This window comes from Oryza brachyantha, chromosome 11, assembly GCF_000231095.2.
Source record: "Oryza brachyantha chromosome 11, ObraRS2, whole genome shotgun sequence".
NCBI lineage: Eukaryota > Viridiplantae > Streptophyta > Magnoliopsida > Poales > Poaceae > Oryza > Oryza brachyantha.
In genome coordinates, this window is record NC_023173.2 from 13,221,551 (window position 1) to 13,293,639 (window position 72,089).

At 39.8% G+C, this 72,089-nt stretch overlaps 3 protein-coding genes across 3 annotated transcripts; 2 read left to right on the plus strand and 1 right to left on the minus strand.

Annotated features, from left to right (window-relative positions):
- The first annotated feature begins 1,376 nt into the window (after positions 1-1,376).
- Positions 1,377-9,550, plus strand: LOC102710743 (UPF0481 protein At3g47200-like). The gene is made up of 3 exons (XM_015842197.2): positions 1,377-1,490; positions 5,988-6,644; positions 8,496-9,550. Exons 1-3 carry the CDS (start codon positions 1,377-1,379, stop codon positions 9,309-9,311), a joined length of 1,587 nt encoding a protein of 528 aa, XP_015697683.1. The 3' UTR covers positions 9,312-9,550.
- Positions 9,551-15,639: 6,089 nt separating this feature from the next.
- LOC102711028 (putative UPF0481 protein At3g02645) lies at positions 15,640-16,531 on the plus strand. Its single transcript, XM_040528554.1, has 2 exons — positions 15,640-15,782; positions 15,897-16,531. The coding sequence occupies exons 1-2, from the start codon at positions 15,640-15,642 to the stop codon at positions 16,474-16,476; spliced, it is 723 nt and encodes a 240-aa protein (XP_040384488.1). The 3' UTR covers positions 16,477-16,531.
- Positions 16,532-36,115: 19,584 nt separating this feature from the next.
- LOC121055771 (E3 ubiquitin-protein ligase BOI-like) lies at positions 36,116-37,555 on the minus strand. The gene has a single exon (XM_040528958.1). It carries the CDS (start codon positions 37,469-37,471, stop codon positions 36,437-36,439), a length of 1,035 nt encoding a protein of 344 aa, XP_040384892.1. The 5' UTR covers positions 37,472-37,555; the 3' UTR covers positions 36,116-36,436.
- Between the last annotated feature and the right edge of the window lie 34,534 nt (positions 37,556-72,089).

The window sequence follows — 72,089 nt, forward strand, 5'->3', positions numbered from 1 at the left end:
TTTGGTGTTGACACAGAGGTTACCTCTCATATCTCAAATAAAATTACGATGTATTAGGATTAATATGTGAATAACCTAAAGCAATTTTTTTATATTTATACAAGTAATAAATGAAATGGATATTTCACAATTAATAAATGAAATATACAATCCATGATTAAATATAGATGCGTAAGTCTTTTGTGTATTCCCGACAAAAAAATTATCACAACCAATTAGCCCCTGGGACGAGTTGATCCCTCTGATTTGGAGAGATTGGTTAGGCCCGGATTCGAGAGGAATAATCCTCTCTGCGGTCCAACCCATCCACCCATCATCAAACCAAACAGTGTCATCCCTGAAACCAAACACATCCTCCGACAATAATAGATTAAGCCCTTCATGCATATGCATTCACTTTTTTAGCAGTGCGGGGCCATAACGAGTTGAGCAAGTTGACGGCTATCGTACGCATGCGCTTTAGAAATGAAAGCTGCACGTTGAGTTTCAAGAGTTGTTTTAAGTACTCCCTTTATTAGTAAAACTAATAGAGATTGTCTTCCTTTTCTTATCTAACAGATTATCTTTGTCTATACTGCAACATTAGCTAATTGTAATAGAATATTTTTTACTAGTATTAAACTTAGAGATTAACGGTTGAGATTTTTTACTAGTATTAAACTTAGAGATTAACGATTGAGATTAATTCAAAGGTAATAATACTGGTACTATAGTACTAACACAGTACAATAAAGAGTGCCGTGGAGATAGTCTAATTGCATATTACTGGATGGAAGGTACGTTCTGACTTTATAGTGGCCTTAGTTGAATGCTGTGATATATATCGAGTCTCGTCATTTTGCTTATCCTGCTTATTATAAGCTAAAATTTAAATTTTTAACATTAAATTTTGAGTTAATTTTAGAGTTTTTTTATCATTTTTTCTTTTTCAGCATTTGCTTTTAGATCGTTAGAAACATTTGTGTAAAATTTTTATTGGTAAATTATTTTCTGTTTGCAAATATATTGTTTGACTTTTTTTTCATGAAATTAAAAGCCCAACTATGAGGGCTTATATATAGGTCAGTGTTGGGGTACCAACTAGGTGTGTGCATCCGAGACGTAGTCAAGTAGAATATTCATATTGTTTTTGTTATCCTTCAGCAATAAGCTGTGAATAGAATGCATGGCTGCCGAGGCGAACGTAGTAGAGGCACCCGCACCACTATCCCCGCCGGCCATGGCCAACAGCTCTGGCAGCTGGGTGGTGGACATGGATAAGACCCTCGCTGAAAACGAAAACGGCAGCGAGCCGCCGGCTTCCCGGGAGTCGGCAGAGCGACCACGGCGAGAGAGGCACTCCATCTACCGGCCGGGTGCCGGAGTACATCAAGGACATGACGAACCCGAAGGCGTACCGGCTGCAGCTGGTGTCGCTGGGGCCATTCCACCACGGCGAACCCGCGCTGCAGCCCATGGAGGCGCACAAGCGCCGCGCGGTGGAGGGCTTGGTGAACCGGTATGTGGGAAGACAAAGCAGGAGTTTCTGTTTGTTGGGGAAAAGGATGATGGTCATCACTCAGTAGTCGGTTGCCGCGGCCAACATTGGTAGAGAAACAAAGGCAGGGGATAACTCATTTACACAGGCTCGAGCCATGTAGAAATCGACGTTTGCCCATGACCATTCGTAAAAATCTATTTTCATTGGTGTGGAAATCGACAAATGACTTATACATGTCTTCCAACCGTTCGGGGTAAATTTTGCATCTTTTTCATAGTGGATGGAGGATCCAATTTTTTTTCTACTTGTGAAAGTACAGTGTCTTGTGCTTGGTATGTTCCATAATATATTTTTTTGGTTTAGCCGTCATGGATACGATTGACTATGCGCCCCACAGCCAACCTCTCGATGACATCCTTGGACTGATGCGTTGGTGTGGAGATGAATAAATCGCATAGAGATAATATATAGACATACAATAGCCAGAGAAAAATGATTGTTTTTCGAATGCACATATATCAGCCGGTGGATCGATACAACAGCTGTAGATGAATCTTCAGTACTGCTGGAAAGTGGCAGATAGCTTCTTAGCTAAAAGACGAGTATCTGTACAAGGATAGATTAAGCCCTTCCTGCATATGCGTCCAGTGTTTTCTCACCATGTGTGGGCCCATAACGACTTGAGCAAGTCAACGACTATTGTACTCATATGCTTTCGAAAGCTTCACAATCAGTTTAAAGAGTTGTTATAGAATCTAGACGTAGGAATCTTAATCGTAAGCCTAGCCGACTACAACTTAAAATCTATCTATTTTTATATCTTTCTTTATAAATCAAAACCTCCTTACAATATAAGTACATCATACACAACACCTAGCCGAGTACAACTTAATATCTATCTATTTTTATATCTTTCTTTATAAATCAAAACCTTCTTACAATATAAGTACATCATACACAACACACATGATACTCCATATACGGGTATCCCATAAGAATGATGTTATCTATGTATATCCGTTATTAGGGCACCTTGCTATGTTTGACATATTTAAGTTTTCCGCTACCCTCACCACACTCAACAACTAGGGTTCGGGACCCTCTCCAAGAACAAAAGGGTTTGGCCAAACCAAGATGATTGGGTATTTAAAAAAATGTATATATTTAGTTGTACCCTCTTAAGTATGTTATATATAGTTGTTCTGGTGAGAAATCACGTGGGGGCATACTTTGTATCTTTTTCATAGTGGATTGAGGATCCAATTTTTTTCTACTTGTAAAAGTATAGTTACTTGTGCTTGGTATGTTCCATAATATATTTTTCTGGTTTGGCCGTCATGGATACGATTGGCTATGCGCCCCACAGCCAACCTTCGGATGACGTCCTTGGACTGATGTGTTGGTGTGGAGATGAATAAATCGCATAGAGATAATATATAGACATACAATGGCCAGAGAAAAATGACTGTTTTTCGAATGCACATATATCAGCCGGTGGATCGATACAATAGCTGTAGATGAATCTTCAGTACTGCTGGAAAGTGGCAGATAGCTTCTTAGCTAAAAGACGAGTATCTATACAAGGATAGATTAAGCCCTTGCTGCATATGCATCTAGTGTTTTCTCACCGTGTGTGGGCCCATAACGACTTGAGCAAGTCGACGGCTATTGTACTCATATGCTTTCGAAAGCTTCACAATCAGTTTAAAGAGTTGTTATAGAATCTAGACGTAGGAATCTTAATCGTAAGCCTAGCCGACTACAACTTAATATCTATCTATTTTTATATCTTTCTTTATAAATCAAAACCTCCTTACAATATAAGTACATCATAGACAACACACATGATACTCCATATACGAGTATCCCATAAGAATGATGTTATCTAGGTATATCCGTTATTAGGGCACCTTGCTATGTTTGACATATTTAAGTTTTCCGCTACCCTCACCACACTCGACAACTAGGGTTCGGGACCCTCTCCAAGAACAAAAGGGTTTGGCCAAACCAAGATAATTGGGTATTTAAACAAATGTATATATTTAGTTGTACCCTCTTAAGTATGTTATATATAGTTGTTCTGGTGAGAAATCACGTGGGGGCAGACTTTGTATCTTTTTCATAGTGGATTGAGGATCCAATTTTTTTCTACTTGTAAAAGTATAGTTACTTGTGCTTGGTATGTTCCATAATATATTTTTTTGGTTTGGCCGTCATGGATACGATTGGCTATGCGCCCCACAGCCAACCACTGGATGACATCCTTGGACTGATGTGTTGGTGTGGAGATGAATAAATCGCATAGAGATAATATATAGACATACAATGGCCAGAAAAAAATGATTGTTTTTCGAATGTACATATATCAGCAGGTGGATCGATACAACAGCTGTAGATGAATCTTCAGTACTGCTGGAAAGTGGCAGATAGCTTCTTAGCTAAAAGACGAGTATCTGTACAAGGATAGATTAAGCCCTTCCTGCATATGCGTCCAGTGTTTTCTCACCATGTGTGGGCCCATAACGACTTGAGCAAGTCGACGGCTATTGTGCTCATATGCTTTCGAAAGCTTCACAATCAGTTTAAAGAGTTGTTATAGAATCTAGACGTAGGAATCTTAATCGTAAGCCTGGCCGACTACAACTTAATATCTATCTATTTTTATATCTTTCTTTATAAATCAAAACCTCCTTACAATATAAGTACATCATACACAACACCTAGCCGAGTACAACTTAATATCTATCTATTTTTATATCTTTCTTTATAAATCAAAACCTCCTTACAATATAAGTACATCACACACAACACGCATGATACTCCATATACAGGTATCCCATAAGAATGATGTTATCTATGTATATCCGTTATTAGGGCACCTTGCTATGTTTGACATATTTAAGTTTTCCGCTACCCTCACCACACTCGACAACTAGGGTTTGGGACCCTCTCCAAGAACAAAAGGGTTTGGCCAAACCAAGATGATTGGGTATTTAAACAAATGTATATATTTAGTTGTACCCTCTTAAGTATGTTATATATAGTTATTCTGGTGAGAAATCACGTCGGGCAGACTTTGTATCTTTTTCATTGTGGATTGAGGATCCAATTTTTTTCTACTTGTAAAAGTATAGTTACTTGCTTGGTATGGTCAGAATGTATTTTTTAGTTTTCGCCGTCATGGATACAATTGGCTATGCGCCCCACAGCCAACCTCAGGATGACATCTCTGGGCTGATGTGTTGGTGTGGAGATAAATAAATCGTAGAGATAAGATATAGACATATAATGGCCAGAGAAAAATGACTGTTTTTTGAATGCACATATATTAGCCAGCGGATCGATACAAGAACAGATATGCAAATCTTCGCTTCTACTGGAAAGTGGCAGATAGCTTTTTAGCTAAAAGACGAGTATCTGGACAATGATATATTAAACCCTTCGTGTATATGCGTCCAGTTTTTTACCATCGCGGGCCCATAACGAGTTGAGCAAGTTCACGGCTGTTGTACGCATGCGCCTTTGAAATGAAAGCTGCACGTTGAGTTTCAAGAGTTCTTTAAATACTCTCTCTGGTAATAGAACTGATAGATATTGTTTATTTTCTTTTCTAATTTAATGGATTATATATCTTGATCTATACTTTAACATTAGCTAATGGTACTAGAATAATTCTAAGGTGGCAATACTTGCTAGAATACTAAAAAACAATAGATAGCGTCGTGCGGATACTCTAATTGTATATTATGTTAGAATTAATCTGTGGGCTTAGCCCATAGGTAACGTTTAGTCCCACCTTGTTAATTTATTTTAAAAGATAGAGACCTCCCTATAAATGATAGTGATATTAATCATTTAAGCAATAGTATAAGAGATAACTAGAGAACCACATGTGCAGGCTTGCCTCAAAAAGACTAACTGGCGAGCGGGCGCGCGGCCTCTCTCCGCGCGAAAACTTCCAAAATAGATATATTTTTTTTACTTTATATGTATAAAGTTTTCATATATAAATCTGTATCTATAAAGATTCCTATATATTTAAGTTTATATCTATAATATTTATATATACAAAGAGAGTTTGTACGTATAAAGATATACATGTGTAAATTTATATATATAAAGTATATATGTATAATGTTTTTTATATATATAAGTTTATATGCATAAAGTTTACACGTATAAATTTTATGTCTAAAGTTTATCTATATAAAGTTTGTGTGTGTACGTACGTACGTATGTATTTATTTATTTATTTATTTATTTATTTAGGAGAGAGAGGGGGGAAAGGAAGAAAGCCCGGCGCGCGAGCGGTCGCGGACTAGACCGCCCCGGCTTGCCTTGCCTAGCCAAGCTCTGGCTCGGGTGACGCTTCAATGGTATGCCAAAGAATTTTGGAAAAACGAAATGATGTGGCCATGTGGGCTTATATATAGAGGGGTGTTGGGTACCATGTACGTGCGCATATCCGTTAAGCTATAGCTTCAGTAATAAGCTTGTGATTTAATAGAATGGCTGCCGAGTCGAGCGTGGTAGAGTAGAGGCACCACTATCCCCGCCGGCCATGGCCAACAGCTCTGGTAGCTGCGTGGTGGACATTGATAAGACCCTCGCTGAAAACGAAAACGGCAGCGAGCCGCCGGCTTCCGGGGAGGCGGCGGCGCGACCACAGCGAGAGAGGCACTCCATCTACCGGGTGCCGGAGTACATGAAGAAGATGACCAACCCTGACGCGTACCAGCCGCAGCTGGTGGCGCTGGGGCCGTTCCACCACGGCGAACCCGCGCTGCAGCCCATGGAGGCGCACAAGCGCCGCGCGGTGGAGGGCTTGGTGAACCGGTGTGGGAAGCCAAAGGAGGAGTTCCTGGCTGCCGTGGAGGAGATAGCTGAGCAGCTGCGGGACGCTTACGAGGACCTGGATGAGGAGTGGCGCGGAGAACGGTTCGTGGAGCTGATGGTCACCGACGGCTGCTTCTTGCTAGAGATAACGATGATGTTTCTACTTGGTGGGGACATAAATGGTTACGAGCCCGAGGACCCTGTCTACAGTAGGCATGGCTGCTTATACTTGGACACTGTCATCTCAGACATGCTCGTGATTGAGAACCAGCTGCCTTTGCTCCTACTCCAAAAGCTCACGTTTGTTGCGGGTCCTGAAACTTTTCCGGTACGTACTGTACAGTGATTCAAAAGTAAATATTATAATTAAACTACTATAATCCCTACAAAATTAGCTCTAAAATTAAGTTTTAAAATTTAAATTTGGCTCATAACAAAAGCAAGAGAAACGATGGCAACCTAGTTTACTTAATTTTTTTAATATGAAAGTTCGTAGCACTTGTGGCATGGTGGAGTCATGGGCCCATGACTCCACCTATTAGGGTCAAACTTTATAATACATATGAGTATTATGAACATGTAAGTAGATCTTCATAAGAAATTTAGGGTGTTTGGTTGGCTGGACATTCTTGGATGGGAGATAGTCGTTCAACTTTTTTTATGTCTTTGGTTTGCAGATCAAACTAGATAGGGCAACCCAGGAAGGGAATATTCCCTGAAAATGATGGATGGACATATCCAGCCAAATTGGCTGGATGAGCTCATCCACCTGCACTAACGATGTTTATTAGTGATGGTTTAGTGATAATTAGAGTGTTTTGTTATTAATTAATAATTATCAAGTTTAAATTAGTGTTAATTAGTGATGATAGATATATTTCATTGTTAATTTGTACTAATTAGGATAAGATATATATCAATTAATTTATAATATTATTTATTATTAATTAAATATACTCATCTTATCCATCTAACCAAACAAAACATTAGATCATATCATCCATCCAATAAAACATAAATATGTATCACTGTATCCCTAAAAATATGAATGGTCATATCCAATCCCACCTTAATCATCAACCAAACGCATCCTTAGTGAGATCAAGGATACAATATTGACTTCCATCTTTTTGCGCGTATGTTAGGGGCAAACTCGCGAGTGTGAGTATGAGTGTTATGTTACGCGTGTGTAGCATATGTGCATCTGCCGTGTAATCACTAAAATATATAATGCTTGCCAGTAAAGTTCCAATATTTCGAATTGTATTGCAGCATTGGAATTTGGTTTGTTTCCACTTTATAATGGAATTTTCAAATTAATTTGAAATTTTCTGATTTAAACTTTTTGTTTATCATACCAGTAATTTGAGGATGAAAAATACAAATATTTTCATCGTATAAGTATGAAAAATATTTGGTTACCTCGGACCACGTTGGGCTTCGATTGAACACTCCAAAAAAGTCCAAGCTCCGCCCGAGTTGTTGCAGGCATAAAATTCGGTTAGGGTTGAAACTGGCCCAAGCATGCACTAAGCATTCCCATGTTTTGTGTACTATTTCAGTTGATTCAAAAATATAAAATATGAGTTCTAAAGAGAGCAAAAATATTTGAAAAACTGGTTTGTGCCTTTCCCTTTGATTGCAATTCCAGAAATTTTAAATTTTCAGTTTTCATAATTAGGTCGAACAAGCAAGCGACAAAATCATAATCATTTGAGAAACATGCATTCAAGGACCAAGGTCATATAATGACATAGATATACAGGGATCAAAATAAAAACTTAGAGACATGAATGGATATGTACAAATTCACGAGCACGTAAAGGATTGAGAAAAACTCCGCGATAAGCTTGGAATTTTCACTTAAAACCAAATCACTTCATCCGTCCTTTTATGGAAGCACCATTTACTACATATCACCGTTTAAATTTTAACCTCTAATATATTTGAAATGGTTAGTCTACGATAAACGGAAGTTTGATGCTTCTAATTGGGGTGTGACATATTTTAATAATATGGATCATTTCAAGTGTTTATGAGTTTTTTCTTTTTAAAAAAAAGAGCGGTCAAAGTTTGAAGAACAATAGTATTTGGTGCCATCGATAAAGGAATGGATGGAGTGCTTACTCAGTTACTCTAATCTTGGAAAAGTTCACCAACGGTTGGTGGCGACATGCAGGATGAGGATGGAGATATACACCGCCAGGTGATACAGCTTCTTCTTGCCGATACCATCACGCCTACAACACCTGTCAATGACATAGGGGTCCATGCCCTGGACGTTCTTCAAAAAATTATAAGTGGTACATGTCAAAACCTCGAAGGGTCAGTGGAAGGCTCTCCCCACAGGTCTAAATCCTCTACAGAACTGCAACCACTAGCAGGTGATTTAGACGTTCGATCAGACCAACATGTCAAGCAATACGATCATAGTACTCCGTCTCCTCGGATGCGGACCGCTGCAGAGCTCCATGAGGCAGGGATCCATTTCAAGGTAAGTACAGGTTTTGGATTCGCGGATACAGTCAGCTTCAAAGGACGCGTACTACATGTCCCAAAGATCCGGTTGTACGACAACGCTGAGCGCATGTTCCTCAACCTAATGGCCTTCGAACGGCTACACCCAGGCGCCGGAAACGACGTGAATTCGTTTGTGTGGTTTATGGACGAGCTCATCAACACAGCCAAAGACGTGCGGTTGCTGAAGTCCAAGGGAATCATCGAGCACGGTCTGGGAAGCGACAAGGCAGTGGCGGATCTGATCAACAAAACACTGACAAAAGGTGCAGTGATGGGCTCATACAGCCTCAACGAAGTGATAAAAGAGGTGGATGCCTACTGCAAGAAGCCGTGGAACAGGTGGAGGGCGGACCTCATACACACCTACTTTAATAACCCTTGGGTGTTCATCTCCCTAGTCGCCGCTACTACCCTCGTCATCACTGCGCTCATTCAGACCATCTACAGTGCCTTGTCCTTCAACAAAAAGAGCTGATTAAACCTTATAGCATCAACATTTGGGCTAACAATTATCCCGTATATGAAATTCATGCTTGTTGATCCAAATTAAAGTGAACCATGTAATATTCAGTCTCTATCTATCCCTGTCAGTACATCCTTCATAGATCCTCATCTTATATATTTGTTCACCCTCACTAGTTTGCTTCTGGAATGTCCCAAACCGTATGGTTTGATATATTTGTATGTTCTTGTACTATTCGACCATGGAATAAATAAATGTATCTTTGCATTACTAAAAATCTAAGATGTTTAATTAAGTGGTTTGATAGAAGGGTAGCGGTGGTAGCAGCCGCTATAGCGGAACAATTGCGGTATTGGCCCACTTTTGCTAACGCTATGAGATAACGGGTCAGATGTAGCGGTCTGGAACTTAGCGGACGCAATTGCAATTAGCAGGCCATAATAGCATCCACAAAATGACTTAGCGGGTCGCAATCACAGTGGAAAATATGTTTGTAACACTAATTCCATCTCATCGTTTCACTCATGTCTTCTCGTATACCAATCTAATCACGTCGTCATGACTCACAAGCACTACGTCGCTTGCACCGTGCACGGATTAACACCGGCGGGCCAAGTGGACGTCGGGTGGCGAGCATCGGCTGCCGTGGCTCGTAGTGGAACAAAACATTAACTTTTAAATGCACATAAATGTCTATTTATGATCTTTAGTTATAAGTGTGTTGTGATTTATCCCAAATTTGTTTCCCGATTGCTTTGTGAGTATGTTAGAAAGCCAATAGTCATCTACACATAATCAAATATATGTGTGATTATTAAATACCGTTATAGGAACTTAGCGCCCGCTATAGCGTCCGCTATCCGCGATCCGCTATATAGACCCTAATCTGCTATAACCCCGCTATTCATTATTTAGCCCCTAATCTGCTACAACCCCGCTATTCGTTATTTAGCCCCTAGGCCCCTCTTATGTGAGTTTGGCTAGGGTACGAAGAAAGAAATTTGTGGACTCTCACATGCAAGCAAAATATAACATATGTTTATACAGGTTCTGCCGCAAGATGTGTAATATCATACTGCTATTATATGTTGTTCATGACTTGGCTCAAAAGTCGTTCTTCCTCCTCACACGGCTTGTCCCTCCGTTTTGAGCTCTAATTTTGTTAATAGTGCCTGGAAGATAGGTAATGAAGGGCAATATAATCTTTTGACCCCTAGGTACCACACTAATATCAGTGAAATTAAAACAGCCAAAGTACATACCTGTATTTAAATAAAAAGAGAATATCATTGCACAATTTCATATCTTGTCAACGTTACTCTAGCTTGTTGTATGTACACATCGTTCCGTCCAAACGTCCCATATATTCCACGTACGACAACCTCTACTTGTCAGGCCTATGGCCATGTTGGCATGCACTTAATATAATCGTTACGATATACAGTATGGTATTAAAAGAGTGCGTGAGAATGATTGAATTAAGGTCACGATTGGTGGAGAAGTGAATATAAGGGGTAAAATTAAATAAAAGTATTGCGATTATTTAAGATAAGAAAATAGGTACAAAATAGCTATGGTGTGGATCATTTTTTCCATATTTGCGAGTGCATGCGGTACTAAAGATGATGTTAGCGCCGTCCTTATTGGCACGGAGATTACCACTGTGGACGAGCATTGCGGCGTGAAACAGGTGGCTAGGTCCACACCAAGTGGGCTGGCGCTGAGCCAGACTTCAGCACCCATGGGCTTAGCGTTGACCTAGCGGCATAACTAGCCACGCTCGGCCGCCCCTGTTTATTCTTTCCTTTATTACTAGATTCCCACCTCCCCTAACTAAGGTTTGGGTGACCTGGATAATTTGAAAGGTATCTCTTCAGTTGATTTTGGTGAGAAATCATATGGAGGCTAGTTTTGCATCTTTTTGGCAGTGGATCAAGAGTACTTGTTATTTTTGTTATGAATGTATAGTTACTTGTGATTTAAATGGAGTTGTGGACAATTGAAATTGGTAGTAAAAACAAGGGGTGACAAGCGAGAAGTATCCGATAAGACTAAGCCTATCCGACTGGCTGCAAAAATCTAGACGTAGGAATCATAATCCTTACCATATAGCTAGCCGTTTACGGTCCATTATCTATATCTACATCTTTCTTTTCAATTAGGGACCCCTTCCTATACAAGTACATGGCATACATAAGATACCTCATATCTGGGTATCCCACGGGAGTGATGTTATGTTATTTGTGTATATGCGTTATTAGGACCCTAATAACTTTGGCTTGTTTAATTTCTCCTCTACCCTCACCCCACCCGACAACTAGGGTTTGGGACCCTACCCAAGAACCAGGGTTTGACCAAACCAAGATGATTGTGTACATTAAACTAATGTATGTAGTTGTTTTTGTGAGGAATCACGTGGGGGTAGTTTTTGCATCTTTTTTTTCATAGTAGATGGAGGATCCAATTCTTGATTCTGCTTGTGAAAGTATAGTTACCTATGATTGGTACGTTCGACAATGTAATTTGTTAGGTTTGACTGGCATGGATGCGATTGGCTATACGCCCCACAGCCAACATCCAGATAACGTACCTGGACCGATGTGTTGGTGTGGAGATGAATAAATCGATCGAGAATATATTGTAGAGATAAGTTATAATGACAAGAGAAAAATGGCTGTTTTTTGAATGCACAGTTGCACACAGATATCAGCCGGCGGATGGATGCAACAGCTGCAGACGAATCTTCGCAACCGCTGGAATGTGGCTGATAATAACTTAGCTAAAAGACGAGTATCTGGACAAGGATAGATTAAGCCCTTCCTGCATATGCGTCCAGTTTTTAAAGAGTTGAGCAAGTTGACGGCTGTTGTACGCATGCGCCTTCGAAATAAAAGCTGCACGTTGAGTTTCAAGAGTTGTTTTAAATACTCCCTCCGGTAATAAAATTGATAGAGATTGTTTATTTTATTTTTCTAATCTAATACCCCCTCCGTCCCGGAAAAAAAATCGATTTTTAGAGTCCATTGCTTGTCCCACAAAAAACCGACTTTTAGAATGGTCAGAGCTGTTAAAATAGGAGTAGTACAATAGGTTAAACAGCAGTAGTACAGCAGGGATCTCATCCACGGTCCCACTAGAAAATCAATTGTCCTCTTTCTCCATCCTTCTCCATCCCGTTCACACCTCCCTCTCCTGGAGTAGTACACTGGAGTAGTATTTTCTGGAGAATAATTAATAAGATGAAGAATTGTTAATCAATGATTACGCTACTTTAATGAGGACATAACAGACATTTGCTGAAACTGCAAATTCCTCCTTGGGAATCCAGGAATCGGTTTTTTCCGGGACGGTGGGAGTAGATTATATATATATCTTGATATATACCGCAGCATTAGTAAATGGTACTAGAACAATTATAAGGTGATAATTATACTTGCTAGAATACTATAAAGTATAATAGAGAGCATCGTGCAGATACTCTAACTGCATATTATGTTGAAATTAGACTATGAGCCTTAGCCTATAGGTAAAGTTTAGTTCCACCTTGTTATAAAGAAGAGTGATAAAGAACCACACGTGTGTGCTTGCCTTCTTATAAGAGTGACATATAACCTAATCATTTAAGTAATAGTATAAGACAAAACCACATGTGCACGCTTGCCTTGCCTCGTCTGTGTAGGATCCCGCTCCTCTGCCGACGATCTGGACCTAGAAAAACACTAGCAAAAGATGTAGATTGAACGATATTAACTTTATTACATCAACTTCAAAAAGACTTTTGATTTTATTACATCAACTTCAAAAAGTCTCATCAATCAAAAATTATCTCCAAACACAATTTCTATCCATAAAAAACTCGTTGCACTGACGGACTCAAAAACTATCTATCGTGGCGAACATGGGCCCACGTACGTACGTGAAGCAATCCAGGCGTGGTACATGTTCTTTTTCTTTTTTTTCCTTTATTCCTTCGGAAACTAATCTCCAATTTTCATGCATTTTTCCACACAATTTTTTCAGGCTCTCGCACACCCAATATGTGAAGCCTATTACACATCCGTCCTCGTACGGTGTTCCTCCACCATGTGTCACCTCGTATTTAATATTGTCACCCGACATCCTCGATCAGCCACATATATCATAACATGACCCATATTAATTACACGTACTCACACCAACGTCTTAAATATTTCCAAACCAAATTCTATTAATAAATCAATTCGTAAGCCAATTGTTTATTAGAAAATATTAATCACGCATTTGATGTTACAGCCTTGCCGAGCTCGGGCTCGGGTGACGCTTGAATGGTATGCCAAAGTATTTTGGAAAAACCAAAAGATGTGGACTTATATATAGGTGGGTGTTGGTAGCATGTACATGCGCATCCGAGAGCAGGTAGGATATTCGTATAGCTAGGCTAACTTCAGTAACAAGCTGTGAATAGATCGAATGGCTGCCGAGGCGAACGGGGTAGACGCACCGCTATCCCCGGCGCCGGCCATGGCCAACAGATCTGGCAGCTGGGTGGTGAACATGGATAAGTCCGGGGAGACGGCGGCGCGACGACGGCGAGAGAGGCACACTCCATCTACCGGGTGCCGGAGCACATGAAGAAGATGACCAACCCCGAAGCGTGCCGGCCGCAGCTGGTGTCGCTGGGTCCCTTCCACCACGGCGAGTCCGCGCTGCAGCCCATGGAGGCTCACAAGCGCCGCGCGGTGGAGGGATTGGTGAGCCGGTGCGGGAAGCCGAAGCAGGAGTACGTCGCCGCCGTGGAGGAGATAGCCGAGCAGCTGCGGGACGCGTACGAGATAGCCGAGGAGGAGATAGCCGAGGAGCATGAGTTTCAGATCGATTTTTTCAGGGGCTAAGTCCCTTATTCGAGCAAAATTCCTAAAGTTCCTAAATAGTTGCATTTATCCGAGTGGATATAGATGCCGGCTAAAAATATCCTTCTCTAAAAAAACTAGAGGGTGGATTTTAATTTAGAGTAACTGACTAATTGTGGCTTCTTAGCAACCAAAAAATAATTTATACATAAACTTTTGTATACAACATTATCCATAAAACTTTTATAAATGTGTGTTTAGTGATTCAAAAGCAGATATTCTAAATTAAAAATCAACTCTAAAATTAAGTTTAAATATTTAATTTGACTCATAAGCAAAAGCATAATTCGAAATGAAACAGTTGCAGCCAAGTTTCCTTAACTTTTTAATGTTAAATTTCCTATCACCTACGCTGTGGTGGAGTCGTCGTGGGTGCATAACTCCATCTATTAAGGTTCAAATTTTAGTAAACACGAATATATTACGCGCATGTGAGTTTTCATAAGAAATTTAGTGAGATCAATGATACACCATTGATTTTCATCTTTTTTGAGCATCTGCCATGAGTGTGGTGCGACTATGAGTGTGGTGTTAAGTTTATTGGTGCATTTGCATCTGCCATGTAATTACTAAAAAGATAAAATGCATGGCAGCAAAGTTCCAATATTTCAAATTATATCGCAGAATTGGACTGAAATTGAATGTCATTTGGTTATGTTTCCACTTTATAATAGATTTTTAAAAATATCTTGAAATTTGGCTGAATTAAACTTTTATATATTTATCATAGCAGTAATTTGAGGCTAAAAAATACAAATATTTCCATATTGGTTACCTCGGACCACGTTGGGCTTGGATTGAACTCCAAAAATGCCCTAGCCCAGTCCAAGTTGATGCAGGCATAATTAATACTCGGTTAGGGTTGAACCTGGCCCGAACAGTAGACACTAATACACTATCCCACATTTTTGTGTACTATTTCAGTTGATTCAAAAATATAAAATATGATTTCTAAAGAGATAAAATATATATAAAAAGAGGTTTGTGCTTCTTCCTTTTGTTGCAATTTGGGAAATTTTAAAATTTTCAGTTTACAAAATTAGGTCGAACAATCGGGGGGGGGCGCAAAATCATAATCATTTGAGAAACATGGCAGTAAAAATTCTGGAGCGTGGAAAGGATTGACAAAAACTCCATGATACATTTGGAATTTTCACTTAACACGAAATCAATTTATTACTGCGTTCGTTCCTTTGTAGATGACACCATATACTATCATTGTTTACATTTTGACCGCAAACAATTTTTGAATGGTCAGTCTATGATAAATGAAAGTTTGATGCTTTTTATTTAGGATGTAATACTATTTAATAATGTGGTATCATTTCTAAGCGTTTATCATTTTTTTCTGGTCAAAGTTTGAAGAAGAATAGTGTTCTGGTGTCATATATAAGGAATGGATGGAGCGCTTACTCTAATCTTGGAAAACTTCACCACCGATTGGTGGCGACATGCAGGATGGAGAGATAAACTGCTGGGTGATTAAGCTTCTTTCGGAGACCATCACACCTACAACGCCTATCGATGGCATGGGGCTCCATCCCCTGGACATTCTTCAGAAAAGCATAAGTGGTACACGTCGAAACCGCAAAGGGTCAATGGAAGGTTCTCCTCGCGGGTTTAAATCCACTACACAACTGCAATCACTAGCATGTGATCCAGCTGATCTATCAAACCATAATGTCAGTAAGCAGTATTCCAAAAAAAGTATTGTACGGGATCCTATTCCGTCTCCTCGGATACAGACTGCTGCAGAGCCCAGTGAGGCAGGGATCCATTTGAGGCTGAGCAGAGGTTCTGGGTTCGCAGGTACAGTCAACTTCGAAGGAGGCATACGGTGTGTCCCAAAGATCCTGCTGGACGACAACGCCGAGCGCATGTTCCTCAACCTGATGGCCTTCGAACGGCTGCAGCCAGGTGCTGGCAACGACGTGAATTTGTTTGTGGCGTTTATGGACGAGCTCACCAACACACCCAAGGACGTGCGGCTGCTGTGGTCCAAGGGAATCATCAAGAACGGTTTAGGCAACGACGAGGCAGTGGCGAATCTGATCAACAACACACTAACAAAAGGTGCAGTGATGGACCCAGACAGCAGCCTCCACAACGTGGTAAAAGAGGTGGATGCGTACTGCAAGAAGCCGTGGAATAGCTGGAGGGCCAGCCTCATACACACCTACTTTAGTAACCCTTGGGTGTTCATCTCCCTAGTCGCTGCTACTACCCTCGTCTTCACTGCACTCATTCAGACAGTCTATGCGGCCTTGTCCTTCAAAAAGAAGAGCTGATTAAACCTTACATCATCAACATTTGGGTTAAGAACTATCCCGTATATGAAATTCCTGCTTGTCCAATTTAAAAGTGAACCATGTCATATTCGGTCTCTATCTATCCATGTCAGTACGTACTTCTGAAATCCTCCTCTTATATATGTGTTCACCCTCACCAGTTTGCTTCTGCAATATCCAAAACTGTACGGTATGATATATTTGTATCTTGTACTATTTGCCCATGGAATAGATACATTTATCTTTGCCTTACTATATAAAAATTGAAAATGTTAAGTGGTTTATCAGAGAACTTGTTCCTCCAGCAGGTGACAGAAGGGCGCCCCTCCTATGTGATTTCGGCTAAGGGATGAAGAAAGAAATTTGTGGATCCCCACATGCAAGCAAAAAATAACATATCTTTATACAGGTTCAGGCCACAAAATGTGTAATACCATACTCCTATTATATGTTGTTGTTAACGCCAGAACTTGTAAATAACCATTGGAGGATCAATTGGGCAGTGACCGAATCGGACAAGAAAGAAAGGCAGTAGGACTAAAGAAAAGGTGGAAAACGACTCGGATTCAGCCCATAGAGTCTGAATCGGATTAGAAAAGGAGTCTGATTGGTTTATAAGCATGCATATGGATTCGGAAGTAAACCAGAGTCCATGTAACATTTTATTAGTTAATTACAATTAGTTTAGGATTTTTGTTTTATTTCTAAGAGAGTTAGAGTCTGATCGGGACTTATTTGTTTTCTTTTATCTATTAGAAAACAATATCGTATCAGAGATAGAATTTGTTATTTTTTTTATCTATTAGGAGTCATGTGTCATGTCCAGTATGGACTCGTATCAATCCATGGGTATAAATATGTATGCCCGGTGTCATTGTATATCATCTACTTCTTAATACATAGATAAATTACTTTCGGTGCATCACCACCCTCTTCACCGAGGTTTCAACACCGGCAGAACTTGGCACCTGACGCGGGGCTGTATCATCTCGATCTCCGGCGGAGGGATAAGTCCTACGTTCCGCCGGCCACGGTAATCGTATCGGGTAGATTAGAACTATCTTGGTTCAGTCTAATCTTCTAATTTGCTTGTATGGTTTCTAGTTATCGTATCAGTTTCAGCTTAGGTTACTTTTGTATCCTGGGTTTATCTGGTCGACCACTTTGGGTGAGCTCCATTGGCTTGATATTTGCTATTTGACATATTCAATTTGATAATGTCTCGGTTTGATCCGATCTATTAGATTACATCTATCAAATAGTTTATATCATGTTGATGTATCTTGCTCATTGTTTTATCGGAGTACTAGTCGATAAGTTATCGGTCATTGGCTTGATAGCTATCTAGATCTGTTTAGTATCTATCCTGACATTGTTAGGCATAATCTTGAATTGTCTCAGTTTGGTCTGATCTTCTATAATTATTGTTAGTAATTTAGGCTAGATATTTTATAAATCTTGGTTATTTGTCAGTTGTTTATAGCAGATGATATTTGCCGATCTACATGCTCATTATATTTACATCAATATACTAGCCGATGGCCTTACTGCATTATTTATACACCAACCGTCTTGATTTACTTAGATCGACAATTATTTATGTTGCATCGGCTTACAAGAATCACATGCAAGTTAGTTTTAGCCGATTTAGAAAATGATTTACAGCTTGTTTAAACTACTTGAGTTTACATGTGTCGGATTCTCAGCCGATCCAAGCTTTCAACAGTCGATCGATCAGCCTAGCGGCTAAACACTACTACATCAGTGTCCGATCGACTGAATTTTTGGTTACCTATCGGCTCAGATAGCCGATCAGCTTTTTTTACTGTTTATCTTGTCAGTTGCAGGATCAAACTGACTAGCACGTCCGCGCAACCTAAGAATTTAGGTCCTCCACTAGAGCGTTCTAAGAAGTGACTCCCAAGTCTTCGTGTGTGACACATCATCCGGTCAACTTTTGATGTCAACAATTGTTTATGACTTGCCTCAAAAGTTGTCCTCCCTCCTCACACGACTTATCCCTCCTTTTTTGTTTAGCTCTAATGGAGTACATAGTGCCTAGGAGGTAGATATAAAATTTGTCAATATTGTCTCAATTTTGAGTGCCCTAAATGAAGATATAATGAGGCATCTCGTCGAAGGGATGTTGAAGTAATTGAAAGCCTTCTTGCTATTGCAGGCAACCGTGGCAGCATCTTGCTATGCATGTCCTATACATCACCCAAGCTGTGAATTTAGTTTGGCGTTGGGGGTCATGTACAAAGTACACGTCACATGTGCTTGCCAGTTGTTAGTATCTGAAGTGGTGCTGTCACGCCCGGAGTTTTATCCCAAGCCTAAATCGTAAAAAGAAATCCGTAAATAACAATTGGCTTAATTAACTCAGGAAAAATCCCTCTAAAAAGAATTAATTCACTTAAATCGTGGCTCGCAAATCGACTAACAGGATTTAAATTTAAATTGCAGAAGTATAAAATTTGGCCAAACAAAATAATTTAAAATTTGGCAAAAGTGGGGTTTTCCTTTTTCCTCCTTTTTCCCTCCTTTTTCCTTTCTTTTTCCCTTCCTTCTCAAATTGGGCCGAAGTCCAATTTTCCTTCCTTCCTTTTCTTTTTCCTTTTTCTTTTTCTTTTTCTTCCTTCCCGGGCCGGCCCAGCCGAGCCGGCCCACTCCTCCTCGGCCAGCCCAGCCGCGCCGGCCTCCCTCCGCCCGCCAGCGCGCGTCCCCGCCTGGGCCGCGGCTTCGGCCCAGCTCCCGCGCCGCGCCCGCGCCCGCGAGTCCGCGTCGCCTCCCTCCTCTCTCCCGCGCCACTGACAGGTGGGGCCCACCTGTCAGTGACTGTTTCACCTGTCGCGCCGCGTCCGAGCCGGACTCCGCGCCGTCGCCGCAACCGCCGCCGCCGAGACCGCGCCGTCGCCGACTCGGTCTCCAACCTCCGCCCGCCCTAGCCGGTGCCTCCATGCTATAAATCCCGAGCCGCCGCGCGCCGTCGCTCACTTTGCGCCGTCGCTCGTGTCACCGCCGCACTGCCGCCTCTCGCCGCCGCCGCGCAATCTCGTCGCTAGCCGCCGGTCGCCGCCGCTTTGTTGCGTCATCACCTCCGCCCCGTCCTCGCCGACTTGCTGCCGTCCTCCGTCGCCGTCGGTGAGCGTCCCCGGGCCGCGCATTCCTTCCTCGCGTCGTCGCCGTCGCGCCCGGTCGCCTCGCCGCCACCGATCGATCTCCGCCGCCACCGCCGATCTCCCGCACCCGCCCGCGTCGCCACCTCCGCCTCGGCCTCGCCGACCCGCCCGCGCCCTCGCCGCCGCCGGTGAGCACCCGCACCCTCCTCCCCTCTTTCTCCCCCTTTCCAGCCGACCGTCGCCGAGTCGCGCGCCGTCGCCGGACGGGACCTTAGCTCGTCGCTCCCGCCGGCCGCCGTGGTCGTCGTCGCCTCCGCGTCGCCGACGTTTGGCCGCCGTCGCTTGCGCCCGCGCGTGCCCGCGCTCGTCGCTCGCCGGTTGTCGCCGTGCCAGCCATCGCCGCTGTTCTGCCGGTTGCGCCTGTGCGTCGCCGCCTCGGCCGTCGTCGCCGTCGCGCCGTCGCCGCTCGCCGGTCGTCGCCGTCGCCGTGCGCCGCCGCCGCGTCGCCCGCCGCTCCCGCCGGTCGCCGCCGTCCGCCCGAGCCGCGCTTTGCTCCCTTCCTCTCTGTTCCTCTCTCGCTGACGAGCGGGACCCACCTGTCAGTCGCCACCCGCCAGCCGCCTCCTCTCTCTCCTCCCCGGGCCCGCGTGTCAGCCGCCCACTTCCCTCTCTCTCTCACCGACAGGTGGTCCCCACCTGTCAGCCGTCAGCCTCCTCTCTCCTCGCTGACGTCAGCAACCCCATTAATTGCGCAATAATTGATTTAGGACTTTTCTGTTTAGTTTAAAAACCCAGAAAACTTCTAAAATTCATAAGTAATTCATCTAGTCTCCGTTTAGGTCCATTCAAGTTTCATTAAATCCAGAAAATTGCCAAGAATCCATTAAAAATAGTTTCTTTCCCTGTTTCAGTAGTTTTATAGCCTGTTTTGTTTGTTTTGCCTTGTTTGTCGTAGGTTTTGACCCCGTCGCAGCGCCGTTCGTTCTCGAAGTCGTCGCCGAAGTTCCTCGTGGGTCTAAGCAAGGCAAGTGGCACCCTCCTTTGATCATATTGAACCTATGATTATAAAATCCCCCGCTTTTACATTCAAACATGCATTGTTTTATGCAAATCTATTTGTTGTATTTATCTATTGGGCATTTACCAATATACCCATGATCCCCATTTATTATTGACATCCCAGGGTTAATTTGACTAGAATTAGGGTTAGTCAATGCTTAGCCATGCTTAGTTCAACTAGCTCACCAATTCTTATTTTGATTATTGATTAAACTTTGATAGACCTTTAATGGGTGTTATCATTATTCATTTCCCGATATGGATTAATACAACTAAAATATTGCTTATGGTGGGCTGTGGGTGCATGGTTTTGAGAGTCGCACCCATGGCAATTAAGGACCGGTTCTTAGGAAACCCTGAAGGTCTTACACGTACTAACCACAAGCCAGAATGGGCAACGGTGAGACTCGTAATCTAGCTTGTCCCTATTCGACGTACCCAGGCAAGGGTAGGCGTGATGGAGTATGGACGGGCAATCGTGGTGTAACGAAAGCTTCTCCTGCTTCCTTATCTACCAAGACACAAGAGGGGACTGCCTGACTTGGTGTAAAGGAGGGGGTGAAACCTGAAGTGTGGTGCGATTGTCTAGGGAGGGCTGGGTGAAAGGTCTTATCATGGTTTCCGTACTAAGGTATCGTGGTGATACGTTGGGGCGTGGTAACATGCTTGGGAGCCATGTCTTGTGGGTAAAGTTGTACACCTCTGCAGAGTAAAACTATTCGAATAGCCGTGCCCGCGGTTATTGGGCGAACTGACAGACTCACTGGGATTAGATGAACCTCTTTAATAATTTTATTAATCTTGGAACTGGTTTGACCCTGCGCAATGTGGTAACGTTGGCAGTGGTTTGGGTCTGTCGCAACGTGGTTTAACGTTGGGCAGAGGGTTGACCCTGTCGCTACGTGGTGTAACGTTCGACAGCGGTCTGGGCCTGTTGCAACGTGGTGTAACGTTGGACAGTGGATGTTTATCTTAAATGTTTACTTTACTTTTATTTCAGTTTATTTTATCTACCGCTTTGCTAAATTACTGCAGCTTTGTGCAAGTTAACCTTAGCCTATCCTTGTTACCCTATTGCATTCATTATTCTCCCCCTCTTGGGTGTTACTTGTTGAGTACGGTGGTTTGTACTCAGCCTTGCTTACTTTTTCCCCCACCAGAGCAAGTGCCAGAGCCTGTGTCAGAAGAAGGTTGTTCCGAAGGTTGAAGTGAGGTTCAGTCCGCCGTCGAGAGTGCCTGTGGTGTGGAGCCGTCTTCGCCAGCTGAAGCTGAAGATTAGATGGTTTAGTTTGTTTTCCTTTTCCGCTGCATTTCAATAGATAATTGTTTTTATTTGTTTTTAAGTCGTGGAACTGTGTATTGATTTGTCATAGTGTGTACTCGGGCTGATGCCTGGACCGAGATTTAATACATGCTATTGTTCAGAAATTTGGTGTAAATTTCTGGGCGTGACAGGTGCCATGGGCCCTTCAAGTCAAGCGTGTTGGTAGGTAGGATGGAGCTTCCACTTTGCGAAGAGCCGATAGATCTCATTACTCCTGTATTTATGAAGTTAGTTGCACGTCTCACACATATTTATGGGAGATGTCTCTATCTGCTTTGTAAAGGAGGGTTGGGGAAGCGCGATCTCCCCTAGCAGGAGTGAGCTATATCCGAGAGAAGGTCATGCCGGGGCCTTTGATGGGTGCCAAGGCAGCCCAACCCCTTCTATTAAGGGTGCATTACTTTCTAGAGGAGGACATGCATGCGCCTATGATAGGGGTCAGGCCTCCTCGACCCCTCCTACTAGGGGTATGTCATTTCCTTAGATCACTTACCTGCCCATTTCTCTCATCAGTTAATAGGCCAAAAGGAGCAGCCTGGGCCAAGAGGTTCTAGGGCTATTGTCAAAATCAAGGAGCATCGTGGGCCAAGAGATTGTAGGGCCATTAACAGAATCAATAATCAATTCCCTACATAAGTGTCACCTGACCTTGGAGGAAGCATAAGTTATCAATGTGGGTACCCAGACTCTCATAATATTGATATGTTTTATACTACATGCCAACAAATTTGCCTCGTATGTGTCAGGCGATTATTGAGGCATTTTATTCTTCGTAAAGACATTTAACCGATGGTTTATATTTACTAAATAACTAAATATGTATAAAGAAAAAATGTAGTTACATGAAGTTAAGATGGTCAATTAACAAATGGAAGATAAAGGTCAAGAGATATTGAGTTCAATAGTGTACAAACACGTTGTCAAGCCTAGGGTGATTGTATGGCTTTTTATGAAAAAAAACAAACGACATATTTATAAATTAAAATTAATTTTTGAATAAAAATTTTATATGTGTATTCTTAGTGATCTAAAAGTCAATGCTAAACAATAAACTTCTATAAAAAACCTAAAAATCAAATCTAAATTTAAGGTTGAAAATTTAAATTTTGGTTTGTAAAGATAAGCGGAAGCGAAAAGATGCGAGTGTAAGATTAGGCATGTTTCCACATGGTGACTGCATCATTTTCCTCGAAACCGTGGCGTTTTTTTTTTTTCCATGCAGCTCGCCACTGCCAGCTAACCATACGCTTAAACCAAACATAGCCTAAATAATTTGGTTTATCAATAAGGAGTTTTGCATGCATGTAGCTTTACCGCAGACTTGTGATCTCAGTTGGCGTAACATTATGCATCTTTTATAAGCTAGTCTGTAGTCTTTAACCATGTTTATGCTTTAACTATAGCTATAGGTCGTTACATAGGTACTATATAGTCGGCTCTACTGTAAATAAATAAACTATGTTTTATTTACTTAAATTAAACCATCATGGGTTATATTGAATATATATATATATATAAGCATATATTGATTTAATTTATTACATAAATAAATCATGATATTATCCATGTAAATAATAAACTACCGTTAAACATGAACATATCAAATATGAGAAACATAGTGAACATATACCAAGTGTTTTGATTCAGTTGTGGATCGTGTTGACGAGAAGAAACACACAGCAAAGGAATAACACACGGTACCGGATGTTGTTGGCATGCACCCTTGAGCGCACAGGAAGACAAGTGATCATGGAAGATGAGCAAGCAGTCACGCAACGCGCCACCCAGAAACCTTATTACCACCTTCTCCCAATGCAAGATGTCGAAGGCGAAAGTTCTGGAGACGTGCTCTCCCAATCGCGGGTGCACAATGGCGAGCGAGATGGAGTAGCTTACAAGCTATGGCGCGCAGTACAGAGGAGGAGGCAAAACCCTAGATTGTTCGTATCCGGTTTCTGCGATGAGTTGGGGCAAATACAACATTGGGGTTGTGGGGGCTACAGCCCCCTACACGTTGGATCCCCATGAAAAATAGGAGAGATGGGAGGGGGAAGAGGAGGGGGAGAAAGAAGAAGAGAGGAGCTGGAGAAATAAGAAGACAACCAACCCCCTAGCCTTAAGATCCTAGATCGGCCAGTAGCAATAAGGCGGCGGCTCGATTTATATAGAGATAACATGATGCGTGATCAAAGGCACCTGCACGATCTCCCCTTCACGTAACCTGAACCGGATAAATCATGCATCACGCGTAACTTATTTGTACATCACACTATGCCATTGCATGCACCAGATTATTCATATAAAACAAAATTGCATCCACTTCTCGTATCCATACCGGATAAGTCGTGCATCGCGAGTAAATTATCTGATTCCACATTGCGTCGTTCCATGCATCAGATTATTCGGATAAAACAAAATTACATCGACTTTACTTATCCGAAACGGACATGTTACGCGCTGTGCCATGCACTAGATGAGTCGCACGTAATATAAATGTACTCCATGGATAAAACAAAATTGCATCCACTTTATGTAACCGAGCCAGATAAGTTACGCGTCGCGCCGCTCCAATAAGTGGCTAGGAATGTACACACGTCTGACCAAGTGAGTGAGCACGTTCCTTTTGTTTTCTTCACCACATATTTCTTAAGTGGCTAGGAGAGCATCCTCCCTTATAAGAAGGTCGCCCACTCCTAGAATAGATAATGTGATATTAATCTTTTTGCATGTCATCTTATAAGATGGGCTTTCGTGATTTGTCAATGATTTAATTTTCATACGGGCCTTAGCCCATATATTATTTACAACAGGTTACAAGTGGAGCGGCTCATGTTCATGTCCATCCTGGATGCTCCTTCACGTATGATGCTTCCATTCAGGAAAAAGGCCAGGAACCAGTCACCCCGTACGCGTGTCAAAGTTAATTACCCCATACCAGAGTTAGGCCATATACAGTGAAATGCCGAATTATCAAACTTTGGACTAAACCCAGTCAGCCCATGACAAGATGCTTCTGGGCCTTGCCCAGCCGAGAACACATCAGAACAGTCAAATTAAACAGAGACAAATTTAGAGCTCGATAAGATGGACAAAAATAGGTGGGCTTAATTCTTATATGTGTTGAATTTTTTACTGAAAATAGGTGGACTAATTTCTTATATGGGTCATATTTGTGTACATGTTGAATTTGCGTACTGAAAATATGTGGGCCTAATTCTTGTATGGGCTGAATTTGTGTGCTGAAAATAAGTGGGCCAATTTCTCGTGTGGACTGAATTTGTCTACTTAAAATAGGTGGGCTCGATTCTTGTACGGGCGGAATTTGTGTGAAGGAAAGGAATAAGTTTACCTGACGTGCCTCAACATTACATCGAGTCTCCGAAACGTCTCTGAGCCTTAATACCAGAAATCTTTAACCCTAAACTATACAAAACCGTTCAAATTAGGTCCTATGGCAGTATGCATGGATGGTTTCGCTGACGTAGAATCCTAGTCAGCAGGGAGAAAATTAAAAAACAAAGTAGGGCCCATATGTCAGCTGCAAGCCTTAAATCAAACACATACGATCTTACACCGATATGCTCGAAGATTCTAAGCTAGAAACCATGCAAGAGGAAAAGGTCCCTCCATCTGTTCCATCGAAAACCTCAACTCGTCCAGCCAATCGTACGTAGCTCCGGTGAAGTTAGTGCTAGGGGTTCGTGGAGTAGAGTGGAGTGAGATCCGTCGTGGACGGCCGGAGACAGATGATGGACGGCGGCGGGAACGACACGTACGGGCGCGTGGCAGCTAGCTTAGCTAGATAAGCTAGATGAGACGACGTACGCACAGCAACCACACGGCCACGCGCGCGCGCCGACGGGAGGCTGGGCGCCATCGCCGGCCGGGGAGGGGCCCGTACGTGGATCGACCCCGCGCGACGAGGATCCGGCATCGTCGGTGTTGCCGCGCGCCTGCCTCCAGTGGTGACCGGCGGAGGAGGAAGAGGAAGAGGGAGAGGATCGCGTATATACCTGTACGTACAGGCCGGCGTTGCCGGGGAGGAAGAGAGAGAGGCACAGCCCCGCGCGCGCGGCGGGCGGCTGAGACGGTGGCGGCGGCGGCGGCGAACGAGGAGGAGGAGTGGAGACAGCGGCGATGAATCGGTGGAGTTTATATATAGATGGTCGGAGGATGGTGAGTTGGGGTGGCCGGCTATCTTCGCGCGGATGGTGGACGGCAGCACGGGCGGGGTCGGGCGGCGACGACCGACGGGCTAGGGACGACCGACGGTCCCTCGTCTCTCGCCGCGGATGGTGAGCTGGGGTGGCCGACGATCTTCGCGCAGATGGCGAACGGCGGCACGTGCGGGGTCGGGCGACGAAGACTGACGGGCTAGGGACCAGCGGCGGCGGTCGTCGAGCTAGGACGCGCACGGCGGTGGCGTGGACGCAGATGGCGTGCGGCAGCGTGGGCAGGGGGTAGGCGGCGCGGGCGACGACGCGGGCAGGGGGTGGGCGGCGTGGCCAGCGGCGGCCAGCGGGCTAGGGACGGGCGGATTGCGAACGATGGCGCGCGTGTTTGGGGGGGGGGGGGGGGGGGGGGGGGGGGGGCGACCGGCAGTCACCGAGCCAGCCGAGCTCCTCCTGCAGCTGGAAAGGGAAGAGAAGAGAGAGATGGAGAGTTATTTTTTCATTTTTATAATCATGTTTCATTGACCAGGTCCTACAAACTTTGTAAGGCTTTTTTTTTGCTAAGTGAGATGCCACGTCAGCAAAACCACCATCCAATACTAACAAGGGACTTAATTTGAACGGTTTTCATAACTTCGAGGGTCAATATTTCTGGTATTGTGGTCCTGAGACGATTTTGATACTTCATGACAACTTGAGGGACCCAAAGCGAACTTATTCCTATAGGAAATCTCAATTCGTTATGTGGGTCAATTTCTTGTACAAACTGAATTCGTTTACAAGAAATAGCTGGGCCTAATTTTTCTATGGGCTGAATTTGTGTACTGAAAATAGTTATGCTCATTTTGTGTATGGGTTGAATTTGTGTACTGAAAATAGTTGGGCTCATTTCGTATATGGGCTGAATCTGTGCACTGAAAATATTTGGGCATAATTCTTCTATGGGCTAAATTTGCATCCGTTGGGCCAACTTTTTGTGTGGGCTGAATTTGTGTACTTAAAATATGTGGGCCTAATTCTTCTATGTGTTGAATTTGCGTACTCAAAAAACGTGGACCTAATTCGTATATGGGCTAAATTTGTGTACTAAAAATAGGTGGGTCAATTCCCTGCGTGGACTGAATTTGTGTACTAAAAATAGGTGGGTCTAATTGTTCTATGGGCTGAATTTGTATACTAAGAATAGTTGGGCCAATTTTCTCGGTAGTCTTAATTTATGTACTGAAAATAGGTGGGTTAGTTCTGGTATGTGCTGGCACGTTAATACTACCTCCGTTCCATGATAATCTTATTTTTCGTTTTTTCGTGTTTAACGTTTTACCATTCGTCTTATTTGAAATTTTTTTACGATTAATATTTTTATTGTTACTAGATGATAAAATATGAATAGTACTTTATACGTGAATAATTTTTTTAAGTTTTTATACAAAATTTTCAAATAAGACGAATGGTCAAACGTTGGACACAGAAAAACGAAAAATAAGATTATTATGGGACGGAGGTAGTACTCATTTACTCTCTTGCTAAAACTATTTTGAGTTGTGGCTTATAATCCCATTTTGAAATTTTCTTCACCGTCACACGGTTTCATTGTCACTCCCTGACTAAAAACTTTATTTTTATTGACGAATTTCTCAAATGACTCTATATATATGCATGTCAATATTCATTTATGAAAGTGAACTTTTTCTTTTTGATCGAGGGAGTACTATTTACAATTTTTAACCTCTAGCGTTGGACCATTAAGAGTATAGGTGAAAGCTTCATATTATTTTCCTTTCTTCTGTTAGGTGTCTTTACCTTATATAAAAATACTTTAGTGCAAGCCTAAGCTTAAATCTTCGCCAATTACTAAACTGCTGGATGATGATGGTCATCACTGTGTTGCCACGGCCAACATTAGTAGAAAAACAAAGGTATTATAGTAGATGACTCATTTACACAGGCTCAGGGCATGTAGAAATCGACGATTTTGTACACACGCCTTCCACAAACCGTTAGTAAATCAATTTTCATGGGCTCATCGTATGTAGAAATCGATATTTTTTCCATGTCTTTCACATCGGTTCGTAAAAAAAAAACTATTTTGACGGGTGGCTCTCTTAAAATACAGTCGGCAGAAATGAATCTACAAATTAATTTTGGTTTTTTAGGTTTCAAATATATGAAAAAGAATATTTTAAATTCTACCGAGACATCTAAGGTAATCTTATAGGTGGGCGACCGCACAGGGCCCCAAAAATTATGGGCCCTTAGATTTACAAGGTGTACTAAGTATATGTAATAGTTTTAGTTTTTTTAATTAGAAATCAGTCTAAGTGTCTTATATAATAAGTATATATAAAAGTTTAGTTCTTTTAAGATTTTATTCCACAAGAAAATAAAGGTCATGTCTAAATTCTAAATTTCTTGAAGCGATATCAGTGTTTTCCCAATAAGCGTCATTAGTTTTTTGTTTTGGTACTCGATATTAAATCTCGCTCTATACTGGGCCTCATATTTTCACGGAACGCCGCTGGAGGCCAAAGTACTAGAGCAATAATCGAAGTGCTTGAGGTTGTGAAAATAGTAGTCGAGCCAGATAGCAACCTCGCTTAAAGTAAAACGATGGTAGAGACAATGGATAATTCTCACCATATTTGGATGGTTTTGGAGTTTTCATTCATTTATTCACAGATAAATGTTGGAAGAAAATCTATGGTCGAAAGAATATTGCAAACCTTAAGAAGCCTAGCATTGTAAATGTGAGCGTCAAAATTTTCAATTTTTGCAGCATTTAATTAGTAGCACCAAAAAATCCCTATCAATCAAAATTACAGTTGACTAAACACACAGTAATAAATAAAGCAATTTGGTCTGCACGCTATATCTATTTATTCAGAACTATACTCTAATTTTACAGAACTGGACAAGCAGCCAAGAGAGAAAGCGAGGGCGATCGAGAAGGGGGCAGGAGGAGATTAATCTTCCCAGAAGAGAGCACAGAAATGGAGAAAATTGTTTCTAAATTTTTGACATTTAGCACACACCTTGCAAAAAGACACAGCTAGCCCATCCGAGAACACATCGGAACAGTCATTAATAAGATGGGCGAAAATAGGTTGGCATAATTTTTATATGGGCTGAATTTTTCTACAGATAAGTGGGCCAATTTCTGGTATGGGCTGAATTTGTGTACTCATAATAGGTGGTCAATTTCTTATGTGGGCCGTATTTTTGTACATGCTGGATTTGTGAATTTTTGTGTACTGAAAGTAGGTGGGCCTAATTCTTCTGTGGGCTGAATTTGTCTGCTGAAAATAAGTGGGCCAATTTCTCGTGTGGGCTGAATTTGTGAACTTAAAATAGCTAGGCCTAATTCTTGTACCGTACGGGCTGAATTTGTGTATAGAAAATCTCAATTCGTTAACTGGGCCAATTTCTTCTACAGATTGATTTCATTTATATGAAATAGGTGGGCCTAATTCTTGTATGCCTGAATTGTGTTATAAAAGTAAGTGTGGCTAATTTCTCGTGTGGGCTGAATTTGTGTACCGAAAAGAGGTGGGCCTAATTATTGTATGGGCTAAATTTGTGTGTTGAAAATAAGTGAGCCAATTTCTCGTGTGGGCTGAATTTGTGCACTTAAAATAGCTAGGCCTAATTTTTGTACCGTACGGGCTGAATTTGTGTATCGGAAATCTCAATTCGTTAACTGGGCCAATTTCTTCTACAGACTGAATTCGTTTAATTTATATGAAATGGGTGGGCCTAATTCTTGTATGTGCTGAATTTGTGTATTGAAAATAGCCGAGCCAATTTCGTGTATGGGTTGAATTTGTGTACTGAAAGTAGTTGGGCCTAAATCTTGTATTGGCTGAATTGACGTACGGTGGGCCAAATTCTTGCGTGGGCTGAACTGCATACTTAAGATAGGTGGACCTAATTCGTGTATGTGCTAAATTTGTATACGAAAAATAAGTGGGTCAATTCCCTGTGTGTGCTGAATTTATGTACTGAAATTAAGTGGGTCTAATTCTTGTATGGGCTGAATTTGTATACTGACATTAGATGGGCCAATTTTCTCTGTAGGCTAATTTATGTACTGAAAATAGGTGAAAATAGGTGGGCTAGTTCTTGTACGTGCTGCCCACGTTAATACTCATTTACTCTCTTGCTACAACTGTTTTGACTTCTGGCTTATAATCCCATGTTGAATTTTTCTTCACCGTCACACAGTTTCATTATCTCTCCCTGACATAAAACCTATATTTTTATTGACGAACTTCTCAAAGGACACTATATATATATATGCATGTCAATATTCATTTATGAAAGTGAACCTTTTCTTTTGGATCGAGAGAGTACAATTTACAATTTTTAACCTCTAGCGTTGGACCATTAAGAGTATAGGTAAAAGCTTCATATTATTTTCCTTTCTTCTGTTAGATGTCTTTACCTTATATAAAAATACTTTAGTGCAAGCCTAAGCTTAAATCTTCGCCAATTACTAAACTGCAGGATGATGATGGTCATCACTGTAGTGCCACGGCCAACATTGGTAGAAAAACAAAGGCATTATAGTAGATAACTCATTTAGGTCATGTAGAAATTGACGATTTTGTACACGTCTTCCACAACCGTTAGTAAAAAGCAATTTTCATGGGCTCAAGGTATGTAGAAATCGATATTTTCTTATACATGTCTTTCACAACCGTTCATAAAAAAAAACTATTTTGACGGGTGTCACTCTTAGAATACAGTCAGTAGAAATGATTTTATTTTAGGTTTAAAATATATGATAAAAAATTTTGAATTATACTAAGACATCTTATATGTGTGGTTGCGCATCGCAATTTACAAGTCACATGATAAGGGAGGTCAAAATCCTAGAGAAATAATCGAAGTGCTTGAGGTTGTGGAAATAGTAGTCTAGTAAGATAGAAACCCCGATTCATGTAAAAGAATGGTAGAGAGACAATGGATAATTCTCACCATGTTTGGATGGTCTTGGAGTTGTCATCCATTTATTAACAGATAAATGTTGGAAGAAAATATATGGTCGAAAGAATATTGCAAACCTCAAGAAGCTTAACCTGTAGAGTTATCTGTGCTTTCTACTTCTGGTGTTTTAAGATGATCCTTAGGTAATATTCCCTCTGTTTTTTAATGCCGTTGACTTTTTCATTTATATTTGACCATTCGTTTTATTCAAAAATTTTGTCCAAATATACAAAATTATAAATTATACTTAAAGTTACGTTACTAATAAACTAAATCATAATAAAATAGTTAATAATTATATAATTTTTTTTTATAAGACGAAGGGTCAAAGGTAGATCAAAAAGTCAACGGTATCAAACTAAAAGAATCATACAAAGTTTAAAGTTGGATCTACATTAAATAAAAAACTATTTTTTAATTTACTTCAATTAGAACCACAACGGGTGGATCGACTTATTCTCATCCAGGATGCTCTTTCACGTACGGTGCTTCCGTCCAAGAAAAAGGCCAGGAATCAGTCAGCCCGTACGCGTGTCGAAGTTAATTAACCCCATACGTAAGTTAGGCCATAAATGGTATGGTGTTACAGTGAAATGCCAAATTATCAAACTTTTGGGCTAAACCCCATGGCAAGATGCTTCAGGGCCTTCCCCAGCCAAGAACACATCGGAACAGTCAAATTAAACAGAGAGGAATTTAGACCTTAAGGTGGGCCAAAAGGAAAAAGTTTATTAGAGGTCTTTAAACTTGAGGTTTGTTTTTCGTCTCTTAGCCGTAATCTTAGAAATATGTACCCCTAAACTTATAAAATCCATTCACAAAAGGTCACTAGGTAGTATTAATCTATTTTTTGATCGATTGTATTGACGTGACGTCTACGTATCATGTTTTTTTAATTTTTTACTCTCTCCTCTCTCTTCCTCTCCCCTCTCTCTCTTCTTCCTCTCTTATCTGTTTCTCCATAGCGCTGCCGACGGGGGTGGGGGCGAGCGGCAGCAGGAGCGGGCGAGCGCGTGCAGCGGTGGCCGGCGCGGGCGAGCACGGGCGGCGGTGGCGAGCGCGTGCAGCGTGCAGCGGTGGCGCGAGCGAGTGGCGGCCGGCTCAGGCGAGCGCGGTGGCGCGGGCAAGCGCGTGCAGCAGGCAGCGTCCAGAGGCCTTTCCAGCCAGGCTTGACGACGCATGACGCTGCATGTGCCAGCACAAAATGCTTGGAACATTTGCATCGTCAAGACAATGGCAAAGTATCGCGTGCGAGCAGTAACGTCCGCGAGTGGCCGGCCAGCCCTAATTGCTCTACGCCCATACCATACACATCCTAATTAACCACCGTTGGAAATAAACACGTCATATAGGTGTGTACCCGGCGTGGTAGAGTCAGTGTGTTGTGTGCGTGGCTACTTGTTGCATGGATTGCCTGTTAGCTGCATGCATGGCCGCTGCTAGCTGCTGGTTGCATCTTGCATGCATGCACGCATTAGTTTAGTTTGATCGTGTTAGGTAGTGCAGGGGTGGCCGTGGGAGCTGCGGGCGTCAAAAGCGGAAGGCATCACGGCGATGCGTGCAAGTGCGAGTGGAGGTGAAGACCGGTTCATGTGAGAGTTCGTGGCTCAACGCAGAGAGGCTGGGTCTGCAGGGGTGGTGCGTGCGTGCGCGCCAAGCTCGCCGTAGTGGACCGTGTGGACGCTGGGACGTTGCTGGGCTATAAATGGCCATGTAAACCTTGTGTATTAAGTGCCGAGTTAATCTTTAGTGAGTAATAAAGCCAAGATACAGGAGCAATCGGCTCCACGGCGTTCGTCGTTGCAACTCCACTGTTCATCTTCAACCTCTAGCCGTTCTTGTGTGTGAGAAAGAGAGTTTCGTTCTTGTCTTCCTGAGCTGGTTCTAACGACCACACGGTCGTACGATCGATGTCGACAATTCTCCCTCCCAGTGGCCATTAGCCCTCGTCAAAAAAACTAAGATCAATTAAAGTAATGCCACCACCAGCAAGCTAACCCAGACAAAACCCTAACCCCGAACGTGCATGTATCATGTATGGTAGCTAGCTGCCATTAGTGCGCACTACTAAACATTTTTTGCTAGCTATTAGCAATTAGCTTGCTAGTGATCAAGAAGAAGCAAGAAAACACCATGAATGGAGTAGCTAGCTAGCCAAGGTCGGTAGAGAGAGATCGATCGAGTCGCACTTCCACTTCTTCTCACCGTGTTTGCGGCAGCGTAGCGCTTGGAGCACTTGTCGCACTTCCACTTCTTCTCACCGTGCTTGCGGCAGAAGTGCTTCTTGATGCCGTTGAGGTCGCCGAGGGCGCGGGAGGGGTCATGGTGGACGCACGTCGGCTCCGGGCACATGTACACGTGGCGGCGCTGCGCCTGCGCCGGGTTCTTCTGCTTCAGCTTCCACGGCAGGTTGTGCCCGCGCCGGTGCAGCTGCAGATTCTGCTCCAGCTGGAAACCCTTGTTGCACACCTTGCCCACGAACCGGTTCGTCGCCAGCAGCGTCTTCGGCGACAGCGCGATCACCTCCGCATCCGGGTCTGCATGCATGGATGACCACAGCTAGCATAGTTAAACTAATATGCACAGCGCCTGCTGCCGCTCGCGACCGCCGCCCGCGCTCGCCTGCGCCGGCCGCCGCTCGCTCGCGCCACTGCTGCACGCGCTCGCCCGCGCCTGCTGTCGCTCGCCCCCACCCCCGCCGGCAGCGCTCTAGAGAAACAGGGAAGAGAGAGAGAGAGAGGGGGGAGAGGAAGGGAGAGGGTTGAGTAAAAAATTAAAAAAAACATGACAGGTGAGACCCAGACGCCAGTAAAACCGATTAAAAAATAGAATAACACTGTCGAAGGACCTTTTGTGAATGGATTCTATAAGTTTAGAGGTAAACATTTTTGGTATTACGGCTAAGGGACGAAAAAACAAACTCGCTTTTAAGTTTAGTGATATCTGGTAGACTTTTTCCTGTGCAAAAATATGTTGCCATATTTCTTATATGGGCTAAATTTTTCTACTGAAAGTAAGTGGGCCAATTTCTGGTATGGGCTAAATTTTTTATGTGGGCCGTACTTTTGTCCATGCTGGATTTGTGTATTATTGTGTATTGAAAATAGGTGGGCCTAATTCTTCTATAGGCTGAATTTGTCTGCTGAAAATAAGTGGGCTAAATTCTCGTGTGGGCTGAATTTGTCAACTCAAAACAGCTAGGCCTAATTCTTGTACGGGCTAAATTTGCATAGAAAATCTCAATTCGTTAACAGGGCCAATTTCTTCTACACACTGAATTCGTTTATATGAAATAGGTGGGCCTAATTCTTGTATGTGCTCAATTTGTGTCTAAAAAATAAGTGAGCCAATTTCTCGTGTGGGCTGAATTTGTCTGATGAAAATAACTAGGCCAATTCTCGTGTGGGCTGAATTTCTGCGCTTAAAATAGTTAGGCCTAATTCTTGTATGGGCTGAATTTGTATAGGAAATCTCAATTCGTTAACTGGGCCAATTTCTTCTACAGACTGAATTCGTTTATACGAAATAGGTGGGCCTAATTCTTGTATGTGCTGAATTTGTGTCTAAAAAATAAGTGAGCCAATTTCTCGTGTGGGCTGAATTTGTCTGCTGAAAATAACTAGGCCAAATTCTCCTGTGGGCTGAATTTCTGCGCTTAAAATAGTTGGGCCTAATTCTTGTATGGGCTGAATTTGTATAGGAAATCTCAATTCGTTAACTGGGCCAATTTCTTCTACAGACTGAATTCGTTTATACGAAATAGGTGGGTCTAATTCTTGTATGGCCAATTTCTCGTGTGGGCTGAATTTCTGCGCTTAAAATAGTTAGGCCTAATTCTTGTATGGGCTGAAATTTTTATAGGAAATCTCAATTCGTTTACTGGGCCAATTTCTTCTACAGACTGAATTCGTTTATACGAAATAGGTGGGCCTAATTCTTGTATGGCCAATTTCTCGTGTGGGCTGAATTTGTGTACCTAAAAGAGGTGGGCCTAATTCTTGTATGGGCTAAATTTGTGCGTTGAAAATAAGTGGGCCAATTTCTCGTGTGGGTTGAATTTGTGCACTTAAAATAGCTGGGCCTAATTTGTGTACGAAAAATAGGTGGGCCAATCCCCTGTGTGGGCTGAATTTGTGTACTAAAAATAAGTGGGTCTAATTCTTTTATGGGCTACATTTGTATACTGAGAATAGATGGGCCAATTTACTCTGTAGGTTAATTTGTGTACTGAAAATAGATGGGCTATTCTTGTATGTGCTGCCCACGTTAATACTCATTTACTCTCTTGCTACAACTGTTTTGAGTTCTGGCTAATAATGCCATGTTGAATTTTTCTTCACCGTCACACAGTTTCATTATCTCTCAGTTTTTATTGACGAATTTCTCAAATTACACTATATATATGCATGTCAATATTCGTTTATGAAAGTGAACTTTTATTTTTGATCGAGTACTATTACAATTTTTAACCTCTAGCGTTGGACCATTAAGACGATTTTGTACACCCGTCTTCCACAACCGTTAGTAAAAATCAATTTTCATGGGCTCAAGGCATGTAGAAATCGATAATTTTTTATACATGTCTCTCACAACCGTTCGTTATGAAAAAAAATATATTTTGACGTGTGGCTCTCTTAGAATACAGTCGGTGGAAATGAATTTTCAAATTAATTTTGGTTTTTTAGGTTTAAAATATATGAAAAATAATGCTTTGAATTCTACTAAGACATCTTATATGTGGTTGAGGATGTAGAAAATGGAAATGGTAGTCGAGTAAGATAGAAACCTCGCTTCATGTAGAAGAATGGTAGAGAGACAATGGATAATTCTCACCATGTTTGGATGGTCTTGGAGTTTTCATCCATTTATTAACAGATAAATGTTGGAAGAAAATATATGGCCGAAAGAATATTGCAAACCCTAAGTAGCTTAACTTTGTAAATGTGAGCATCAAAAATTTCAATTTTTGTAGCATTTAATTAGTAGAACCAAAAAATTCCCTATCCCTATCAATCAAAATTACAATTAACAAAACACAAAGTAATACATAAAGCAATTTGGTCTGCACACTAAATCTATTTATTCAGAACTATACTCTAATTTTACAGAACTGGACAAGCAGCCAAGAGAGAAAGCGAGAGTGATCGAGAAGGGGGCAGGAGGAGATTAATCTTTCCAAAAGAGAGCACAGAAATGGAGAAATTATTTCTAAATTTTTGACATTTAGCATGAACACCTTCCAAAAAGACAAACACAGCTAGCCCATCCGTCAGTAAAAAAATGAGAATACTGAGAGGCTATTACATTTCCGTCGGCGAACGGGCCACGACGGAGACCTTCTTGACGGCGAGGCAGACCGGGCACGCCTCCGCCCTCGGCTCGCACGGCCGGCACAGGCACAGGTGCCGGCATGGCAGTAGCAGCACCGACGCCTCCCGCTCGCCGCACGCCTTGCACGCCCACCTGCCGGCGCCGGCGCCGCCACGTGCCGACGGGGCGGCGGCCGTGTTCGTCTCGAAGCAGCAGGACTGCGCGTCGTTGTCGTCGGCGCCGGCCGCAGGGTCGTCGGACTCGCCGGAGCCCTCGACGGGGGCAGGCGCCGCGGCGCGCTGGAGGAGGTGGTCGAGCGTGGCGCGCAGGCCGGCGGCGACGGCCTCGTTGCTGCGGGCGAGGCCGCACCACGCCTGGCTCTCGACGGCCGCCTGCCGGAGCCGCTCCTCCAGCTCGGCCGCGCGGCGGCGGGCGGCGCCGAGCTCGGCCTCCTTCTCCTGCAGCCGGCGCGACGCCACCGCCGCCGCCGCGCGCGCCACCGCCTGGCACTGCCGCTTCCGCGCCTGCTCCAGCCCGGCGCGCAGCCTCTCGCACTCCGCCCGCACCAGCGCGTCGATCTCGCCGCTCTGGACGAACAGCTCCGACGCGAGCGCGTCGCCGAACGGAGCCAGCGCCGGAGCCGCCACCGCAGGGCGCCCGCTGGTGCACGCCATGGTGGACTCCACCAACCGGCTCGCCGTGTCGACCACCACAGCCGGCGACGTCACAGGAACCCCCTTCACCATCCCCGGGATCGGCAGCAACGCCGCCGACGACGGCACGTACTGCTCCACCACCTCCCTCCCCCTCTTCCTCGACACCACCACCCCACCACCACCGCCGTTGTTGCACGTCAGCCCGCTCTGCGCGCCGCTGACCACCGCAGCGCAGCCATACCCATTCTTCGCCATCGCCACCTTGGCCAACAACGCGCCATACTCCTGCGCCACTCCAACAACCTCACCGCCGCCATCCACCGCCCCCACCCCAACCATGCCGCCACCGTACCGCGCCTGCACGGCCATGGAAGAAAAGATCCAACCAGCTCTTCGATCTCACCAGGTAGTCCAAGAAGGCAACCTCAGGTAGCAGCAGTAGGAGGAGGCAAGATGAGAATGGCGCTGAGACTCGAGAAGGCCAAGTAGTATATAAATGGGTGGGAGAGGAGAGGCTGGAGAGCATCGGAGGGAGGAGGTGGGAAGCAACGCGACGCGGACGACGCGCGGAGGAAGACAACAAAAGGAGCGGTCACACGACGACCCGGCTTGTGCATGCGTGCATGCATGCGCGGGGGGGATTAATTAGAGGCTAATCACCGTAATCAATGGCCTGGCCCGTAATTAATTATGTAATTAACTAATTAACCCCCCAATAATGGCCGCACCCCACACCACCCCCTGTCCCAACGGTCGCGACAAGCAAATCCGGAAAAGTTCTAGGTGGGCCCCACACATTCGTAGTGTGCTTGCATCTGTGCATGCGTGCATGCATGGATCAGCACTAATTAATCTACGACTAGTAGTATTAGTGATTTAATTAATCCGCCCATTTGATCCGGTCATCAAGTCAGAGCAGAATATTATATATATATATATATATATATATATATGTGTGTGTGTGTGTGTCAGGTCGATCCAGCTTCGGTCTGCACACACACAAGCTGCTGCACGATGGAGCAGGGAATATTAAATTCGTGCTGATAGAATCGGAAATTAATCAAATTAAGCTGGAGTAGATAACAATGTGACGACATGTGAGGGAGAACTGTTTATGTAATTAATTTAATCCGTCCCATTTTTTTATAATAAGAGGAGATGAAAGCTATGGCTTGAAACTATAGAAAGGCACGGGGCGGTCTGACTGGCAGTCACGATATACAAAATAATGCACATGTTAAAAAAAGCGCGGATCCATACGTGTGGATCTACCAATATGCGGCTTTATCTTTTTATTTCTGTTTATATTTATAAATTAAATTTAAATATTTATTTTTAAATTTTAAGTTAATTTTAAAGTTTTTTTTTATCAAAGCTTATTTAATTTTAGAATTTTTTCGTTTATTTAAACTTTGGTCTTTATAACCAATGACATATAAATGTGACATTTGTTTCTTGATCACGGTCCGGACGGTCGGTCCATCCACCCAAGAAGACCAGTCCCAAGAAGACCAGTCAAACCACCGAGGAAGAGGCCACGAAAGATGCACCCAGGTTTTGCCTCAACCCTAGCTAATACCTGTTTTTTATTTTATTTTTCTTAATCACTTTCATTAACCTAACCTAACCTAAATCTAATCTGATCTAATGAATCTACTCCAATCTAATAATGCAATCTAATTAACCTGACGTACTTATCTATAGCTAGATAATTAATTGGCTAGATGGTTTTGGTTAGCGTGAGTACGTAAAGGGGGCGGCCAGCTATATATATATATATATTGGTTTGATCGATATATATATATATATAACTAGCAATCAATCAACCCACGACGCACGCTAGCTATATAGCTTTTAGTTTTTTTGGAGCTTATGCCAACCGTACCAGCTAGCTAGCTCAAGAACACGACGAGATTAGTTGACACGGAGCACTAATTAATCCAGCCGCTGGTGTGCGTTAATTATCTAATTAGTTGTTAATTAGGGCCTGCCTGCCTGCCTGCCTGCAGCTTAACTCGATCGGAGTAATTAATCGGGTGGTGGTGCAGAAATTACGACTAACTGTTGCGTCCAAACCAAGCAGGTTTCTTTTTTTTTTTCTTTCCACGTGTCCCTGTACGTCCAAGAATGGGTTTAGTAAATGTGTGGCTAGTGATAATATGTTGGTTGTGGTCATCGATTAATTAGTTGCCATGTTACCGGCCGGCAGGGTTTACATTTCCAGTTTATTACTCAGTCTTTCCCTAAATATTCGCCGCTCACTTTTTTTAATACACATTTAACTATTCATCTTATTTAAAAAATTTATATAATTATTAATTATTTTTATAGTATTTCATTTATTATTAAATATATTTTTATGCATATATATATCTTTACATATTTGATAAAAAAATTTGAATAAGACGAATAGTCAAATGTTTATAAAAAAGTCAACGACGTCAAATATTTAGGGACGGAGGGAGTATATATCAAGGTTGACACATGTTTTTTTGTTTTTCGTGTGGCACGAAATGGGTGTAGAAAATATCGGTATATCTATTGCATTTGGCTCTACTCCCGTCTGTAAAAATGTATTTGGGCCGTAGGTAGAAAATGGTTTCTAGAGTAGTGATCTGGATCTATCAGGCATCGATCGATACTCTTCACCCACCGCCGTATCAAAGGCGTTTTCTCGTCGTCCTTTTTGGGTTAACTTGTTGACGGCAATATGTCCGGATTGACAAACGGGTCTAGATGAGAGAAACAGAGGAACAGATCAGAAGAGTTCAGAAATGCATCTAGACGGACAGACCACAACACAGCTTGCTTGATTGAGATCGATGGTGACCTATACCTGCATGTTTTTGACGACGGAATTTATCATCAGTCAAGGATCGATCAGAAGTAACAAGGATCTGAATTTAATTTGATGTGTCATCGGTCCATTTTTTGACTTCACAACCGCTACAATTCAGTGAAAGGTAGCAATTTGTAGCTTGTGATTCAGCTGCCTTATTACAAACACATGCACAGTGGTTTCTGCTGCAAGAGGGCACTACTTTTCTGCCCAAGTCTAGCAGTTTGTTTGATCTTTCGTCCATCGATCTTCTTCGTCTTCGTCCTCGTCTTGTGTTGTTTCCGTCTCGATCGGATTCCAAAATTCAAATCACGATTTCATCGGAAAATTCAACTGAAGGTAATACTAGTTTTTTTTTTCATATAATTCTCCGGTACACTATATATGAGATTTGACTACACTCATGCATATGCATTAATTATTGTGCTTAGCCAGCTGCTTTGTCATCCTTGGTAAAAGGTTAGACTAGAAGTTATGTGCACAGTATATTCAACGAGAAACGTACTCATCATATCAAACGATGTCGACGATTGGATTAGCCACCATGCGTGGTTTTAGACTTTCACTATCGTCAAGGAAAATAACAATGCAAACACACATTAGGAAACGACTTGCATTTCTAATTATAAATTTTAGTTTTTGATAATTACAAGAATAATAGAACTTCTAGATAGAAATCCTAGTCAAGATCAACATTGCATTTATTAATTTAGAATTATTTATCAAACAGAAAAGTAAAATAAGACTACATTAAAAGTACAATTTTGTAATCACCAAGTTTTTAGTATAATGTATTATTGTTGGATGTAATTTCCTAAGTGCTAACATTAAATTTTATAAGTATTGATAAACATATGTTATTTTTGTTCTTAACCACTTAAGAAAAACATAGTTTGAATGTACAACAAATTACATAATACAAATATCCGCTATGAATACATAGGTTCACCGTTATAAAACTCTTAGCACCTGAGGCTACCTATGGAATGTTTCGCACCAAATATAGAACGATGTTTTATGTGATTGTGTACCTGCATCCAACATATACTGAGAAAAAAATATGTTGTTTATGCTCACAAATTGAATAAAACGCCGCTATTATTTTCCTACTATTGAGTTTGATTTTTCTTGGAGCCAAAGGAGCTAGCTAGAACCCTGTACATCCACAGGCCCACATGGGAAATAATAATTGGCTAGGATTCTTTCACAGGGCAGCAGCTGGTCAACCAGGGCCGGCAGGCATGGGTGGACAGGCAGGACTAGTGTACGTATAGTATAACGACGAGTGCATGCACATGTGTGTACATTTTGCAAGCATGAAATTGTGGCATGGAATCTTGTGTACTCTCCCCAAAATATAAATACTTTTTATTTAAGTTTTTTGATTTTTCATAATAATTTTTATCATTCCAAATATTCCGGAGCCAATCAAATATTTAGAAAGGAAATTAATAAAATCAAAAATCAAAAATCGATTACTAAAGTGACTAAAAATGAATGTCTTAACATCTACTTAGGCCCTGTTTAGTTGGCCAAAATTTTTGTGGTTTTGCAAAAAATTTTGGAACATGCTAGGTTTTGGCATTTTTGGGAACTAAACACCCAAAATTTTTTGCCACCAACCATGTGAACACAAGAAAATGAACCAACAATACCCCTATTAAATGCCCAATGTAAACATCATTTAAATCCCAAATAGGTGATACATTGGCAATTTTACGGTACTTGAGAAGGTATCACGAGGTACCAAAATTTTACACTTAAATTTTGGCACCTCTTGGTACCTAGATAACATGAGATACCAAATTTTACACTAAAATTTTGGTATCTCTATCTACTTAGACTGTAAAATTGCTCGTGACACGTACGTACATGTAGATTGTAACCAGAATTAGAGTTAGAGGGCAGCCTGTCCGAAATTAAATCCAGCCATGCACAGCAGTATGAACACCCTCCTTTTTTGCCTAGTCCGTTTGCCGAACTACCAAAAAACTCAATCCGCCGAAAATTTTTGCTACCAACCAAAAATTTTGGCAATCTAAACGGGCACTTAATCTACACTAAAAAATATAAAAATATTTATATATTTAGAACGGAGTTAGTACATATATGTACACCTTGACACGGAGTTATACATACCATGCTGTACAACATATGCGTGTACACATCGCTAGCTAGGTCCATCATATACTATACAAGTACCCAATTGATGAGCCAGCCCTGTCCTTCTCCTTCAATTCAATCGCCCTGCAGAAGATGGAATCGATCGATCGAGATCAAGCAGCAGTGAACTGTACCACACATATCACATTACATCGCCTGCAGGTCGCCGTCAAATGGTTGCACACCACTGTTCAAGTGAAGTGATGCTGGTCCCTGGCTCTTGCTATCAAGCCCCAGTACTGCTTGCTCTATGGTTCTAGTACGTACAATGACCAAGAACAATACTGTCCTGGCTACAGAGAGAGATCTAGAGAGGAAGAAGAGATCTAATTAAAGAGAGATTAACGAAAGGTAGGGCGATTGGGTCCATCCATGGCGACATGGAGCAATCCTTGTGGGCGCACGTACGGGAGCTGGCTTGCCAGCCCCAGCCGGCCATTGCTTTCAGCTATATAGCTTCCTTCTAAGGCCGTGTTCGGCAGCGAGGAGAAGGGAATTAGTTATCCGGCGCGGAAAACGTAGTAATAGATTAGTGCATGATTAATTAATTATTAATTATTAAAAAATATAAAATATATTATTATGATTATTTAAAACAACTTTTCTATAGAAAATTTTTGTAAAAAATACATAGTTTAGCAGTTCGGAAGCGTGCGCATGAAAAACGAGGAGTTCTAGATACCTTATTCGTGTATAGAACGCGGCCTAAGTGGGTCATCTTTTTGTTTTTTGAAAAAAAACAAACGCCATAAATGTAAATGAATAATAGTAAATTTTATATATATATATATATATATATAAGGATTTAAAGTAAAGTCCAAACAATAAATTACATGAAAGAACTACAAAATCAATTCTAAATTTAAAAAAATCAAATTTTGATCGATAAGTATAACCAGAAATGAGAAGACGAGAGCTGCTTGGGATTCCCCGGCTAACAAGGCAGCATGCATACATGTGTGTGTCGCTACTGTACACCATATGTGCGTGCATCCTCGTCAACCTGTCTCCTTCAGTTGCCATCAGACCTTGCTTTGAGAAAGGAGAGCTAGCTAGGGTGGATCCATGGAGTCCATCTCATGAACAGTATATGTTCATTTCTGCCGGCCTCATGGGAGAATATTTATATATTTGGGATCACATGCATGCATGGATGGACGGTTTGTAGGTTGGTTGGTTCAGGTCTCTGTCCTACCAAATGTTTGCATTGAAAGTTCACTAGCAACAATCCACATATTGTTACTGTTGCTCAAGAATCTTGTGGCCGATGGTGATGAGTGTAACCGGCCGGCCGGCCACCACCTTCATTAGTTGAAGAATTGTCTCTGAATGATTGTGTCATTTTGACAATATGGTTTATAATGAAATTTATTTAGGAATCGATGTTAACGTCGAAAATTAAAAAAAAGTTTGCAAGTTTAGAATTTATGATGTGATTATTCGATAGAGACCGTCAAGACTTCAGGCGATTGAAATTTTTAAGAATTTCAGTCATTTTTCCTCCATCCCTTGGATGATAATCCCATGATGGATTCTCGTCATTCTCATTATTTACTCAAACGACATGGGAGGGGAGGGCTGGATGCACTATTCACAATCAGGGTCGGTACTTGCGATGGTCGAAGAAGATAAAGAGAGAGGGTGGTGGGGATAGTGTTATAATTCTTTTTATGGATTTTGGAGCAATCCAAACCGTGTAAAAGTAACTAAAGTTTACATATATTTTTCACGTGACTGAAAAATACTCCCTCCAAACACAATTAATTGATGCTTAGAACCAAAAAAATAACAAAGAAAACAAGCTAAAGGGTTTGTCCAAAACGTCAAATAAATATGACCGGAGGGAGCAGTAGACAACCTAAAATCAACTCATTCTAGTATAGCATTATTTTTGAGACCGGTGAGAGCAATGGGTGGATTCCTGTACCGCATTTGCTAGTGCTTACCCACTCTAAGCTAGGTGCCTATGTGGCAAAAAAAGGTCCATTGTGGGCACGATCCAAATCGCTTGCACATCTAAAATCATACGAAGGATCAAACTCAATTAGTGCAACTTGGACTACCAGAAAGTCCTAAAGAAGACAGATGGAGCCATATGCATTGTAGGGCAAGCAAGCAAGCTTTTCTCTTCCTTCCTTTAATTTGTTCTTTCCCTTTGACAGTTTCCTTCGGTTCCTTCAGCACAAAGCTGAACAATGCATTCCATCAATCAAACATAAAGTCATATATCTACTAATCTAGACACTCACAGATATGTAAATCCATAACTACTGCCTTTTTCTTCTTTGTTGTCATCTCATTTTCCAAAGATATCTAGCTATGACACTGGATCATTTGGACTCTTAGGTGCATGTATTGATCGTTAATTTGGCACCGGCCATTGTTTGATTCCATTATTTTTTCTTTGCTCCTCACCATCTTTATTGTTCTCAGCCTTTCTCTTTGTTCTTGTCCATCCTTTTGGCGTTTGGTGTTTCATACTTCGATGAGGGTGTGCCTCTTGTGAACTGGCCATCGTTTGTTTTTTTTAAAAAAATAAAACGATATATTTATAAATATAATTTATGAATAAACTCTATATACATATTTTTAATGAACCAAAAGTAAAAGCTAAACTTTAAACTACGATAAAAAACTCAAAACTCAAAGTTAACTTAAAATTTAATGTTAAAAATTTAAATCTTGACTTATAAGTATAAGCAGAAGCGAAAATGATAAAACTGCAGGACGTGTGAACCAGTTGATGATCGAACCATTATTCTACACGCAATTAATTAATATTCTGCTTTTGCAAAATGTCTCTTTCTCTCTTGTCCATGATCCTTGATTAATTCATTCTTTAATCGATCTGGGATGATGCCTGACGTGCCTGCTAGTGCTGCGTCCTGTTGCTGTCAAAGTTAAGCTTCAGCTGGGTGGCCTAATTAAATTGCAGTGTGTACGTACGTGAGTGACATGGACATGCATGTGTGTGTGCAATGGACATGCGTGCCCATGTATGTGTTTTGGCAGTTGGCGATGATGACGACTGAGACTCTACTCTGTGTGCTCATTTAGTTTGGACCAAGTCTGGTTGTTATTGATGGGCATAGGGTGTAGCACATGGAAATGATGCTACTTAATTGCTTGGGCTTAATAATTGGTCATTTGATAATTAGTTGGGTGATTAATTATTGGACCAGTAAGTGGAGTAGATCAGCACTAATTAACCACCATTTTGCCCACTATGCATCCTTCTTCATGGTTGGGGGGGGGGGGATCTTGGGAGAAAATCCAAAGAACTGACAACCGTCCAATTCTAACAATTCTAATAAATATCATCCATGAGTACAAGTTTTATAAAATGTAATTTTATAAACGGTTTTATTCTAAAAATACCATTGTCGTTAGGTCCTCATCAATCCCACCTTGTTAGCCTGACCAAAATACTCAAAATGCCCTCAACCTCCTTTGTCATAATAGATTTGCATGCCTCAATCGATGGCTAGACCACTGCCTCAATGGTCCTGTTGACATTTCTGGGTGGCAACACTAAGGGAGAGAAATTTAGGGTCTCCTTTACACAATTCGGAGGGACAAAATCGTCTTTTCGTAGCACTTAACGGAGGGAGACTAGCGAAAACCTAACAAAATTTCTTATGCGAAGAAATTTCAGGGACCCACACTCATGACGGTATTTCTTGGAATTGAGCACTTATCGATGGTATTTCTTGGATCCTCAACAACAATTCTACTGAACAAGATCATAAACAGCGATGAAGCCCCCTAAAAAAAATCAGAGCCCTATTGTTAATTTGACAAGCCTAGGCCTTCCAGAAAACCGTGCTTATTTTACAGATGTTTGACAACTGTTCCAATAACTAAATTATAAAACGTTGTGATTAGTTAACTGATGAGGTTATCCTCATTGATGTGACAATTATGTTGAGATAGTTGAAGTTGAAGTCTTCTATTTTGACGTGCTTCTCGGAGTGCATAGAATTAATAATATACATTAAAAAAGCCCATGAAAAAGGATGGGAGACCTAACTATTCAACTGCATATTGCGTTGACATTCTAGATCTTTTGCTAGCTGCCTCTAAATATAGAAATATAGAGACACCTCTGGTCTAGCCCTCCCCCCCCAAAAAAAAGCAGTAATAAATAATTCAAACTTTGTCGACACTTCGGTCTGGTTTAGTTCCTAAATTTTTTTTTCAAAAACATCACATCGAATTTTTGGACACCTAAATAAAGCATTAAATATAGATGAACCAAAAAACTAATTGCATAGTTATAGAAGAAATCTTGAGACGAATCTTTTGAGCCTAATTAGCCCATGATTAGCCATAAGTGCTACAGTAACCAACATGTGCTAATGATGGATTAATTAGGCTCAAAAGATTCGTCTCGCGATATCTAGGCTAGCCATGAAATTCGTTTTTTCATTTGTGTCCGAAAACCCATTCCGACATCCGGTCAAACATTTAACATGACACTTCTTCCAAAAATTTTCTCAATCTAAACACCACCTTCTACTCCCCGTATCATTTTTCACTCCATATGCTCAGCACGTATATTATAAGGGTGCGTTTAGATTAAAAAAATTTTTAGACCAAATGTCATGTCAGACGTTTGATCAGATGTCGGAATAGGTTTTCGGACACAAATAAAAAAATAAATTACAGATTCTGCTAAGAAATTGCAAGACGAATATTTTGAGCCTAATTAATTCGTCATTAGCACATGTTGGTTACTGTATCATTTATGACCAATCAGGGCCTAATTTGGGTCAAAAGATTTGTCTCACGATTTCTCCCATAACTATGCAATTAATTTTTTTGTTCCATCTATGTCTAATGCTCTATTTATGTGTCTAAAGATTCGATGTGATATTTTTGGGAAAACTTTTTAGGAACTAAACAGAGCATTTACGTTTTGTTAAACTTATTTAGTTTAATTAAGTTTATAGAAAAGTACATTTAATCTCTAACACTAAAGAAATATGTTATAAAAATAAATTCAATGGTGGGTTAATTAATAAAGCTAGTTTGATGGCGTATTTTTTCTACAATTTTGTAAAATCTAAACAAGTTTAACTTACGACAAATTAAACCTAAAATGGCATGTTATATTGAACAGAGTGGGTAGATGGTTAAACCTTCTCATTATGAACCGGTCAAACTAGTACCAAAGTGCTGTCCAGTCCAGCTGGTTAATGCGATGGTCAGTTAATTTCGATCTGGCGTTAACTCAATTCAGTATATAATTAGTCAGCCATTAGAGCTAGTAGGCTGTCCATGACCAGGTCCCCCGGCCTATGAACAACCCCATGGCCATCAATTCTCACTGCAGATCGACAAGTCGATTGACCTGTGACCACTTGATGCCATCAAAGTGACCATGCACATTGGCATCTCTTTTTCGTTGCTTTTCTGGCACAAACGTACCACACCATGCATAGATCTCAACATCTACACAAGAATATATATCACGTGTGTGCACTGCACGTACGGGCTTGGTCTAAAGAGAAAGTTACCAAAGTCCAAGAGCAAAGCGAGAAGTCTTCAAAAAAAGAGAGGAAGATGAATTCAACAATTTTCAGGAATTGGGGGAGGAATGGGTGAGATAATTCCACTACTGGATCTTAGGTTGCCATATTCAGGATGGCAGATGCGCACATCGTTGGTGTCAACTAGCTCATCTTCATGAATTGGCATGCATAAAGAGATTTGCTCCGGTCCAACAAAAATTACCTCCAGCTACCAAATTATTTCTCACTATCGGATCTAACTGAGTAGGATGTGTGAGTTAGATCCAACGATCAGAAACGATTTGGTACCGCGAGGTACCAGTATCTTAGATACTTTTTGTTGCACTGTAAAATTGCTCTACAGTAAAATCCTGCATTTTTCATATTTATATGTTTCAAATAGACTCTTAATGTGTATCACCCAAGGTATAAATTGCAAACAACGCAACTCCGGCTCAAACGTGGCCATCTACAGTAGTGAGAATCTTGTATTTAAGTCCCTGTGTTATGGTTTGCTCCCAAATCAACTCCTACTAAGCTCGTGGAAGACGTAGTGAAAAATTGGTAAAATTTAGTTGTCGGATTCATAGAAAATAGAGTTACTGCGATGGTGACCTTGGAGTATATAGACGTCCCTCCAAAGACTCTAGGCTGCTCAAGTCAGCCGGACATCCCTAGAAGAAATTTATGAAGGTGGCCACCCTAGCCTAGCCAAACCCAGCCTGCTACGCGTCGGGTGGCCACTAGCCCAAGAGGTCTGACCTAGCAAGCACCCAAGATCGGGGACAAGTGAGAGTATGTTGGGGACAAGTCGGCCCTATTCATTCTCTCCCCTTACTAACTCAGATTCTCTCGTTTTTATGTGCACGCTTTTCGAACTACTAAGTGCTATAAATTTTTCAAAAAATTTCTATAGGAAAGTTGTTTTAAAATATCATATTAATCTTTTTATTTTTTTATTACTAATTAATTTATCATGTACTAATATATTACTACGTTTTCTATGTCGGATAAGTTAACCCTAGCCGAACGTGACCATCATCTCCAACTAATTAACCCACCAACTACCATAAATGTGGTGGGTAGGAAGCAATTAGAGAAACACGCTTAGTTGAGTGCCCTAACAAAAGAGTGTCATGGATAGGACTTCAATGGGATTAACAAGACCAAGACAAGATGGATAACATTCCCTACCCTATACACGAACACTTGGGTCATGAGCGGCCTACCCTGTAGGCCTGTAGGCCAGTCCCCTCACATGGTCAGCCCCTGGCTGAGGCCATCGCTCCTACAAATGCTAGACCCCGCGTTTTGGTCGAGGTCCAAGATTGTCCAGGGGATCAAGAGAAGCCCAACCTCAAACAAATGCCCAAGAGTGATCTCCAACTCATGGCCGAGACCAACTTGAACCTCATAGGTGACTAGCAACTTGAAGCACCCGTAGTGAATGCACGACAACCAAAAATATACTAGGCAATCTCAACCTGAGGATCAACAAATGGGTACTCACGCATGGGCTACTCGACTCCTGTGGATCGGTCAGACACAGGTGCTCCTCGACGGATACATTGTATCAACACCTTCCCTGCACTGGGTCATAGGTGACCCAAGTATCTTCGTTTGCCCTCTACTTGCCAAGGTAATGGCAGAGGTCTTTAGCTCCCAGTTGCAGCCAGGTCGGGTGATTTGGTACACATCCCTTGTTAGGATGGTTCGGAGACATGGCGGGGGGCATAGGAGGTACGAATCGTATATGATGTGGCGATAACGTCGGTCACCAGAAGGCCTTGATGAATTTTGCAAGCTGCTAATCACCACCTAGTTGTGCGGCGACGAGGTCAGCAACCTACTTCAACCATTGCCCCTTAGGCAACTCATTAGTTATTTGGAGGGCCAATGCTCTAGGAAGGACTTAGTGGTCAACAGAGAACTCCCTGCACCCATGTCATTAAGGTCTAGATGATAAGCCTCATTCGTGGGCGACACGAACTAGACACAACGGTGGCAATAAATAGTGGCGGCGACTAGTTTCTTTGGTCGTGACTGGGGCTACCCCTAAGTGGCAGCATCCATTGGCGTGCAGTGGCGGTGCCCCCCGCCTTTGCTACCTAGTGCATATGCTGACACCGCTAGGACGTGAGGCGAAGCTAGGAGCAACGCACTATGCATCAGGGTCCAACTCCTCGGGGTTGGACTAAAAATGACAATGCCCCTCACCATGGGATACCACCAACCAGGGAAACATGAGAAGCAAATATTCAAATCACAAACAAATAAACTCCCTACCAACCATGCTAGCTATCAGTGGGTGAACGCTGAGAATGGGGATCTGGGCTAGTGTCATTTTGTGTTAGGCCTAGGATGTATGCACATGGCAAAACTCAAACCAAGACTCACTCGAATGAGAGTATGCAAAAAATAAACAATTGGTCATAATGTGTGTGATACCCTACTCATATATGGTGTCCTGCTTAGAACTTGGTGAGTGGAGAAAATTGCTCAAAGTTCCTTGAAAAATATCCCTCTCGACTAGGTTGTCCCCTTATATACTCCTAGGGTACCCCATTCTCAAGGTGGATTAAACAGTTAAAAAGACAATAATTACACTTAGGGGAACATGTCGGGTCGGCCATGTTAAGGAGGTTCCATGTGCCCTATCTTGTATATTGTAGAAAAGGTTATGGCCGGTGACACATCTCCCAAATAGGGCCCACCGTTTAGCGAGCTAGAGGCGAATTGTGCAAGGAAATGGATTACAAGGAAGGTCACTCATGACCCTATCACCCATGCACTGAGGAGGGTCATCCCGAATCTCATTGAAATTATCTTTGTACAATGATTCTAAAAGGCACGCCTGTGAGCGTGCTTCACCTATTGTCTCTGACCTAGTTAGGGGGCTAACTCACCCGGGCTAGTTGTACTAGGCTTGGGTACCAACTATGTCGGACCTCTCGGGTTGGTGGCCACGTTAGGCTCCCCGACTGACTCAGGCACCCCAAACTCTTAGGGAGACACATGTATACTTCTAGGCTGACACCATAGGACACCGACAATGCCATTTGCATTTTGAATCTCAGATGATATACTAAAGCAAGGTTAGAAATCTAGATATGCATTTTACATGTTTTCGGTTCTAGGTAAAACTTTGGCCCATGTTTAGTAAAGACCACTATTATATTTTACTCTAACTGAATAATACGTAGAATAAGGGGATTTGAAATATTAGACACCGGAGCATTGATGGTCTAGGTTGATCTATAGGTGGTTAGGTTGGGTGCATGCATACTGCAGTTGCTATCTATATATCAATCGGTAAACCATCATATCGTGTGCGTAAGCACCGAGAGCATTATTCGGTGGTTTTAATTAAGTATGGTTCATTTAGAATATTGTTTGGTTGATTAGTTTGTTCTAACTGTTAACTACAAATTAATATATAGTTTGTCTAATTCAGAGGGCCGCTACATACTTATCATCTGTGTGGTTGCTTACGTTGCCTGACCACACCTTGAATTCCACCAAACATATATCGCTGCATGGTTTCACTGCAAGACGGAGACAAACTAGCCAATTAAGCCCTCAATTGACGATGGCTTTGCTTGCGTTTTGGTTAAACTAATCTGCCTCGTTTATTTCTTCCAACCGCATGTGCTTACAAGCTAGAAAAGACGAAACGGTCTCCAATTCATATACATTGCTTTGGCATGTCTGCATCTCCAAAATGGCGACATTATTGGGTGCCCTTCTCGAGTCATTCCAACTCCATTTTCATTCTTTTTCATCGCCCATACTTCCAAATATTAATTCCAAAAGTGTCGTTGAAACTTGAAAGCAAACTGCCATTGGAATTTGTTGCTTTCTTGTTAACATGATGTGTGCTCCTGATCTGGATAATCAGAGCAATATATATACTACTATTATAAAAGCAAGGTTAGCTTCCGTTATCCTGTCAAGCGCTACCGCTTACTATTTCTCTCATCGATCTCGTGCTCAATCAGATCGTATATGAGTCCGCGGTTCGATGGTAAGGATGTTATGGATAAAAACACAATGGACGCAATCGGTCCTCGTATTAGGTGGAAACATAGTTTATCTTTAGTTTCTAAAAATTACAATCCAAATAGAAATACAATTAACAATAAAAAATGAACGCATTCTTTTATAATATTAGGTAAAAACATAATTTAACTTTAATTTTTCTTAAAAATCGAATTCAAATATAAACACAATTAACAACAAATATGAAATCATAATAGCGCTAGGATTCCGTTTATTTTTTTTTTTTAAAAAGCAACCAACCAGATGCTTCGCCTACGTCGGAGGAGCGCACAACACGGATGACACAGTATTTCATCCTATTTGGGGGAAATGTAATTTATTTTTAATTTTTGTAAAAAAATGTTTCAAGTAGAAATTAATTAACGATAAAAATGGAATCGCAATTGTTCTAGAATTCCGTAGATACTTTTTACTTAAAAAAATAAACCAACAAGATCCTTCACAAATGAAATAAAATGGAAAATAAAAGGAAAGGAATAAAAAGAAAATATAAAATAAGGAGAAAGGTAAGAAAAGAAAATAAATGGTTCTAAATAATAGTCATTGTGCACTGTTTAAAATTAAATATTCTCATAAATAAGATCAAAGAGTGTAGTACTTAGAGAACTTAGTTAATAATGACAACATGATTTAGTATGCTTCTATCTCCATTAATTTTCCAATGCAACATATGATTTGTATGTTGATAATAATTACTATTCCTAACTCAAAGTGTAATTTATGTTCAATTTTTTTAATTTACACAATTAAATTAACTTGACCCAGTGCAACGCACGAGTAATTTTTTTTGCACTAAAATAAAACAATTTCACATTTTTGTGAAAAAAGATGGGAGCCAATAATTTCTGCATCAAAGAACTTTTGGTACTACGTCTTGTAGTTTTTTACAAAGTGAGCTAAAAGTAGCTAATAATTCCTCATTATTATACATGTTGAGAGATGAAATTACATACGTATTAACTTGTTCTTCTACAATAGAGACGTGTTCATGCATCTGATAATGGTCTCCATGTTAACTCAATAATAAACAAAAAATGTTTCTTAATTACATTATTCATAGTAGAGATAAATTTAAGGCATATTCGAATTAAGTTGTTTAATTAGGTCCTGTGAAAATCCTTCAAATCCATGATTCCAATTACAAAATTAAACTATTATCATCTTGATCACATATTCTTCTAACATATTCCCTCAGAGAGATTAAAGCAATACTATCTTACTTCCGTACATAACTTGACTGGACCATTAGGACCTAATTAAATAATTGCACGAGGCAGAACTAGCTAACCCGGCCAGCAGCTCACATACCTACATCAATTAATCCAATTTAAGGAAACATCAAGCAGTATACTTAATTGATGGTTGGATTTGTTTAATCAGATTAGATTTGGTAAGCTCAGACAAATCCTTTTGTTGGCTTGGTTTAATTGGCTAGTGCCCACCATGCATAAGCACATGTTCTTGCTAATTAATTAAATCCAACTTGTGTTAGATAGATAGACAGATCATCAGGAGTGGAAGGGGATCATCACATAACACACATATGTAAACAAATGGAATAATAAGCCAAAGAAGTATTGATGCTTGCAACATCTTAATTAACTTGTTGGTTGTCTGATCCCACTAGCTTTGATTATTAAATAAATTCTAAGTTATATATATGAATCTATCAGAGTTCAGCACTAGTACTGTTTATATTAATTGTTGATCATTAGATAAGTTGCGAAAATATGTTTGGATAATCTGATCTATGGTCAGCGTCGCACTAGTCTGATTGGCACTATACTCGCTTAAAATATGTTCGGATATAAAGGTTAGGATGTGAACAGATTCAACTCTTTGCTGGCTAGACTTGCCAAAGGAAATCTCAAACAATAATAAAATAACTCATTGCAGACAAATAACTTAATAGAGCTGGCAATGGACATCTGATCATGTATAAAATAATTGGCATCAGATTCAGCAGTACTGCTAGTGTGTTAATCATATTAATTCAAAGAAATAAATTTAGTATCTAGAACCAAATAGCGAAAAAAACAACATGCCAGGGCATCTAGGGTTATGTGCATCAATCTGTGAATGGACAATGGTATCAGGGTTGATTAATCCAGGAATCAAATTATGGAATCCAAAATATGCCATCTCTGTTAAACTATATCTCTAATGAAGCTATCATGCCACATGTCCTGGTCGTATCTTTCCTTGGACCTAGCCTAACTAGCTAACTCCAATTGACAAAAACTCCGTTCCCAGATCTACACGTCCAATTTAAAGCCCAAAATTCTCCAGGAAACAAGAACAAATCAACAACAAGATACCCTTTGCATCTCAAATTAAATACCAAGATCAAGTCAAAATGTCGCCCAAATAACAGTGGCAAGTTGTCAATATATACTATCTTAATTAGAGACTTTTTTTGTAGATTTAATTAATTATCCCGGTATCTTAATTAGGTATCCTTGAAGGATTTTCATGAGAATTTTGAAGGATTCGAATCACCAGGATTATTTTTTTCCTAAGAAGAGGTTGCTTGGAATATAGATTTAGAGGAAACCAAATTCCTTAGGATTGCATTCCTATACCTCATTTGTAAAGAAATTTAGCACACGAGCATAAACCTCATTTCAATTTTCCTCTGAGAAGTCCAATGCAATTCCTCTCTCTGTCTGTCTTCTCCCTTTCTAGAAATCTAGAATCCTTCCAAATCCCGGTGTTAGTTTTCCTTTGAACTATCCAATTAAACACATCGTCTATCAAAATATTCATTTGTTTCGGGTGATCATTCCTATGGGACTTGTTAGGAAAATAGACAGACATAATCGAGACACAGATTTAACGTGAAAACACTTCCGGAAAAAACCACTGGCGTCAACCAGTAATAACCACTACGAGGTGATGATTATAATGCAGGGGAACACAACGGGCCGTCGAAACACTTCCCATATAGACTACATATAAGGGGAAATTTAATAGTCCTAATAGGAAAAAACTACAAGTCTTATTAGGGAACTCTAAAAATCCTAAAGGAAAAATTCTATGAGTCATATTAAAAAACTAGTAATATAATCCAAATATATTATAGATTATGATTCTAATCATATCTCTAATAGTACTAGTACTTATTTTATCAAGCGGCATTTCAATCATGTATACTCCCTACTCTTGAATGTCCAAAATCATATATATGTTTCAAAGGAACCCTCAGACAAACATCCTGCCTTTTCTTCGAAAGAGAAAAGAAATTAAAAGAATCCCAGGATCAAATCTATCTTCACGTGAAGAACAATACTACAACACAAACCTGTCATGAAAGAACAAATTAGCAACAAGGCCCATACTGCAGTACGTACGCTTGTACCACACACACACACATGGATGTGATTTGCAATAAGTATATATGCAAGGGCAAAAGATCAGCAGCAAGAAAGGTGACATGCAAAACGACATTTTGTGGCAGCATAGCATATGAGAAAAAAAATCATATCTTGGAGCTGTCGGGTTGATAGGAATACAGGGATGCTCACAGCTAGCTGCCATGACAGTGGCTAATGAGAGTGATATGGAAAAAAGGAAAGCTGTACTGTATAGTAACATGGGAGAAGCAAGCACAAAAACTATTTGCTGCATGCATATATATATATATATATATATATATATATATATACTCCTCCAACCTTATGACTGCATGCTGACATGCTCCCCGTTCCAAAATATAGTAGCAACTTTTAGGGCCTATTCATTTTTGAGGAAAAATAAATGATTTGATTCCTAAGGATTGGGATGGTATAGAAATCATTCGGTTTGTATGAATGAAGTATAGTAAAACCAAACGATTTTTTCCTTTCTTACGAGTTGTATAAACAAAATATAGGAAAATTATCATCCACTTAGACTTATTGAAAAAATTCCTATAAAGCATGTATTCTTAGTCTTATATTTTTCATATTCCTATGGATTAAAATTCATCCAAATCAAATATGTCCTTAAAGTTGTGCACAATTATTAAGAAAGTAGTGGGAATAATTGAAGTAATGTTGCGATTGATTGTGAAGAGATGACCGGTTGAAAAAATTAAACGAAGAATGGATGTGATTGGTTAAGACGAGTAGGTAGTCAGAGAAATAATTTTATTTTGGATAAAAGGTGAGTACATAGTAGAAATAGCTTTATTTTGGGACGAGGGAGTATTAATTTTGCTTATATATGATTCTTTTTTTTTCGCATGATTCAACATGCATGTCCAGCAGGAACTTAGGATTTTTCAAGATTCCAAAAGTAGTCCTGATATACATGTCAGCAAATCACTCAGCACTCGCGCTCAATTCGCTTGTTCTCCCATATTCTGAAGTTTGCCGGGCGATGAACAGTAACTACAATCCAGGGAAAGACGCTGAAGAAAGAAACAGAGCAGGAGAGTTTTTTGCGAGGCTGCAAACTACTGCAGTCTTTACTTCATGGGTTTTCTCTTTCATTTATTCAAAGCTTAAATGAATTTTTTTCAGCTCTTTAGCTTAATTAGGTTCATAGATAGATTGGTCGAGGTGTATTATTGTGCCAATATATCCCACAAATCGATGTCTTTTTGGTAGGTAACTAGGGGGCATATATACATACGTGTGACAGTACACGTACAAGCTGGCCGTGGACCGGAGAAATAGGCTACTAGCTAAGCACAGATGGATGCACAAATCAGCTGGATCTTGAAGAGCACAACCTGACAATGTGTGCACTATGTGTCGCTAGAACAGCTAGCTGGAGGGACAGGCTTAGACACGAGATAATATTTGAACACGACATGGTAATAATATACAGCTGATCGCCTCGATCTGAGGAGCGTACGTGTGTGCATATAATAAAAGCAATTTTATCATTATTGAGAAGGTAACATGAGGCATCACTATTTTCTGTGTAATAAAGATCGCATATCAAATAGAAGTTTTTAGGAGGGCCATATAAACTTTTTCTTATTAATTATATATGTAGTTATGAGTCTTAATCAAATACAGCTTATTAACTTCAAATTCCAGAAATATAAAATTAAGAAAAAATTTAAGTTCCCTCTCCTGGACGTAGAACTCGGTACATCTTAATTCAAAATTTAAAATTATTAAATCATTTCAATCTATAATGAGACTCCAAAACAAGTACAATGTTGTACTCATTGAGTATCTAAATTCACAATTATTTGACAGAGGAAAAACTAAAATTAATACTCTATTGCCATCTACAAATTTGTATTAGCAGCCTAAATTTTGAAATTATTAAATTGAGAAAATACAAGTAACAGAAAAGAGTAATTTTATAGTCCTTGAGAACGTACCATAATGTACCAAAATTTTACACTAAAATTTTGGTATCTCTCAGTACCCACTCAAGGACTGTAAAATTGTTCAACAGAAAAATATTATTGTGGATCTTATGTAGTAGTACTCATAAGTATAATTTTATGTAATTGAAGTTTTGACAGTATTTGTAAAATTAAATCTTTTTTCTTATGTATTAGAAACAATGTTTACACTTAAACAAAGTATATTGAATAGATAACATCATATATCCATGTGTGGCATGTACAATTTGACAAATTTATATATATTTCAACCAATTGCTTTATACTAGTATGAGAAAACAAGGAGTACCACATCGGCATGCCGATAAATAAATTTAGCTTAACATTTATAGCGGGTTTTTGACATATCACATATGTAGGCCAAAGGCCAAAAGAAGATGGGATTCTGTATCTTTTCTCCCATGACAGAAATCAATTATTGGTGGTTCCACAAGTGGCATGCATGACTGTCTCATCTCATGGCACCATGCCACATGACTATATCTCAATTATCTTGCATGGCAGGACATCTTGGCCTTGTGTTTTTCCCTCTTCATTTTGATGCTACTGTCCACTCATGCTGCATGCATCCATCCATATATCACACCATCACTTGCTTTCATGGAAGCTAGCTGTGTATGCATTGTACCCTCCTTTCTATGATAACTCAACAACAACAAGAAGAAGATCTCATTATATATCGTCCTCGATCACTAGCTATGCTCCATGTCCTTTTAATTGTCATCTTTCTAGCTAGCTTTGTTGAGCTGTTGTCGTTGTACTAATTGCAAATCACATCCAACATATGTGTGCCGTACTACGGCTTTTAAGGTATGGGGTTTTGCATTGTATATATGTTTGTATGCTTGTGGCTCTTGTTTTGTTCTGCAGAGAAGCTAGCTGAATTGCTGAAATGCCCACATGAGAACATGTAAGACAGATGCCTGCAGCCTGCAGGCTGCAGCAAGTTGTTGCAATGGCAGTGTATTGACAGTGCTCTATGTATCTGCTGGAGACTTTTTCAGTCGATCTTGACATGCTAAAATTAACATTAATTGTTGTCTGTGTAGTTTTGTTAATAATTAGTACCGACAGTGCAGGAGCAGGCCATGTTAGATGACATGCTAATAAAGCATTGTTGTGTGTCTAGAGAATGATTTTGATCGGCCAAAAGGAATTGTTTTTGTTTTTTGTTGCTTTTCAGTGATTTGAGATCTTTTAATCAACACTGGTATTGATGGCATGCTGCAATCTTAATTAATTAATTTGAGCTATTATAACGTACATGGGATCAATAAATGAAGTGAACAAAGACCATTATTATATACTGAAATCTGATAGATCAACATACAGTTAATATAATCAGTGATCGAGCTTATCCAATCAAATAAAGGATTGGCTGAAAAGATGCCTTGCAACTAAACTCCAGTGCTGCTGAATCTACCTTACCTAGCTGGGGGACACATTGTGGATTTGGTTGGCAAGAACATGCATGTGTGCATAATGGTCCCAGCCAACGAATCCAAGATAATTAATTGTCTTAGCAATGCCAGGACAATTTGGTTAAACAAATCCAACAATCATATCCTGGTGTTTCCTTAAAATGGATAGATGTATAGTAGTATATGTGAACCACCGTGCTTCCTCGTGCAACTATTTAGCTGCTAGCCAGTGTGGACCAGTCAAACTATTCGGTATTATTTTGTTGGACAATATGTGTATCCTTTGCACACACCAAGGGGCTATTCAGATTGTTGCCAAAATAAACATTACCAAAATTTGGCACTCTAAATATTGGTAAGTTGATGACATTTCCAAATTTTAATAGGGCAATATATTTTGGTTGTGGTTAGTTTGTTGTCCACATATTATAGTACCAAAAATTGGCATCATTAGCTACTTGCAAGGTAAAGCTCACCAACCCAAATCCTCTCTTCCTATATAGTTCACCTACAAAGCTTGGTTTCTAGAGGACACGTTATCGTTAAATCACAGCCGTCAGATCAAATCCGGTGGGCTCTAGATCTTCGCCACATGTCAAGTCCATCATCCCTCAGCCCAAAAAAGCCCACCATCATCCCCACACCGTCCACGAGCTCTCCTCCACCCCTCTCGCTTCCTCTTCTCTGATCCGATAAAGGCATATGCTGAAATGCATGGTGGTGGTGCTGCTGATGTTGATATAGGGATATGATACAGGGCGATACGCACGTGCAAGACATTGACGGAGGAACTGATGTATGATTCTCATTACAAATCTAAAACTACACGCATGCCAATCGTTCATACTAATGTTCAAATTTTTAATATTTCTAATATGTCCACAGCAACGCGTGGGGTATTAACTAGTTTTGGTAGATTACTGTGGTTGTTGCCAAATTTCCTAGATACGTTGCCAACATATGGTAATAAACTGAATACATCCATATTTTGTAGGTTTACCGATCAATTAATGCACTCTGCCAACGCAGGCTCTCCGATTCCAATCCAAAGGATTCAATCCAAGCAATTTTTTTTTTCAGAAAACGAACCGCATCATCCTCCCCACAGGTTTGCAAATAACCCTCTTTGCGTCATTTATTTTATCAAGCAAAATATATTAAAATACTGTCACAATAATATGTATGTAAACAATTAAGTGTATCATGATCAGAATAATTAATGTATAATTATTATCTTATGGGATCTTTGTTTATGTAATATTTTCTTAAGAAAATAATAGTACTAGCTAGCTAGTTTGGTCAGCATAGTCGTACTTCACACACTTATGAAACAACCTTTTAACTGAATTAGCTCTTGGGCCGGTCAAATATTTCAAAGGAAATATAATAGGCTCAGTAGTAATTATCACGAGCACTAGCACAGGACATATAAAAAGTACACCATTGCTGGTTCATAATTAACAAAAGGGGTCGTAGTTGTCGATCATGCTGGATGTTATTATGCCATTTATTTCTATGGGCAAATGAGATTTGGAGGATATGATTGGAATCTAGAAATTAGGACATGCATCATTGTCTTGGTATTGCCTCTTTTTTCACACAGATCTCCACACATTACGTACCATTATATTATAATCAAGTTGAAAATATTATAGGGCAAATAGAATGCTCCAAGTTACAATCTTGCTGTCAAGCAAAATCTTTCCGCTAATCTAAAATATGGCCAATTAAGGCTATGAAATAATGGAATAAAAGTTTCTGTACTTTATATTATATATAGAGAGATAGGGACATGATGGTTGACAATTTCAGGATCTGCAATGTGTTAGAGGAATCGTGTCGAGAAAAGAGAGGACCAGAATACCGAAGGGTTGAGTCTTCCTTCAAAACATTCGCCAATCTTTTTCTTGTGCTTATGCTTATAAATTAAAATTTGAATTTTTAACTTTAAATTTGGAGTTAGGTTTTGGAAAAAAAATTTTGCCGAAGATATTTTTTTTTTGGAGTTGGCTAAGAATACATATATAAAATTTTTATTCATAAATTATTTTTTTATTTACAGATATGCCATTTTGGCTTATTTCATTAAATATCCAAACAATCACCCACGTTAACTTAATAAGGCGTAACATATAATGCAACAATAACAAACTCGGGTAAATTAGAAGAAGCAAAGATAGAAAATTTGATATATGTATTAATTGCTAGAGCTCGTAAAGAGTTCAATATTATACAACGGCTTTGTGAGATTGTCACTTATTGATGTGGACGTCACTTGGATCTTGGAGAGGTAGATTAACAGTTGAATATATCTGTCCTAATGAACTAAAGAAAATCCTTAATAGATGTCTGTTCAATATTGTTCATCTAAAACAACTATTAGCTATTTCCCGTCAACGCCAGATGAAAAACTTATATGTGCATGTATTAGTTATACAATGGGTACCTATTATAGGTTAATGGTGGTGCTCATTGAAGCGACACCAATGTCGTTGATAATAATCGACACTAATAATCCATTATTAGTGTCAGTTAAATATATACAACAGACATCAATGAGCAAGAGTCATTTGTACTGTTTTTGGAGTGCCAGTTTAAAAATCTGGCACCTGTAAAATATTCCCAACCGGTATCTAAGTGTTTTTCTGTAGTAGTGAACAGTGGACATATTTATTCCTGATAAAAAAAATTCGAGCAGAGCTATACGTATGACGCGTTGTACGTACGCTCTAGCGGCTGTTATCGTAGCCGTATCGTACGAACGACGTCGCACGTACTACATTTTCCAAAAAAATTCCAGCTTATGCTCCATGTCAAAAACATAGTGGCTGGTTGATTCCAGGATTTTTTTTCCCTTGTCACATCGGATATTTGGACGTTAATTAGTAGTTACGGTTCGCGAAACCGCGACAGTTACCGCGCTCTCCGCCGGGCACGGCTTCGGTATACCACGGTAACCGTCCGTAAATTTAATCCAAATTTAAAAAATTTAAGAAAATTTGTGAAAAAAATATATGATGTAGAGATTGATTTGTAATGATGTTTGGTGCAAAAAAATTGATGAAAAAACTAAATTTACGAATGAATAAAAATCCAATACCAAAAAATGGTTAGGTAAAATAAAAAAAAAGTATTGTTCACACTTCATAGCACTTAGTTAAGTATGTATTTGATACATGAGACACATATTTGAATGTTTGCAGCACTTATTGACTACGTAATTGATACTTGATACATAAAGCATATTTTTTATTGCGTTAGCTATTTGTGATATAATTGTTGTAGGCTTTTTGTTAATTTCCACTACCTAAGCTAAGGTAAATTATATATGTACTGCTGTCACACGTTTGTAAACATGTATTAGTTTTATACGTAATATTTAATCGTAAGTATACTTGTGATGTCAAATTTTGTCAAGAATTTAGAAAAAACTATGTTAAAATTTTCTTTTTTCCCATATAACATGTCCTAAATGTCATAAATATAGCTACATACTAGTTTTCTATTTTTCTTGTATTTTTACAGTTTTTTCAAAATTAATTTGCACCAAATTGTCGGATTACACTAGCCACGGTTTTTGGCCGATACCGCACGGTTTTGACCCGAAACCGCGCGGTAACCGTGGATTTTAAATTCAAAATTTTTAGATTTAAATTTATCACGGTTTTGATGGTATCCGCGTGGGATCCGCAGGTGTACGATACCGTGGTTTTCGCGAGTTCCACGGTTTCATGAACCCTGTTAGTAGTATTAAATATAGACTAATAACAAAACTAATTACATAAATAAAGACTATTTCATTAGACAAATTTTTTAAGCCTAATTAATCCATGATTAACAAATGTTTACTATAGCATCGTATTCGCTAATCATGGGCTAATTAGGCTCAATAGATTTGTCTCACGAAATAGTCCATAGTACATGGTGGATTTATTAATAGTCTATATTTAATACTTTTAATTAGTGTTCAAATATTCGATGTGACAGGGACTTAAAAAAAGAAGTTAGAGGAAACAAACACCCCCTTAATATCCATTCAATCTGGTCCATCGTTGATGCTTGATTAGTGAACGCCTCAGTGTTGATTAATTAATTGTAGCATAGTACAGAACTCTCTAGATTAGTGAAAGCCGATACATAGCTAGCTTCCCTGTACAAACTAAACAAAATAAATGTTACCTAAAAAAAGTACTCCCTCCATCCTTAAATATTTGACAGTACTTCCTCCATCTTTAAATATTTGACGCCGTTGACTTTTTTATATATATCTGACCATTCGTCTTATTCAATTTTTTTTATAAAATATGTAAAGTTATATATATATATATATGAATAAAAGTATACTTAACAATAAATAAAATGACATAAAAATAATTAGTAATTATTTAAATTTTTTGAATAAGACGAATGATTAAACGTGTATTAAAAAGTCAACAGATATTTAGGGACGGAAGTAGTAATTAACTGAACAAAATGGGGTATATTGTTAACCTGCTCGAAATACATTGAACATTAATGACTCGATCTGTCATTAATGCACACATCGGTTGCTGCATATGATGAACAACAAATTAAGCAAAGTGATCACTTTATTTACCGCCTAATTTGACCAGGAACCTTCCCGTCATTTACGCTCCACATATTAATTAATATATTTTGTCATTGTTCTAATACAAAATTTATAGTCCTATGTGTTGATCACATAGCATGAGCATCGATCACTGTCACCATATGTGACGTCATTAAAAAATTTCTCTAGACAGCAGAGTATCAATTGAAAAGACCAATGTGAACTTGCATGTGCAAACATATGCAAAGTTGCAGAAGAAAAAAAACAGATTAATTAGATATTGTAGTAGCAGATATCATATCATGCAAACGTGGATTAGTTGTCAGTAGCATTTTTGGGAGAACGAAACTATTTACTCCCTCCATTTCAATATAAGTATTGCCTAGATTCATATAGATGGTAATGAATCTATACATATAATAAATTATATATATTCATCAATTGATGAATTGAGAAAATACTATAAAGTCTTATATTATGAAACAGGGATAGTATAAAATTGTTCAGTTGATCCATATAATTGGATATATGTCGACAGGCAACACCATGAGAGGTGACCAGCAGAACATTAGTACTACATCCGTTTCATAATGTAAGACTTTCTAGCGTATTCTAAATTCATATAGATATCAATGAATCTAGACATATATATAAATAATATACATTGGTTAATAGATGAATTTAAGCATAGCTAAAACGTCTTACATTATAAAACGGAGGGAGTATTTTATATATATTTATAATAGTACTATATACACATAGATGATAGATGCATCTGACTATGCAGATCGAGACCACATCGACATAACAACTAATATTTTTTTTCAAGGAAAAATAAACTTGAACACATCAATCCCGGTGGCTAATTGCTTTCCAGTTTCAAAGGCACCTTTGGAGTATAGTGAATAGATTAATTTAATTAGTAGAGTCGAGTAGCTAGGGAATGACATAAGACTACACACCACTCTAGACGCAAACAAAAGTTGAAGTAATTGTCGCCATTTGGGGGGATGGAGACGTGTGAATGTGCACATTATTCAAGCTGTTGGAAGATGTATGGAAAAGACACTAAGAGCACTACTAGCTACAATTTATCTACAGTCAATCGAACAGCCAATTCATTCAATAGTTAGCTAGAAAACATATACTATTATGTCCCACATGTCATACACACTATGTTTTGAAGTCCGTGCTGTAGTTTATTATAAATTTGTAGCCAACTGCTCTTCTCTTACCTTCTTAAAATATGTTTATAGCTGATTTATAGTATGCTATGGTGGTGCTTTAAAGGTAGTCTAGCAGGTGAAAGCAAGTAATTAAAGCGATGATTATTTTGTGGTGAGAGGTGGCGAAGCAACCACAAACTTAACAGGTCACCAACACATGCATGATGTGTGTAGTGCAGACAACCAATTAATCATCGACGTCAGAGGCCGGCATGTGTGCGCCCATGTTGTGTAAAGTTGATGGAATTAGCCCTCTAGAAAGTGTTTCAATAATGAGTAGGAGAGAAGAAACATGTGTTTCAACCATATATATACTAGTGCATAACCAAATCAGTGAGAAATCCCAAAATGCGTTCATTTGGTTTATGAAAGATAAAAGGTTGTTTGATTTTTTTCTGTAGCTATTTAATAGTATCTATTTAATAGTATGAATGACAAAGTTAACTACAAATTTACTCTACGAAGATAATTATGACAATAAACTTTTATATATGTTTTTTTATAAAAATACACCATATAGCAGTTCAAGAAATGCTAGTGTAAAAACTGAGAAATAATAGTGCAAAAGAACAGAGCAGTACAACTTAACCTGTCTGTATGAAAATAGTTTTAAAAAAGAGTAAAGTATATGGTCGGTCCTTAAACTTGCGGTGCAATGACACTTAGGTCCATAAACTTAGAAAATGCACGTTTAGATCCATAAACTCATTTTAATGTCTAAAATCATGGACCTAGATGGTACATTAAAACGAGTTCATGGACCTAGATGATACATTAAAACATGTCATGGACTTGGATGGTTCATTAAAACAAGTTCATGGACTTAAACATGTATTTTCTAAGTTTATGGATCTAAGTAGTATCACGCCACAGGTTTAAGAACCAGCCATGTACTTTACTCTTTTAAAAATAATAAGTTGTATAGCTCCTTGGGATATATAGTTGGCCGGCTAATACGTATTTTCAAACTTGAGGTGCTGAACTATGGGCTAGTTCTCTGTCTTGTTTGCGGGTTTATGAAATTTCAATTAAAAGAAAAAAATGTGGATATGAAATCAACAGGTTAAACATAGATGAGTATCATAACCACCAAGTTGCCCAAAGTTTCGCTTACAAGTTCCAAGTGGTTTGTTATGATCTTTGATGATGCATTCTACTATAACCAGCATCTTATTTTGGCTATGCATGCAACTGAATAAATTCGTATGCATAGCCCTAGATAAAGTATTTTTAAAAATAGAGATAGTGTTTGTTGTCTCTTCTTTTATATTATTCATCTCAATTTCGCTCTTGCTGATTTTAAATTATATTTTCCCAGCTGGTCTATGATGTTTCATTTTGTTTTTCCGCTTTCTATATTATCTCCGGCATTATTTTTTTTCCATTCTTACTTTTTTTCATATGACTAATTTTAACATCCTTGATAAGATACCAGGAGATACCACTATTTTCTGTATATCAAGAGGTACTAAATTTTACATAGCAAACCGTGGTACCTCATGATACCTTCTCAAGAATAGAAAAAAAAAATGCTCTTTTCATATTCTTCTGACTTTCAGTTTCCCCCATCTGCACTTTTTGTTTGCAGTTTTCAATGTTTTCTGCCTTCTCTGATCTATAGATGGTTTTCGTTGAGTTTCGGTGATGTTCGGTGCTGTGAGGATTAATTCCAGCACGTTGAATAGCACTGTTGTCAATTTTCAACCAATGATACACATCAACCCACTATCTGACCACCGTTCATGGAATTGAATTCCGTAGGGTCTCAACAATATTATCCGATTGATTCACCGTTAATGGGCGATACATGGAGCACTAATTTAGATCGTATGTCATATTATTTAAATCTACTCATATAGATAGAGCATTAGCATATATAACAATTAGCTACTGGCTTAATAAATAAGAGATACAGTATATTAATGTATTTTCAACAATACCCTACTCTTCACCCGTATTAAGTCTTATTTTTTTAGCTCGTGCGTATCTGGCTACTATCTAGTAGCCTATTCAATTTTTTTCACTTCTCACCTCAAGCCCCATATTAAATTATTCTTATAGCTAGCACACGTGTCCTTATTATCGTCACTCTCAGGCGTGCACACAAACCCGACACGATTGACCGCCGCAATGATGAACACTCTCAAGCTACATACGTAAGCCTGCTAATGGATTGTAATCCAATTCAAATCCGCTTCGATCCATCTCTTTGCTAGTTAGTCTACCAAACCAACCCGCACCAATTATTTTTTATCAGGATCCAATCTAAACGAATCCAACTTCGATCTTAGCCCAACCCGCACCAATCTATTTGGTAAAAATGGATCCATTCTACTTTTGCGGAATGGATGCACCTATTTGGTATGTATAAACTCAGACCTAAAATTTTAAAACTCGCGTTCATACTATAAAAATTTATCAAATTTGACTAAAATTTGGTGGGATAATTTATTATGTATAAAAGCAACTTTGTGCAAATTTTGATCAATTTCTACATATGGGTCCCACGTATATATGTCTATTCTCTTATTCATTATCTATCCAATTAATCGATCCATTTGCCCTTCATGGGTTAAATCCATTTAGAACCTAAAATCAGCTAACCAAATCCAGTCCATACCAATCCATTTGTCTCTATAACCCAAGTAACAATCCATTTACGCAACCAAAAACAATCCAAATTAAAACCAATCCATTTAATCCATTTTCATCTAACCTATTAGCAGGCCTATACATACGTCATCGACGACCCCCCGGCCGGCCGGCCGTCCACCGTCCACGGCGACGACGGACGTACATACGGATGGCCCGCGCACGGGCGCATGCGTGCATAGAGGTACATGATGATCGATGGAGGAAGGAGGAGACCGATTTATTTGCGTGCACGCATGGCCCGTGACTAGAGTTAATTGATCGTCGTCCTCCATTGATCCATGCCAGCCTATAATTAGGTCACCAGCCACACTTGTAAATGCATGGACCCCCCCCCCCCCCCCAGCTAGCTATACGGCTTTATTGATCGACGAGAAGCAGGCAAAGGTATCTACGTACGGAGTGGTCACCAGCAGCTACTATCTCTGTTTCGAAATAAGATCATTTTTTAGTTTTTTGATGCAATGTTTTGACTGTTTCTCTTATTTGAAATTTTAAATACTAGATGATAAAACATGAATAGTACTTTATGCGTGACTAATTTTTTAAAATTTTTGTATAAATTTTTCAAATAAGACTAATGGTCAAACGTCGGACACGGAAAAACAAAAAATGAGTACACAGAAAAACGAAAAATGAAGTTATTATGGTACAGAGGTAGTACTTAGGACAGATGACTGAAAGTGCACCAGAGACCGATCATATAAAGTTATCATTTTCGATTGCTGTGGATGTTTCGATTAATATTGTTATTTTTCGAAATCCTTTTAACATAGTATTATAATCGACACCAAATAGATGAAGTGATAAATATAGTTGATTTCCAACCAACCGAGTGTCGTTTAAATAAATATACTTAAAAATCTCTAAAACTGGAAAAATTTTGCGTGCTACAAGATTTTGATATGAATAATGTATTGAGCCATATAAATCAAAATTTAGAAGCGATTTGATATGTTTTTGGATCCCAACTCCCAGAGCAGCCCGTGAGTCGTGACTCAGTTAAGATTTGAACTCGAAATATGTTTTGTTAATAAGTTAACTTTTGGATGAACCTAGTGACAAGAGCATCTAACTACTCAATCCGTCTTAAAATATAGGTATTCTTAGTATTTAAAGGCATTTATAACACAATTCAGAGTAGTATTTATCCCGTAAATTACTTCTTATGTAAAATCATTTTTATTTTATTCTCATCTACCCCCCATTCCTCATTTATTAAAAGGTATTATAGTTTTTTTATCAACTTTAATCCCTAGTAGATAAACTAAAAATGCTTATATTTTAAAACAAAAGGTAATAATTAAGTATGCATAAGGTGTACATCTAAAATCAGAATCCATATCGACTCATGTTTTCGCTTCAGCTTATATTTATTGGGCAAAATTTGAATTTGTAACATTAATTTAAAGTTGATTTTGAAGTTTTTCATTTTTGGTTATTTTTAGCTTTTGGTTTTAGATCGTTGAGAAAAAAAAATATATATATATATATATTTATAAATTATTTTTTGTCTGCAAATACAATGTTTTCTAACAAGTAGGATAGAGCTGACGATTGAGTAAATTAACTAGATCTAGGAGATCTGAATTTATTGTGGGTTTTTTTTTCTCTTTTTCAGTTGTTCATTGAAAGTTTGCCGACCAAAACCGGAAGAGGCGCCGGCCGATGAAATCACTTAAGTTCCTGTGTTGTCAGGCCAAACAGTTAAGTGCCATGCATGCATGCTTGCTCAGCAGATCTTGCATATTCTGTATACGTACCTAGCTGACCGCTTTGATGGGGCACCTGGACCCCTATTTTAATGGCTGACTAGTGCCAAGTAATTAAAATTAATGTCAGAACTTGACCACTAAATTAATCATATAGGTGCCGGTTAACTAATTACATTGACCAGCTTTTTTGGACCAGGTACACTCAACAGTTAATAAATGGTATGTCGATTATATATATAAGAAAAAAATGAGTGGTGTCCAAGTTTGATTTGTTGAAAAAAAAATATTTTTCGCTTGAAAGACATTGTCTCTATCCCAATAGACAGCTAGCTAGGTCATCACAAATGTTATGTTTAGTTCCCGATTATTTTTAAGAAAACAACGTATCGTATCTTTGATATCTAAGTGAAGCATTAAATATAGATAAAACAAAAAACTAATTATACAGTTATGAAATAAATCGTGACATGAATCTTTTGAGTCTAATTAGTCCATGATTATCCATAAGTGTTACACTAATCATGACTAATCATGAGCCGTGAAGTCATTTTTTCATTCGTGTCTGAAAACTCTTTCCAACGTCCGGTCAAATGTCTGACGTGACACCTAAAAATTTCCTTTCCCTGCTAAACCGGGCAGCCTTAATAGTACAGGACGTTGTAAACGGAAGCTAGCACACGGAGATAGACTTGGACTTCTTCCAAAAACAAAATTCCCCGTCATGATTATGTGCGTAATACTTGTTAACTAAGCCGTGATTATGTTAGGTGAGATCATTGTTAAATTTGTAAAAAATGGGTAGCTAGCTAGCATTGTTTACGTACTCTGTTTTAAATAATTCTTTCCTGACCAAAGATATATGCAAGTTATTTGTAGATTATCATGTGCATTTTTTGAGCTAGTATATAGCTTTTTTTTCGATTTGACCAGATGTACACTCAATGCACTACACCCATACTAATATCCCATGTAAACACGCATATGCATGCAAAATGTGAAAAGGCAAATGCAGAATTAGTGCCTGCCCGATCGAGTGCGTACTCATATGAATACACGTACGCCACAGAAGGTTTAGGCATCTTTTGAATTTCCGGACACCGTGCCAGTATAGAACTACCTCCGTTTTGTATTATAAAACTTTTTAGTTTTGTCTAAAATCATGAACTAATGAATGTATATAATTTATATATATATTTAGATTCATTAGCATCTATATCAATCTAGACAAAACTAGAAAGTCTTACATTATGAAACGAAGTGAGTACATATCACATCCGTCTACAAATATAAAAACTATAGATTAACATAAAGTTAACATATATGCTACTATGCTCTATATTAATGGGGAGGATAAGGAGTGTGCTTAGGCGATTGTTTGGTTCTTCCATAGAAAATGTCAAACAATATATTTAGAAACAAAAAATAATTTATAAATAAAATTATTATATACATATTATAACAATAAACTTTAGTGAGAGAACCTTAAATCAACTCTAAATTTAAGGTTGAAAATTTAAATTTTGGCTTATAAGTATAAGCAGAAGCCAAAAGATGAGAGTGTGCTAGTTTGACGATAAAAATAAGAAGAAAAATACAAAAAGTAGTATTAAAAACGTAGAGTGTACCCCACTCTAAAATTACGGTCACTAAAGAACAAATTTCTAGACAAAAAATTGCGGTTTTTTTAGGACGGGAGAGTAGTAAACCCAGGTATATAACCACAGGCCAACAAGCCATGTTGGCTGAAAATATCAATTTATGTTAGCTTAACAAAAATTTATATACGTTAATTTAACTAAAATTATTGAAACCTCTTCTAAGTTGAGAATGTGCAAATCATTACTGAGCACCCAAGTGGAAAGCACAGATCAAGGACAATCAAATGATGTTCCCAATTGTTCAGGCCGGCCACCAGTACCAGCATGATATTTCTCATGCATGTGTGGTCTGTATGGGCCTGTTTTGGAAGCTTTTTCTGACTTCTGCTTTAGAAAAAGTTGCTTTTGTCAGAAGCTGTCCAAACGGTCAATAGCTTCTAAGAAAAATTTTACAGATTCTAAAAAATAAACTAAGAATTCAGAAACTGAAGAAGCTAGGTTTACGAGCTTTTCCAGATTCTTAGAAGCTGACTACTAAGTAGCTACTTATCAAAATCTAAATCCCCAAACAGGCCTATATCTCCACCCATAATTAACCAGACTTATTAATTACCCATGGCCAAATTAAGCTCATCACTAGCTAGTCCACACTGTCCTCATCATCACCTGCCAAACCACATATGGGCAAAGCATATGCAGCAAGCACAGAAAGCTAGCATCTACGTGACCATGCATGTCACTAGCTTGCACACACTGTACTGCAAAAGGCGAGAGCTGATGGATGCTTAATTCTGACCGGAACAACACGCGCTAGCTACAGCTTGGAATGAAGATCAGATGCACGAGCAGCCATGCATATTCCATCCATCCAGCCAGCCAGCCAGAAAAAGAAAAAAAAAAACTGATTGCAACATCAACGAAAGAGACGCTGCTAGCCAGAAAAAAAAAAGTGGTCACACGCACGGAGACGAAGTTGAAGGGGTTGTCTTTTCTTTTTTTAATGAAAAAGTCAAATGACATATATATGGAAGTAAAAAAATTATAAAAAAAACCATTTATATACATGTTTTTAGCGATATAAAAATAAAGACCGATAGATAAACTGCAACGAAAAAACATCAAAACCAACTCTAAATTTAAAGTCGAAATTTAAATATAATTTTATAAGCATAAGCAGAAATGAGAAGGCATAGGTGAAAGAAGATAATGCACACGTCACCACCTCGCAATATGTGCAGGTTGCTATCTTATCATATGTGTGTGTTAATTTTGCATCTTTAGCTTGTGCTTTTGTTTGTCAGTGCATGCATATGCATATATAAGTGGATTCACACGTCTCAACACACAATTATGTTAAGCCTTTTTTGGTTTCCAATTTTTTTTTCAAAAACATCGCATCGAATCTTTAGACACTTAAATAAAGTATTAAACATAGATGAACCACAAAACTAATTACACAGTTACGAAAGAAATCTTGAGACGAATCTTTTGAGCCTAATTAGTCTATAATTAGCCATAAGTGCTACAGTAACCAACATGTGCTAATGAGGGATTAATTAGTCCCAAAAAATTCATCTCGCGGTTTCTAGGCTAGCCGTGAAATTCGTTTTTTCATTCGTGTCCAAAAGCCCCTTCTAACATCTGGTCAAACGTTCGATATGACCCCTTTAGCAAAAATTTTTGCCAACTAAATAACCCCTAAGTGTGTGCGACAAGATCGTCAAACACGGAAAGAAACGTCAAAAGGATCATGCAGAAAACAACTACTAAAAGAGAGAAGCAGATCAAGATAAGAAAAAAAGAAAAGGCCGGCGGGGAGACGAACAATCGTGGCAGATGATGATGATGATACGCAAGCTAGGGCATCAAAAAATGGCCACCCAA

Coding starts and splice junctions, on each gene's coding strand:
- LOC102710743 (XM_015842197.2), top strand. CDS start 1,377: ATGACGAACCCGAAGGCGTACCGGCTGCAGCTGGTGTCGCTGGGGCCA. Junction 1,491..5,987: donor GCCGCGCGGTGGAGGGCTTG/GTGAACCGGTAT, acceptor GTGATTTAATAG/AATGGCTGCCGAGTCGAGCG. Junction 6,645..8,495: donor CGGGTCCTGAAACTTTTCCG/GTACGTACTGTA, acceptor GGCGACATGCAG/GATGAGGATGGAGATATACA.
- LOC102711028 (XM_040528554.1), top strand. CDS start 15,640: ATGCAGGATGGAGAGATAAACTGCTGGGTGATTAAGCTTCTTTCGGAG. Junction 15,783..15,896: donor ACACGTCGAAACCGCAAAGG/GTCAATGGAAGG, acceptor TTCCAAAAAAAG/TATTGTACGGGATCCTATTC.
- LOC121055771 (XM_040528958.1), bottom strand. CDS start 37,471: ATGGCCGTGCAGGCGCGGTACGGTGGCGGCATGGTTGGGGTGGGGGCG.